At 35.3% G+C, this 64,758-nt stretch overlaps 1 protein-coding gene and 1 pseudogene across 1 annotated transcript; both read left to right on the forward strand.

The window, feature by feature from the left end:
- The first annotated feature begins 26,106 nt into the window (after positions 1 to 26,106).
- LOC120163524 (protein transport protein SEC16A homolog) lies at positions 26,107 to 43,833 on the forward strand. The gene is given in 16 exon segments (XM_039173443.1): positions 26,107 to 26,197; positions 26,612 to 28,189; positions 28,192 to 28,283; positions 28,504 to 28,824; positions 29,107 to 29,226; positions 29,309 to 29,431; positions 29,574 to 29,726; positions 30,231 to 30,356; positions 30,471 to 30,605; positions 31,036 to 31,163; positions 31,236 to 31,344; positions 31,419 to 31,742; positions 31,833 to 31,982; positions 32,102 to 32,400; positions 32,750 to 33,115; positions 43,564 to 43,833. Coding segments are annotated over 15 exon segments (4,143 nt in total). The 5' UTR covers positions 26,107 to 26,197; positions 26,612 to 26,619; the 3' UTR covers positions 43,691 to 43,833.
- LOC120163525 lies at positions 34,829 to 37,110 on the forward strand (annotated as a pseudogene).
- Positions 43,834 to 64,758: the final 20,925 nt, after the last annotated feature.

Genomic DNA, 64,758 nt, shown 5'->3' on the forward strand with positions numbered 1-64,758 from the left:
TAACTCCACAACACTCCTAAGATCCAAATACAACTGTAACTCAAACAAAATCAACTTCCCCTTCATTCATATAAATCACTCACACCACCATTCAAGCATGAAACAAAGAAATATTTACACAAAATTGTAAAGAATTTAATGGGGATTATTTTCTTATTTCACACCTTAGCCCAAAATCTTACTAAATTTGATCAAAAAATGGAAAAGAAAAAACCTTGTTCACCTTGGCTATGATTTCCAGCAACCTACTGGAGAAGAAAAGACTTGCGAAATTTCTGGAAAAATATTCTCCTAATTTTGACTTTTAAAACCAATAAAATATTTCTTTATTCATTTTGGACCAAAAACTCAAATTTTCATTAATAAATTTCCCTAAATTACAACTATGCCACTCCATTATCTATAATTTAATATTATTAAATTGCTGTAAAAATCTCATCTCTCAAATTTTCTTTTTGACCCTGCAATTTTTCAAAATTTAATTTTAGTCACTTAATTGCACTATCTCACTTCATAGTGTAATTATCACCAAATTCCACCGATCCAGCTTAATTTCACTGTTTTAAAAATATCCATATAATTTTTCCAACCCAAATATACCTTCTTTCAAATTTTTATAAACTTCTTATTCGATACGGTTATTTGAATAATATACCGAACTTTGTCCTTTAATAGGTTTTTATGCAAACTCCAGATCAAAAATTTGAAACCCACTAAAATTATTGCCTTGGGCTAAACTACTAATTTACAAATACAAAATTTAACTTTTAATCTTTATACTTATACAACTTTACACTTCAGTCCCCAAACTTTCAAAATTTACATTCTAGTTACCAATCCAAAATTTGGGATATTACAATTCTCCCCTTTTTTTAAAATTCATCCTCGAATTTTCAGTCATTACCATATCCAAACAGACAAGGAAACTGCTTTCTCATATCCTCTTCACGCTCCCAAGTAGCTTACTCTACTTTATGATTGCGCCAAAGGACCTTAACTAGTGGAAACATCTTGTTCCATAGTTCTTTGACTTCATGTGCCAAAATCTTCATTGGTCTTCGCCATATGTCAAATCCGGTTGAATCTCTATTTATTTGGTGTGATGACGTGTGAAGGATCCGATCTATACCTTCGAAGCATTGATACATGAAAAACATTATGAATCTTGTTCATTTCCGGAAGTAAAGCTAACTGAAAATTTACTGGACCCACTCTTTTCACAATCTCGTATAGTCCAATAAACCTTGGACTTAATTTTCCTTTCTACCAAAGCGTAGAATCTTCTTCTAAGGTGAAACCTTAAGAAACACTTTATCACCAATTTGGTATTCAAATTCTTTCCTCGTCAAATCTGCATAAGTCTTTTGTTGGTCTGCAGCTATCTTGAGGTTATCTTGAATAATCTTCACTTTTTCTTCTACATCCTTGATTAGATCTGGGCCAATTATGTCTATTTCCTTTAGCTCTAATTAGTTCAATGGTGTCCTGCACTTTTTCCATATAAAGCTTCGTCGGGCGTCATCTTGATACTTGCTTGATAACTATTATTGTAAACAAAATCTGCTAAAGGCAAGTATTTCTCCCATGATCCTTTAAACTCAATCACACATGCCCTTAGCATATCTTCCAGAACTTGGATAGTTCGTTCAGACTGACCATCTATCTGCAGATGAAAAGATGTGTTGAAATTCAATCGAGTACCCAAGGCTTCATGTAAAGAGTTCCAAAACCTTAAAGTGAACCTTGGATCTCTATCTGATACAATCGAAGTTGGCACTCCATGCAATTGAACTATCTTTTTGATGTATAGCTCTGCATACTTGTCCATCGAGTAGTCAGTCCAAACCAGAATGAAATGCTCTATCTTGGTTAATTTATCAACTATCACCCATATTGAGTCATTTTTTACCCGATGTCAATGGTACCCCCATTATAAAATCTATCGTAATTATTTCCCATTTCCACTGAGGAATAGAGATCGACTGTAGCAATCTTGTTGGAACCTAATAACATGTTAAACACTTTGCGACAAAATATAATATAGTGGTGAGTATTCCCGCCTGTTACGCGGGTGACTGGGGTTCGATCCTCGGCAACAGCGCTAATGTGACACGTGTCATTTTCGCGTCAAAATAATTCCTTAATACCAAAAGAAATATAAAGAAAATATAGCAAGTGGAAAGTAAGGGTCGATCCCACAGAGACTCTACATTTTCTGATTCAGTTATCTTCTTGTTTTTGAACAGTAGAGTTTGGATGGAGATGAAATTTAAGGATCAGAATAAGATAAATAGGGGGTTTGAGATAATTAAAAACTATTTGAAGATAAGAAAAGATAAAGTATAAAAATAATAAATAGAATAAAATAATAATTGGAGTTTGAAAAGAATACTTATTGTAAAAAGTAGCCTTAGGCTTTCAGCTTTGACTCAGTTTCCTTGGATCATCGAAATAGATCTTTACTTCAGGATTCACGTTGGTTACTTGTCTACAAGGACAAATCCTCGTGAATATGCTTTGTATACCAAATACCCAAGTGCAATCTTTAATATCGTTTGTGAATTGATCTAAGCAACAACAATGGTGTAGATCTAAAAACGTTGAGGCTTGAAAAGTTGTCGACTCGGATTATGTTATTTCAACAATAATTGGTTTCGTTATCAATTTCCTTATAGCAAACAATTTAGCTAAATGTGTTCCCAGGAAGTCGAATATGCTTAAATAATCCTACCCTTCCTCCCACATTAACCATAACAACATCCAGACCAACACCGACTTTTTGGTTTTGAAAATTGTTTTGATTTGAAAATAAGCCCAAAAAACTGAGAGAGATATCCGAAGCGATTAAAGTGCCTTACAATTCTCAGGTTTGGAATTGAGCCATCGCTTTAGCCTTCAGCTTAAAAGAAAATTAGCTAAGCATAACCAAAGTCATACTTAGCATCTTTGAAAATGAAAATAAAAATAAAACAAAAAGAACTTTGAAAAATTAGAGAAAAACTTTTATTAAAAACTAAAGAAAGAAGAAGATTGATTTCTGAATGTTTTCTGAATGAAGAAATGTGTTTTTAGGCTTACCATGAGAGGGTATTTATAGCCTTCAAAATCCTAAAAATAAAGTAAATATAATTCCTAAAATAAAGAGATAAATCCTAGTGAAAATATTTAAAACTATTTAAACTAAAATACTAAAAACAAAGATAAGATAAAATATAATATAATATTTAAACTAGTATCCTAAAACATAGTTTAACTCAAATTCGAGTTGCATAAATGTGCGGCTGATCCATTCGTTCTTCTAGAAGCGGTGACTGGACCTTCTAGAAGGTGCTGACTCATTACCTCATCAGATGTGTTATACCCAAAGTCATGCCCACTAATCCAGTTTTGATTCTAAAAATAAAAAAATGCAGAATTCTACTCTTTAAGTGTATTTTCCAGAATATAGTGTCATGCATAGAAAATGAATCAAAACAAAAAATAAGCCACAAAAACCAACGATTAAGGATCAATTTAAAAGCAAAATAATAACCTAATAAAGTACCTCACTCTGTAATAGCCCTTTTCATACAAGGCCACCAATATCGACTTTTCAAGTCTTGATACATCTTACTCCCACCTTGATGCATAGTCAGTTATTTCTTTAATTCCTCATCATTTGGAATAAAGATTCTACCTTTGTAGTATAAACACCCATCAGACTTTACTTCAAAGTCATTTGTTTCTCCTTTTTCTACTTGATTCATTCTCGATAAGCACTTTTCATCATTTCCTTACAGCTCTCTTATTCGCTCTAGTAAAGTAGACTTTAATCTTAGTTCAACAACTAAGGCACCATCTTCTTTCCAAGATAATAGGGCATTCAAGGCAGGTAAAGCTGAAAAAATCTTCCAGCTAAATGCATCAACAACCATATTTGCCTTACGTAGATGGTAATCAATTATCACATCATAGTCCTTCAATAACTCAATCCATCTCCCCTGTCTCAAGTTTAACTCTTTTTGTGTCATCAAGTACTTTAGACTTTTGTGATCAGTGTAAATATAACACCGTTCACCATACAAATAGTGCCACCATATCTTTAATGCAAACACCACTACTGCCAACTCAAGGTCATGTGTTGGATAATTTCTTTTATGCGGCTTAAGTTTTCTCGAGGCATATGCTACCACTTTTTCATCTTGCATTAGAACGTACCCCAAACCATTATGAGATATATCACTATACACCATATAGAGCCTCTTTCAAAACCTTCTTCAAAGTCTCAAAACTCTCCTGGCATTTCTCGGTCCAAAAAAAAGGAACATATTTCCTTAATAACTTTGTCAATGAGGAGGCGATCATTGAAAAATCCTTTACAAACCTTTGATAGTATCCAGCCAATCCCAAGAAACTTCAGACCTCGGATACATTCTTTGGTACTTTCCATTCCACTATAGCTTTAAATTTTGAGGATCCACTCGAATCCCCTCTGCAGACACCACATGTTTGAGAAATACAACCTCAGATAACCAAAATTTTCTTTTTGATAACTTAGCGTACAACTTCATTACTCAAAGTTATGAAGAACAGCGTGTAAATGGGCATCATTCTTTTCTTTGGTCTTTGAGTAAACCAAAATATCATCGATAAACATAACAAAGAACTTATCTAAATATGGTTGGATTACATGATTAAAAAGATCCATAAATATTACTGGAGCATTTATTAACCCCAAAAGGTATTACCACGAACTTGTAGTGTCTGTATCGAGTCTGAAATGTTGTCTTTGGAATGTCCTCTTCTTTAATCTTCAGTTGATGGTACCGCGATCGAAGATCAATCTTTGAAAACACTACTACACCTTTCAACTGATTAAATAAATCATCAATCCACAGAAGATGATACTTGTTCTTCACCATCACCTTGTTTAATTGTTGATAATCTATGAATAATCGCATCAATCCATCATTCTTCTTTATAAATAGCATTAGTTATCCCCAATGTGACACACTCGGTCTGATAAATCTTCTGTCTAACAATTCTTGCAATTGGACCTTTAATTCTCTGAGTTGACAAATCTTCTTTACAAATATAGGATTCATCCTATATAGAGCCATTGATATAGGCGTAGTACCAAGGAATACTTCAATCCTGAACTCTACCCCTCTATCGGGAGGTAATGCTGATAATTTATCAAGGAAAACATCTGGATACTCTCTAAAAGTTGGAATATCCTCCAATCTTACTTTAGAAGTTCGAGTATCCAACACGTTGGCTAAAAACGCCTGACACCCTTATAGCAGTAACTTCTTAGCAACAATAGTTGATATCACATTGGATAAGGGACTCATCATTTCCCCAACTGCTATCACCTCTGAGCCTCTCAAATCTATTAATATCACTTACTTTAAATTACAATCTGCCATGGCATGGTAAGTGGATAACAAATCCATACCTAAAATAATTTCAAACTCCTCAAAAAGTAGCTCCAATAAGTTCCCCGAAAATTAAATTCCTTGAATTTCTATCGGACAACTTTGGCACCATCTAGTGACCCTCGCACTCTGACCCAGTGGATTTACGCTATTATGTCACTAGCAATAGGTTATAGTGGGATCCCTCATTCTCTTATTAACTTTGTACTTATATACAAAAGTGAAGAACTAGTAACTTTGTCTTCATTGGTCTTGATATTATAAATTTTGGCTTTGGTGTGCATCTTTGATTGTGAACTAGACTCGATAATCCTCTACCTCGGCCTCTACCTCAACCTTTCTGAGAAACAATAGTAGATTGCTTTTTATAGACTGATCCTTCAGTCGCCAACAGACATTCTTTTATAAAATGGTCAGTCTCACCACAACGAAAACATGCACCAATAACCACCCGGTACACTCCAGAATAAGATCGACCACAAACATTACATGGCCAAAATTCCTTCTGAACTCATCGGCTAGCACCTAAAGTAACTGACTGTGATTGTCTGCCTATACTAACACTAGGTCCCTTAGGATTAAAGGAGCACCCTCTGATCGACTTTGATGTCTGAAACTAGAACCTTAACCCATTTTTTACTAAGGAGTGGCTGAAGATAACCCTGGTCTCTTAGATGGTTGGAACCTTTGTTCCATAAATTTCTCATTATGTACTTTCTCCAGTGTCTTGATTCTATTTATTGTCTCCTAAAATGTAGGCAGTTGTAACACCAACATAAACGTTTTCTACCTCGAACACAATCCCTCTATAAACCATTCACATCAATCATTCTCAGTATGTGTCAGCTCTGATGCAAATGACTTAGCTTATTAAATTCAACCTCAAATTCATAAACACTGCGATTGCCTTGCTTCAAATTCAAGAATTGCTGATTCATTTCTCTGATGAACTGGATGTCAATATACTTGTTCTTGAATTCCTCCAAGAAAAACTGCCACGTCACCCATTCTAGAGGAACATGCATCTTGGTGTTCATCCACCACATCCGGGTTGGACCCCGCAATAAAGAAACCACTCCATTTAATATTTCTTGATTCGAGCAATGAAATCTATCTAGTATGCCTTTCACATCATGCAACCAGAGATCGTCTACCACTGGACCTTCCTCAACTTCTCCTTTAAACTATGGCGCACCCATACTCTTTAATTCTTTTGCTATTGACATCGAAAAGCTTGAAGAACAGGAAGGAGCCTGATGAAATCACTGTAAAATAGCCTTTAGCACTTGCATAAATGTACCCGGATAAGGTACAAGTGCTCCTTGGAGTGCTGGAGCTCCCTGTTATTCCGACTGAGCAGGAGGTTCAGTACGTACCTCGTTACTACAACTAGCCCCCTGGGGCCTTTTGCTGCTCATTCACTCTCCTAGATGTTTCCGATTCAAACATTCCTACACACCAAAAATACTTAGATTAGTAAGGAACGACATCCACATACAAACACCAAATCAACAACTTTTGATATCCTAGTGGCATGTACAAACTTTAAATAACTTATAACTTCAATTTACGCCGAGAATCGGCTAAACTGCAGCTCTGATACCAATAAATATAACACTCCTATCACATATACGAGGTATAAGTGACATCAATCGTATATGACATATACAGTTTAAAAGTCAGTAAAAATTTGTTTCATTTAAAATCGACATTAAAAATAAATAATTGCCTTTAAAAACTATAATGTAAAATGTGTAAATACTATTCATTCGGTGTATGACCAAAAGAGTTCAGACATATTCGAATCAGAGTATCATAACAAAAGTATATGCATGCCAACTATGAATATCAAAAACATCAGAAAGATTTTTTACTGATTATGGATGTCTGAACCGATCCCCCAAAATGTATGATGTCTCACCCGGCTCCCTACTCCTCTGACTTCGTTTTTCCTATGTATGAATCAATCGCACACTAAGTATTCCACTTAGTGAGGCAACTTATAAAATAAATGACATATAAAATAAACATTTGTATTTAAAAACATTAATTAAATAAATCATGCACAAAATAAAAGTAAAAAAATTATTAAAATCATTTACTTAAAACTAAAAATCCCCTACTTTAAATTATGTATTAAATCGATACTTTTCTATTTTAATTTGTATTGTTACCCAGTGTACTATCATGACAAATCTCTTGTACGTGAGTCATATGAGTGAGGGCCCACTATTAACTGTATTAGGTTATTCCACCTCGACACCACTAAGATACACGAGTCATATGAGTAATAGTATTGTATCATATAACATATAACATATAAAATATCTTATAGATTGCACTCAATTACTCCACCTGGGTACCACTAACACACATGAGTCATATGAGTAATAGTATTGTATCATATAACATATAACATATAAAATATCTTATAGATTGCACTCAATTACTCCACCTGGGTACCACTAACACACACGAGTCATATGAGCAATCTATATTGATGCAGCTCGTAAGCCTATAACTGTTCACTCCACCTCTTGGCATGCCAGTTGTACCACTAAGTCTCACTCTCATACAATGGGCTTACTTAAAAATCATATACTATTTCACATGTAAAAGCATTCATATATCCAAATAAAATAAATTAATAAAATATATGTATAAAATACTATTTTAAAACCATTTTCTATAAAAATGGTCGAGGTTGACTCATCTCAAGTCTTCCTCGTATTATCTATTGTAAAAAGTTTAGTTGCACTCACCTGCGGCCTCACTAGCTTATTTGATATTATCGAATTACTCTTGAACTTTATTCTTTCCTTTTATCTCGCTTTGAACTTGAGTACGATCACAATCTACACGAATGTCGATTATCCCGACATAACAATTCCGAATACAAATTAGCGCTTTAACTAATGTAATCAACTCAAATTCGAATAAAAAATCCAAAAATTATCCTCAATGTATATTCGATACAATTTTCCTTCCACCTAATTAAAGCTAACCTTAACTTTTTCTTTTTAACCAAAACAGAAAACATCACTTGAACTCAATTGAGCATCATATTCAATATTACTTGGGCTGTGCCAAAGTCAAACAAGATTATGTCTACATCTAAAGGATGTTCGATTTTCAACGCTTTTCCACAACAATAGCACAGGAACTTGTTTATGGTTTTATACCATACGAATACAACTATAGTTTTGCATTTTATTTTAATAAACAAGGGTAATCTTATACTCTGTTCTCTCCACTTTCTTTCATCCATCGCCAGAACATGAAATTTATTAACTCACAATAACACTTAAATAATAATGCAACAATAGGCTTTTATGTACTCAACCATGGTCGAATACTCATATTCCATTTTCTAATGGTCCTTAATTTATTTTCAAGCTTAAATCCTCATCTATAATTATTTTCAATCATTTCCAATGAATTTCATATCATAACAATCAAAATTAACATTACTCCATAAAACTCCATAATAACCGAAATTTTCAAACAAGTCCTTCCAAATGCTTCCAATAAATTATCATGCTTAATTATAACTCCACAACACTCCTAAGATCCAAATTCAACCTTAACTCAATCAAAATCAACTTCCCCTTCATTCACATAAATCACTCACTTCCACCATTCAAGCATGAAACAAAGAAATATTTACACCAAATTGTTGAGAATTTAATGGGGATTATTTTCTTATTTCACACCATAGCCCGAAATTTTTGGAAAAAAACCCCTCCAATTTTGACTTTTAAAACCAATAAAATATTTTTTTATTCATTTTGGGTCAAATTGCATTAATAAATTTCCCTAAATTACAACTATGCCACTTTATTATCTCTAATTTAATATTATTAAATAGTTGTAAAATTCCCATCTCTCAATTTTTCTCTTTGACCCTTCAATTTTCCAAAATTTAATTTTAGTCACTAAATTGCACTATCTAACTTTATAGTGCAATTCTCACCAATTTCCATTGATCCAGCTTAAATTTCACCTTTTCAAAATATCCACATAATTTTTCCAACCCAAATATACCTTCCTCCAAATTTTTATAAACTTCTGATTCGATCCGGTTATTCGAATAATATACCAAACTTTGTCCTTTAATAGGCTTTTATGCAAACTCCCGACCAAAAATCTGAAACCCACTAAAATAATTCTCTTGGGATAAACTACTAATTTACAAATACAAAATTTAACTTTTGAAAATTTAAACTTTTAATCCTTAAAATTTTAAAAATTTACACTTTAGTCTCCAAACTTTCAAATTTTACATTCTAGTCACCAGTTCAAAATTTGTGATATTACAACTCATAGTCTTCGTAGTATTCGTCGAGTTCAAGCTCTCCTTGGCATATATCATGTTCGAAGTCAACTCTTGAACTTATTACACTGTTATTCGCATAATTGGCATCCAGAGATCTACAAATGGTGAAAAACTAAATATATGGAAGGGCAAAACGATTGAAGAATACAAATACAAAATGTTTTCTTGGTATAAAGAAAGAAAAATGAAATGAAATGAAAAATGAAATGAAATGAAATGAAATGAAATGAAATGAAATGAAATGAAATGAAAAAATGATTGAAAAAGGGAAAATATGCAAACTTATTTAGTCAATAATTTCCATAAATGAGGCCCTTATAATATATCTATAATGCTTTTGGGCTCAAGCAAAGAGTTACAATTCGAATATTACTCTGTTAATGTATCACCCATCTCCCGTATACTTGTCCGTACACGAGATACAGATGTCACATCATCTTTATAACAGTTCCTCATTTGAAAACCCATAAAAAATTCGATTTCTGAAACATAACATTTTAATATAAAGAAAAACATTAATTGTAAATTGTTATAAGTTCTACTTAATTAAAGTTAAGAACATTTTTAATATTATGATTATATGCCAAATAAGTTTTTCCAAAATAAACTAGATTGTCTTGGTGTCACTGATGAGTCCACCTTAATTGATGATCACCTCTGCTACAGATGCACTCCTTACTTAGTTAATCTCTGATTTACCTACGCATGGGAAACAACACACGTTAAGCATTTACCTAGTGAGACATAATATTGTAAAGAACATTAAGGTATACATAAGTATCTCATTGTTATTTGACTTCAAACTAATTTGTATCATCCATAAGAATTAGTTAAGTCACTCTTATTAAAACCAAACTTCTGTCATATTATCATTATAAACATTTTTAGTATGTCCAACATACTTTTCTTACGTTCATTTTTCTTTAGTAATTATTCATTAATTTCAGTTAAGGTCTCTTTTCATGCATTAATACATCCGTTCATGCATTTTAATCATGGCATCCTTTCATGCCCTAATGCATCCTTTCATGCATTTTAGTTATGGCATCCATTCATTCATTTTAATTATTGCATCCTTTCATGCCTTAATGCATTCTTTCATGCATTTTAATTATGGCATCCTTTCATGCCTTAATGCATTCGTTCATGCATTTTTAATTATGGCATCCTTTCATGCATTTTAATTATGGCATCCTTTCATGCTTTAATGCATCCTTCCATGCATTTTAGTTATGGTATCCTTTCATGCCTTAATGCATCATTTCATGCATTTAAATAATGTCATCCTTTCATGCATTTTAGTTATGGCATCCTTTCATGCCTTAATGCATCCGTTCATGCATTTTAATTATGGATTCAGTTTAGAGCAGTTCATACTCTAAAACTCATTCATAATATTCTTTCCATACATATAAAGATAACACAATCAATATTATAAAACATATATAAATTTAAACATTCTAATTTGAATGTTCTTCATCTCAAATACTTACAATTAGGTACTCACCTGGTAATCCCCACTAATAAGGTGTAGAGACGTCTCGCTAATCAGCAACTTTATCTTTTCCCATTTTCTTGCTAGATTCAAGAGCTTGATTACGATCTACACAAGTATCCAGTAAGTACACATAACATACCAATGTTAGTATACTCCTTAACATTATACTTTAAGAATATTCAAAATATCATTATTTCAATTTCTATAACAATTTCAACCTATTTTGTCATTCCAAGCTCAATAGTATCGGTACTACTACCCTGGTACCGAAACTTCTATAATATGGTACCGATACCTCCTTTCAGTATCGATACCATTTCTATATTCTGTGTTGCCTGGTATCGATACCCTTCTCTCAGTATCGATACCACTATACTATAGTACCAATATTCCTTTTCAGTATCGATACCATTTTGACATTCTAGATCCATGGTATTGATACTTCACTTTGTTAGTATCGATACCTTATCAGTATCGATACCCCTTGCATCGGTACCTATATTGTTCTTCCCATTTCTACCTATTTACTCCTATAGTATCGGTATTGTTCTATCAGTACCAATACCATTGCCCAAGATTACCATTTTTCAACTCGAAATTCACTTAATTTTTCCCTCTAATCTTATACTTTTACCTCCAACAATACTATTTAACTCCTCTTTACTTAACCCAACTAACTTTACTTCATTTTTCCACCCTTAACATCTAACATCTTCATGGAACATCTTAACTCAATAATCATACCATTTTTTCTAAACACGTTTTTAACCATATATCATGCTTTTAATCTCTTGTTCAATCCTTTCATAAGTCAATTTTACTAATAAACCTCAATAAAAACACATATATCAACATGTCATTTAAAAACCCATTTCTTTAAATCTCTAATAAAACATCCACCGCTTAGTTTTAATCTTATTTAGTCCTTCCTTAAGCTCACATAACACTTAATGTTACCAAAGCAACCCATAATTTAAAGAAAGAACTAGCTAAGGGAAGTTTACCTTATACCATGGAGGAGAGCACTACTCACGTGAAGGAAAAAAAGAATAGAAATGTTTACTTTCCTCTTTTCCCCTATTTAAAATCCCTAATAAGGATATATTTTTAAATTCATTCACCCTCTTAAAAGACTAAAGTGCCCTCTTAATTTATCTATTGATACAAATTAGTCTAAACATTATTCCAAATCATTTTCTCATATTTTACCCTTATTCAAATAAATCTTAAATTTTCAAATCTTTTTAATATAGTCCCTGATATGATATTTAGGGTATTATAGTTAAATACTTAAAAATAATAGGGAGGTTCACAGCGGCCCAATTATTCAGCATAAAGCCTGGAGGGCACAGGTGGATCAAGGATCAATTTCTAGCTACATCATCTTCTTCTTCGATGACAAAAATGCTCAAATCTTTTAAGGCTTTAATAGAAACCACCATGGTGTCCTTCAGTTTCTTATTCTTCATATTAGCATGGATGTATCTCTTGGACACAAAACTTTCAAAAATATGAGGAAATGTTATTGGCTTCCCTAAAGCTATCTTCCTAGACAATCTTGTTTTTCTTTATTCTTTCTTCTTCAGAATCTCATCGATCTTCTGCTTTGCATCAGGCTTAAATCCCAAACCAAACTTCTTACTCTTTTCAACTGGTTTAAGGCTTCTAACATTCCTTACAGATATTTTCCCAAACCTCTTCTAGGTTTAGCTTATTTCCAATAGTGAGTTTCACGCCCATTATAGAGTTCTTTGATAGTCTTGGCTTTGGGATCTTACTCCCCTCAGGAACGAATGTTGCATTAATAATCTCAAAGGATTGAAAAGAACATTCAAATGTATTATCCCTCACATCTACATATGGTGCATCAATGGTCAAGGATGTAATTATATCCTCTTCAGATCCTACACTAACCAAACACCTGTGTATCATAAATTTTAGCTTTTGGTAGAGTGTCGAGGGTATCGTCCATGCAGAGTGGATCCATGGTATGTTAATCTTCCCTAAAACTTCACACCTTGTCCCATCAAAGACTCGTATTGTGGTATCTCATAGTTTTATAAGTGTACTTGTCTATTTAAAGTTTAAACAAGGTTATCTCAAGCAAGACATTCAATATTGGCGTATTATAAAAAAAACACTAGGAAAAATATGCCCCTTACAATGGGTAGTGATATGAAGTACCTTGGGTGATCCTCGACCACCAGGGGTTTTCGTCATCGCTGAAGGAGATAAAACTATCTGCATTCAAGTTGTTCACCAATCTATCCAACTTGTCTACAATAATTGTTTGGGATGAAAGTTTGGTTCAACACTTTCAATAATGCATTTTAGTGTGGTTTTGAGTTTAATAAAAGGGTTAACATTGAGCCCCATGCATGTTATTTATGTAATTGTTCAACCACATTGTACTCATTGTGCTTGAGAAATTTCAATAATTCTCGCGCCTCTTCATCTTTTACGGGATTATTAATTTCTTCTATGTACACACCTTTTGTTGGTTCTTACATATAGGCTTCCCCTTTTTGGCTTATATATTTTATCTTCATTAGAATTAAAGTATCATGGGAGTAATATCTCCCACTTCAAGTAAAGTTTCCCACACAACCTAATCCAGGTGACGCAATTTCAATACTTCCCAAAGTCATTATTTTGCACTTATACCTCCATGTTACTTGCTTGTTATCTTTATATATGAACGAGATCGGAGTCTCTATAATGAGTTTAGGTGCTGGCTAGACCACTTCCTTCTTCGACTGGTATTTAATGATAAGTGGACACTTAACAAAATACCCTTTTGACGGTTGCTCTTCTGATGCGCACACATCAATCTCGCCATATCCATCCTCGAAGAATTCCAGCTCTTTGATATCCATCATTTGTTGGATCAAATCTTTGAATTTATTCCCTTTCTTTCCATGAAATTTGCAAAATGATCCTTCATCACTATTATTTTCAAACTTAAGCTAACCATGCCTTTTTCGACCATCTTCTCCCAAATCCAACCTAATGGAATTCTGACTCATGCATCTTAACTTTTATCCCCTCATCATTTTCTACTACATTAACCCTTGATTCATTATGACCTCGTAGTGGGTTATCACAATATTAGGCCATGCTATTAGTTAAAAGAGATGACATTTCTATCAATCAAATTCTGAACCTTATTCTTGAATGCAATATGATTTTCAATAGAACGTCCAGAAATTCTCGAATAATATTCACATTGAGCTGGTGCATCATACCACCATGGGTATGGAGGCTCGAAAGGTGTACGAAAATTGGAGACACCAGTTTTTCTTCTAGTAATTTCTCATACAACTTCTTATAAGGGACTGGGACAACTGTAAATTGTTGCTTCTCTTTATTCATCCTTGAATTTCTCAGTTCATTCCTCTGTTGATTTTGTGCATCCGACGTCATAGTATTGGATTCTGAGTACCTAGTAGTATACATGAGTTGTGAGGAAGAATGATAAATAGAATAAACATGTCGACGTCATCAACCATGATTACTTTATTCTCTTTTTTCTTATTAGAAGGCGTTGGTTTCTTAAATGCTCATAGGTTCTCAAACTTTCCACCTTTAATACATGCCTCTATTATCTCACGAAAGATCAGATTTGTAAAGTCTTTGGAGGCACTTCCAACCAACTTATCATAATACAACCCTCCCAACGAGTTAACAAAAAGGACAATAATTTAGCAAGGGTGGTTGCACTTGTGCAGCCATATCTTTTCATCTTTGCTCATATTGCCTAAAACTTTCACTAGGATTCTTCTCTAAATTGTTAAGTGAGAAACGATCCAGGACCATGTTTGTGATGTTCTTGTATTGCTCCTTAAAAGCTTTGGACAAGTCTCTCTATGTGCTAACCTGGACCTTATTAAGTTGATTGTACTACCTTGTAGTAGATCCGGTCAAACTATCTTGAAAATAGTGGATTAAGAGTTTATCATCATTTATATGACATGTCATATTCTGAAAAAACATGGTAAGGTGAGCCACCAGACAAATTGTGCCATCAAACTTATCAAAATTTGGCACCTTGAATTTTGGTGGAATCACCAAATCTGGTACAAGGCTAAGCTCTCTTGTGTCAACTCTATAGAAGGCATTAGTACCTTTCATCTCTTTAATCGTTTCTCCAAAGACTTAACCTTCTCATCCACCACACCATATTGTTTAGGTTGTTCTATTTTCCACCTCTCAAACTCGACAGGATCATCTAAATCTGGGATAATGGGCTTAATAGGCTTAAACCCATGTTAGAGTTGGTTGCCCCATGATAATTCGTAGGATGAGACATGTTGGGTGGTTGGACACTGTGGAAATCACTACTTGTGGGTGTGGTTCATGTTATTTTTGAGATAGAGTAAAGTCTGTGAAGTGCATCAAGACCTCATCATGAATTTTAACTTGCGCTTTGCCTTTTTCAGTGCCCGACACTTGAATAGTCATTTGGGATAATTTAGAATTTATTTGTTGAAGAATCGGGTAAAGAAAAATGAAAGAACACAAGAATTTTAACGAGGTTCAGCAATGTGCTTACGTCCTCGATGCCTTAGGCGGCGATAGAATTTTTATTCAATTCAATAACTCCTAGGTTTAGGTTACATAAATAAACCCTAGTAAATATTTACAAAAATAACCATGTACCATACCGCGAGGCTGCAGCCCCGCACCCCTAACCCACATAATCGTAACCCCCACTATGAGACTTTTACTGAGTATAATTATGAGCCATACCTAACAAATCTCCACCTTGGCGAATATCCTGCCCCTTAGGAAACATTCAATGTGGGTTGGGTTACCTTACTTCTTTAACAACTCGAAACATTCAACAAGTCCAAGCAATGCATGAACTTGTATGTCGTAACTGGCTTGGTGAACATATCAGCGACATTCTCATCAGTATGTACCTTCTAAAACAAAATCTCTCCAGATGCAACCAACTCTCTGATCTTGTGAAACCTTACATCAATATGCTTAATTCTAGCATGATATAACTGATTCTTAGCCAAGTGAATAATACTTTGATTGTCACAAAGCAACTGAAATCCACCTTGTTGAACACCCAACTCCTTCACCAAACTAGTAAGACATAAAGCTTCTTTTGTAGCTTCAGCCACTGCCATGTATTCAGCTTCAGTTGTTGATAGTGCCACAAAGATTGAACAGTAGACTTCCAACAAATAGGGCCTCCACCAAGGGTAAAGACATACCATGTCGTAGATATTCTATTATGCAAGTCACTTGCATAGTTTGAATCCACATATCCTACAACCAAAGGATTATCCCGTTGACTACCAAAAATAATTCCATGTCCTACAGTACCCTTTAAGTATCGAAAGATCAACTTGACTGCTTTCCAATGTTGCTTACTAGGTTTAGACATGTACTTAAAAACTTGACTAACAACATGAGCTAAATCAGGACGAGTACATACATTGCATACATGAAGCATCCAACAACATTAGAATACGGAACCTTTTCCATATCTTCAGCTTCTTTATCTGTCTTAGGGCACTGTTCTGATGAGAGCTTAAAGTGATTCACTAATGGAGTGCTAACTGGTTTTGGGTTGCTCATCGCAAACCTTTCTAGCATTTTCTCAACATAACCCCGTTGAGATAGCCACAGTTTCCTTGAGTCTCTATCCTTGCAAATTTCCATTCCAAGAATTTTCTTTGCAGCACCTAAATCTTTCATATCAAATTCCTGACTCAATAAAGTTTTCAAACTGATAACATCATCCATGTTCTTCGCAGCAATTAACATATCATCAACTGAAAAATAAAAGAACCATCATCAAGGCTCTTAACATAGACACAACAATCATACTCACATCACTTGTAGCCAATCTTGATCATATAGGAGTCAAACCATTTGTACCATTGTCTCGGAGACTGCTTTAACCCGTACAAAGATTTTTTTCAATCTACAAACTAAATGCTCGTTTCGAGGTTGAATGAAACCTTCAGGCTATCTCATGTAGATCTGATCCTCTAAATCACCATGCAAAAAAGTAGTTTTTACATTCATCTGCTCTAAATGCAAATCCCAATTAGTCACCAATGTAAGTACTACTCGGATTTAAGTGTGTCTGACCACATGATAAAAAATTTCATCATAATCAACTCCTTTCTGCTGTGAAAACCCCTTTGCTACCAAACGAGCCTTGAATTTCTCCCCCTCTTTTTCTGTTACTGCTGGTTTCTTCTTATACACCCATTTGCAACCAATCAGCTTCTTGCCATCAGAAAGGTGAACTAACTCCCATGTAAGATTGTGATTCAAAAACTCCATCTCCTCAACCATGGCAACCATCCACTTATCATTTACCTAACTAGTAATTGCATCATGAAAAGTAATCGGATCATCACTGCTAACAGTAAGTGAAAAAGAGACCAAGTCTTCAAAACGTAATTTGTTCGGAGTCTTTATATTCGTCCATCTCACCATGTCTCTCGCGAGACTATAATCTTACAAAGCATCCGTGGCGGAACCACCAAAAGTCGGTTGAGAAGTTTCATTTTTCTTAACTGGAAATTGCTCGAAATCCACTACTGTCGTGTATGTCTTCTACTGCAACATGGGTTGTTCATAAAAAACAACATCTCTACTGATCACAATGTTCTTCGTAACTGAATCTCAAAACTTGAATCCTTTAACACCTTTCTTGTAACCTAGGAAAATGCACTCATTCGATTTTACATCAAGTTTGGATCTCTCATCAGCAGGTACATGCACATAAGCAGGACAACCAAAAATCGTAAGTGATCAAAATTAACAGCATGACCAGTCCATACCTCTTCTGCAACTTTCCCAGCCAATGATGTCATTGGCGATCTATTGATAAGATAATACACCATGTTAACAGCCTCAGTCCAGAAGTGTTTGGGAAGCCCCGCATTCAACCGCAAACATTGGCTCTTTCATTCAATGACCTATTTATCCGTTCCGTAACACTATTCTGTTGTGGTGTCTTGCACACTGTAAAATCCCTCTTAATCCCATGCTCCTTACAAAATGTAAAAACTGTGAATATGTGTACTACATACCATTATCAGACCGCAAACACTTGATTTTTCGTCCTGTTTGGTTTTCTACCTCAGCTTTCCACAGCTTGAACTTCTCAAAAACATCAGACTTCTGTTTCAAAAAATACACTCAAACTTTCCTTGAAAAATATTCAATAAAGGTAACATAATACCTAGATCCACCCAAAGACGATGTCGTGGAAGGCCCCCATAAATCAGAATGCACATAATCAAGAATCCCTTCAGTTGTGTGCTTTGCAGTCTTGAAACGAACTTTAGTCTGTTTACCAAGAACACAATACTTGCAAAAGTAGAGCTTACAGCTTTTAACACCATGCAACAGATTTCTTTTATGTAATTCATCCATATCACGTTCACTAAGATGAGCAAGACGCATATGCCACAGTTTGGTTGTATCATCACATGACTCAACAGAATGAACTCCACCTACAACGGTACTCCCTAACAATCTGTAAATATTCCATGTAGTCATCTTTCCTTTCATCACAGTCAAAGCTCCTTTAACAATCCGAATGATTTCTCTATGCTCATCAGCCTTAGGGATAAAACCATTCTTGTGCAAAGTGCCCAAAGAAATCAAATTCTTCTTCAAATCTAGGATATGCTGAATACCACTCAACGTCTGAACAAAACCATCATACATCTTAATTCTGACCTCACCAATACCAACAATATTGCAACATCGATCATCACCCAAATAAATAGAACCAGAATTAAATGACATATATGTCGAAAACCATTCCCTATTTGGCGTGATGTGATAAGAACATCCAGAATCAAGAATCCAAACATCCGTCAATTGAGTCGTTGAAATAGAGAGCATATCACCCTCATTGCAATCAGAATTGTCATCCTCGACCACATTCACAGAATTGGATGAGTCATCACGCTTCTCATTAGTCTGCTTTTTCAACTTCGGACAGTCTCGTTTCATATGTCCCGCCTCCTTGCACTTGTAACAATGAAATGTCTTCTTATCCCTAGATTTGGATCTGAAATTCCGCTTCCCAGACCCTGCCTTCTCTGGCTTTCGTCCACGGTCTCTATTACCCTTGACATATAAGCTATCAACTTGAGAGCTTTCCCCCTGCATTCTACTTCCGCTGGTTGTGAGCCAACAAGGCTACAGTAATCTCCTCAACTTTGATAGTCTCCTTCCCATATGTAAGAGTAGTCACCATGTGTTCGTAAGGGGGAGGTAGCGAACACAACAAAATCATCGCTTTGTCTTCATCCTCAATTTTCACATCAAGCCGAGCCAAATCAGAAACGATTTGATTGAAGACATTCACGTGTTGCGCCAAATCATGATCGTCCTGCATCTTCAGCCCATACAGCCGCTGCTTTAGATACAGTTTAGTCGTTAAGGATTTAGACATAAACTGACTTTCCAACTTCTTCCAAATTTCATCTAGAGACGATAGATGCATGACGTGATACATAACCTCGTCCGCCAAACATAATCGTATGGTAGGTCGCAAAGCTTTCAGGATCCCTTGTTGCGCCAACAAATCCTTCACCCTTGTTTGCCATAATCTGAAGTTACCCTGACCATCGAATTTCGCAACTTCAAATTTTGCTCCTGACATTTGATACCAATTGTTGAAGAATCGGGTAAAGAAAAAATGAAAGAACACGAGAATTTTAATGAGGTTCAGCAATGTGCTTACGTCTTCGGTGCCTTAGGCGGCGCTGGAATTTTTATTCAATTCAATATCTCCTAGGTTTAGGTTACATCTTCTTTTATAATAAATAAACCCTGGTACATATTTACAAAAATAACATTGTACCATACCGCGGGCCGCAGCCCCCGCACCCTCAACCCACATAATCGTAACCCCCACTACGAGACTTTTATCGGTATATTTATGAGTCATACCAAGCATTATTTTTTCAAGGAAATCAAATTGAGATTTCTGCATGCTTTTCCTCATGCTCGAGATGGCATTCCTAATAGCTTGAACGTCACTTTGTATACTTTGAACTTCTTTCATGAGTCGTTCTTGAGACACTTTCAATTTTTTTCGTTCTATCTTCCATTTGTCTCGTTTTACGTCGAGTATTGTGTGGGTGAATGGTTTGATCTTTTTTAGATTCTAGTATAACTATAATCGAACGTCCCATAAGTTATTTTTTGAGTTCTGATTATTAATGAATATCGATAATGTATGTATTGTGCAAGAAAATGCAATATGATATGTGATATGCAAAAATGCAATACGTATACAAAAGAGAAGGTATTTGTCCAAATAAAACTGATTATATAGAGCAACATTTGTCCTAAAAAGAAAATAGTCCTATAACAAAGCTGAAATACTAAAATACTAAAAATGAAACAAGGGACTATATAAAATGGCAAGCTCTATCGCCTAACTTCATAACTTCATCTAAGAGATAAGTTATCTTCCCTCCAAAGAGCGTGCCACAATCTACCCAACAGCTTAACAAACTTGATTCCTTAGCTAAATCAACCACCTCTATTGTCACTTCACTTATTCGCACGAGAGCTTGTTCCATAAGGTTATTCCTAACCTGAACATCTCTTCAGGTGAGTTGTCATTCAAAATCCCATTGTTCATTACTCATCTTTGAGGTTTTACGAAGTTTATCAACGAGTTCTTTATAATCCTCCAGAGAATTCTCAAGTTCTTCGACTAGTTGTTTCAGTGTTTCATTCTCTTCTTGACAAGATTCTAACATACCAATAGTGTATTACATTTGGAAATTCTGAATAAGTTCTTCCATTATCATCATGTTGTCTCTTAGTGCCTGGTTCTCAGCATGACTCTCCATTAGCTCATTTTGGGTAGTGTTGTGCCGGCCTTGCATTTCTTTTAAGTTTCGAGACAATGTCTCCAACTGGACTTTGCTTCCTTTGAACTTCCCCCACCAATGCTCTGTTTCTCGTGCTTGTACATTAACTACCGCTCTCATTCATGTGGTGATTTGTGCAATTTTGTATTTCTCAATTTTACTTGAAGCTTCCGGTATGCAGCCTGTAAATCTTTGAAATAATTTCCTTAATCATCTCGTTCTTTTTTGAATCTGCTTGACCAGCCTTGTTGAACAATGAGGTTGTGTTCTAACTTTGATTTTTCTTCTTTCAGCTTGTAAAGTTCAGCTTTTTCCACCTCACATTCTTGTCGAACTATCTCAGCTTTTGTTGGTACCTTTTTTAAGAGTTCCTATAGCGGTAAAGTTTCACCCTAGCTAGGTGGTGGAAGATTATCATTTACCCTCTTAGTCCTCCAAAGCACATAGTCAAGTGTGAGCATTTCCTAATCCATTGCTATTTTAGTGCGAAATGGTTGACTTCAAGCATCAATAAACTCTTGAATCTTCTTCTTATAGTTATCCTCTTGGTAGGAAAAATTCGTGTCAATTAATCCCGATGTCACTGGAATAAATTTTCTTGCTTCATACTGCCTCAAAACAAGTAATTGGGAATATACAATTCCACCCCCAATTCATGTTAAAGGCACCCAACCATAACTTCTACACTTGTACAAAATATGGACATGAGACAACCAAGGGACCGCCAAACTATGTCTTCAGTCCTTAGGTCTTTGAATATGGTAATCCATTTCTCTTCTTGGATACTTTTAGGCCATTCCCCGTTCAAGTATTCTTTTAATGGTGAATAGGCTTGAGTGAACACCCGAGCTGACACCTTCTCCACCTTCCAGAAATGCCTTTGTATCCATACTGTAAGAAGCTGAGCGCATCCCTTAAATATCCCTCCACATGCTTTTGACATGCACTCAATGACCGAAATGATTCTGCTAATATCGTCGGTGCAAGATTGAACTCTCTATCAAGCTCAGCAAACAAATCATTAATACATACCCTAAGGCTTTAGGAAAAATTATCAAACCATAGATCCCCAGAGCAAATATATTCATTTTCATTTGTTTTTCAGGATGCTTGTGAATCATCTCTTGTAGAACCATCCAAGCAACCAAATCATTACATTCTTTACGTTTGATTTGACTTGCAGCCCATTGTGCACCCATTCTGGTTAACTTCTCGAGCTTTCCTTTGAGGGAGATAGATTTATTAGACTTAGTGTAGATACAGTCCATTTGAACCTTCTCTAAATGAAGTAAAGTAGTGTACTCCTCGATAGTTGGTGTTATATCCTCTTGATTGAATGTGAAACAACTATAGGCGGGTTCGAAAACTTTATAAGAGCCCGTATCAAGCTCTCATATACTGTTACATAGAGTAAATAAGAATATCACCATAAGTTTGATGGAAAAGTTGCCTCATCTTGAAGTCCCACTTGTCTCATATCTCTCGTAACTCTTGCAAGTCATTCCGCTTAACATTGACATAAGTGTAGTCAGTCAGGTCTACCCGCCATTATGTTGTCCCCCTGTTTTTTCTAGGTTACCTCTGACCACTTTCGCACATCAGGATTTTCATCAACCTTATTTTGATACATTTTCTTCATGGCAAAAACCCTTTACTTCTGAAATCAGTTTTGGACCAACTTCTTTATTATGCAAATGATGTATGTACGCATGATAAGAAAAAATAAGAAATTAATCGGTATAATGGAAAACGGATTGTTAACATAAGGCAGAAACAAATAAACTTATTTATCATTAAAATTGAACTTACCTCGACTGTGAATGCGTAAACAAATAAATTTTCGTACTTACCACTGTAATCCCCGAGGTTTATGGCTTTAATCGGGCTGGTTTCTATGGTTTATTCATGAGGTTTGGTTCTAAAAAAGTACCCGAGCTGTTCATACTATCACCTACTAGGGCTCGTAGGGCCTTTGATCCTCACCCACTAAATGCTTCAAATGGATAAGTTCAACCCGAGAGCATACATTTTCCTATGCTGACAGGGAAGGTTACTCATGAAGACATACAACATATGCACCCTAAAAGCAATTACTAGGCCTACACGGAGGATTACTCACGAAGGCGTAGCATTTGCTCCCACTTAAAAGGGATGGAGGTTGGGTAGAAAGATCATGTTATGAAAATATAATCATGTGAGGTGTTGACACGAGAAATAACTTTTAATAGAACGACCTTCATAATTTTTATATTATTAAAACATTCTATTTTCACAAGTCATTTGTTGGTCAAACGCTTCAAAAACAAAAACTACCCATTTTTTTAAAAAACATTTCATTTTATTTTAAAAACATTACAAAACATTTTTAAAAAAAATGTGAAATTGAAACTAAATTCATATTCGCAATTCTTTGAAAAAATAAACATCATGTAATTTTATTTGTGGCTTAACTCTCAAAATATAAAAAAGTCCCGATGGAGTCGTCGAACTGTAGAAATCATTTTTGGTGGTTCGAAAATAGTCATGGAAAAGATATATATTTTTGAAAACGAAAGTCACCATCGATCATTTTGGGCTAGGTACAATTGAATACCTTTAAATAGGATCTTCTTTAAGTCTGGAAATTCGTCGTTGAACGTTTTTTCGCCCGAGATTTGAAGGTTCACTTGTCGTCTAGATGCTTTGGCATTTTACTTCTCTTAATTCATGGATTTTTTTCTCCTCTTTTCGCAGATTCCTCTTCTCAAAGATTCGTGTTTTTTCCTGTATATTTTAGAAATATCCTCCTATGCAAGGTGTGAAGATAGGTTTAAATAGGAATGTATGAGAGAAAATTTTGATGGTGAGAGTCTGAATCTTATGGGATTCTTGGGGAATTTGAGTTGTAGTGGGACATGAGATTCGATGGGATAAGGTAGTTTTTTTTAAGATGTGGTAGTGACAGAGTCCTCCTAGGAGAGAAACTCTGTTTATTTATTTATTTATTTAAAAGGATGGGTTATGGTTTTTCTTTAATTTTTGGGTTGTGTAATAGATCTTGGTCTAAATATTGGACCTAAACAAAATTTGTAATTACAATTATCTCGCTTTGGAAAGGATAATTCAATATACTGAAACTAATTATTTGTCTTAAAGATGACTATACCGGTGAGGTTTTGCTTTGAGGATAGAGAAATATGGGTTTATATGTATATTCTAAAACCAAAACACCATTGCGTAATTGTTCTTAGCAGCTATGGTTACTACTCCATAGTCAAATGTTGAATTACAAACATATTAGATAAGGCCATGGCCAGTTACAATACCAATACCAAATCAAAATCCTAAAGCCCGACTGCTTAGCCCAACAGTTAAATCAGACTTCAGTTTACCCAAATGAACAATTATAGTAAAACCACGTTGAAGCCCAAATGACCAAAGGGGTAATTGGACCCCCACTCTTATGTCATTGTAAATCCACAAACAAACGATGAAGGGAGGGAGGGTAAGTGCCATGAAAGAATCGAGAGACATCATGAACCGGGCCTTGTGGCTCTTTCAATGAGAGGATAAGCACAAACCGAACTCCTCAATAGTAAGTAAATTGTTGTTATTCGTTGAGGTTTCAAGTTTGAGCATTAGGAATACCAGATGTGTGAGCGTTCAATGTCAAATTGTTGAGTTATCTTTACCGTTTAAAAAAGTATGTTACATACATATCAATATTAACATCCAAGTTGATAGTTTACAATGTGATTGGATTAATATTGTAGTTTAATAATTTAATCGGAATGTTTTATAGTTTAGGATCAATTTAAAATATAGTCCATAATTTGGAGACTCTAATGAATTAACCCATTTGATAATAATAATAATAATAATAATAAAGGTAAACAACATTAAATGGTTATCAAACTTTTAGGGTATTTGTATTTTTGTAATCAACATTTTAAAGTTTAAAATATAATTACTAATTTTTTTTAAAAAAAATTACTTTCATTGTGGTTATTATGGTCAATTATCGTTAAAAAAATATTGATATGACATATTAAATTATCTTTTCCCCCAAAATCTTAAGTTTCATATATCTAAAATTAGTTGTCACCGTTCCTCCTTTCCTTGTCATTTTCGTCACCGTTTTAGTGATTTCTTTGATCGAAAAAAAACACTAAACTATTCTCATTCTTTTTCTCTTATTTTTCATCAATTTAAACTCATTGGATTAGCTTCTAATCGTGTTTACAGTGATTGCGGCCATAGCAGGAGCTACTATTATTTTGAGGGCGCTATCGCGATCGTGGACTACTATTTAAAACCTTGAAACTCATATCAACTTGAAAACAAATTATATTAATCTTCTAGCCAAACAAAGTCTTCACACCTTTGAAATTAATTGATGACTACTATGTTCATCAAAAACTCACTAAGATCGAGATGGATAATTTTCTTTTTCTCTTTTTTCTTTACTTCTTTTATTTTTTTGTTATGGTTTATTATTTACTGTTTTTGGTGTTGTAGTTGTGCACGATAACTGAATGAGATTAATGATTGTGATTAAGGATTAGTTTAATCGTAGGTGGTGATTTTAGTATTTGAAACTTAGATGAAATGACGATGATAAATGGTTTGACAATATAGGATGATGAGAAGTTATTAAATATGATTAATGTTTTGTTTAAAGGTGGTGCAATTGAGAGAACATTAGATGGTGATAATACACGTAAAACGAGATGGATGATTGCCAATTAGTTTAAATAATTTAGAATTTTTTTACAAAATAAAGATGACTTTCAACATTTCTTAATAAAAACTAAAATAATAATTGTAATAAAAATAAATTTTTAATGAATTAAAAATTAAATGACTATATTAAATTTTTAGTAACCAAAATTCAAGTGTCTAAAAGGTTTTATGACATTTATATAGTTTAGTAATAATAACAACAATAAATTAATTAACATATTTCCGGATCGGAAAGAAGAAGAAAAACAAGTTTCCGATAAAACAAGCAAACTAAAATAACCAAAACAAAGCTCGAATCCCCCTCTTGCAATTTTGGCTGTATCTCGTCATATCTTCACCTCAATCTGTAAGTACCTTTTTTGTATTTTGTTTTTGTATTTTTATTTGATCAACTCTGTAACTAATAGGTTTCTCTTCCTCCTTTTAAATTTAACGCGTTAAGCTTTTGCCTTAATTTATTCATCAATCTTTTGATCTTCTTCAATTGAATTCATGGTGTTAGTATTGCAGACATCTCAAAAACCCTGGATCTTACTCCTCCCTCTCATGTATTTCATCTGATTGAAACGTTAAGTGGTTGGATCTCGTTGTCCGCCTATCCGTTTCAGCCCCAATTCTGAAGATCATTCTTATTATTTACTTTCTTCATTAATTTTTCGAGAATAAATTACAGTAAAGCAGGCTCTTTTTCGTTTATTTTTGTTATTAGATTGTTAGGGTTTTCTTTTGTACTTTAGATCCTTAGAATTTTTCGTTTCAGTTTAGGCGATGGCTTCGAATCCTCCGTTCCAGGTGGAGGATCAAACGGATGAAGATTTCTTCGACAAGTTAGTTAATGATGACGATGACGATAGCATGGACCCCACCGTCCCAATATTCACAGAGGGTAATAACTCCAACGATGCTAAAGCCTTTTCCAATTTATTAATGGGAGAAGATTCCGGCTGCAAAGAGGTTGACTGTCATGGCGGAAAGGAAAAAGATCCCGCTGATGCAGGTCCAGCACCCGCCAATTCATCGGCAGGTAATGGCCCTAATAATTCATTAGGGATAGATAATAGTTTGATTGATTCGAATAATCACATACAAGAAGGAGCACAGTCAGAGGCTGTATTCAGTCAGAACTTAAATGAAAATATTGGATCTAAGAACGCTGGGGTTAAGGAAGTAGGGTGGAATTCGCTTTTTGCCGCTTCTAATGAGAATGGGGTCCAAGGGTTTGGTTCGTACTCTGAGTTTTTCAGCAATTTAGGGGAGAATTCCACAGAGGATTTCCCTTCTGAGGTGGATGTAATTGCGAAAACAAATTTATTTGATCGGAATTCAGTTACTGCTCAGGAGCAGTATCATGATGCCAACCATGATCAGGTTTGTGGAGATTCTATTGCAGATAATGGAAATGAGCTTGATTTCTATAGCATTCAGTACTGGGAGAATATGTATCCAGGATGGAAGTATGATGCAAATTCAGGGCAGTGGTATCAAATGGATGTTTCAAGTGGTGATGGAAGTGGGAACCCAGATATGAAAGCAGGGGCTTCTTATTTGCAGCAGACATTTCAATCTGTTGCTGGGACTATGACAATCGTAGAGAGAAGTGCCATGGATAGTGTGGCAAATTGGAATCAGGTTTCCAAAGTGAATGATGGGTATCCAGAACATATGGTTTTTGACCCTCAATACCCTGGTTGGTACTATGACTTAATTGCTCAGCAATGGTGTCCACTGGATAGCTATAATGCCTCTGTTAAGTCAACTGTTCAAGCTGATGGTCAGCAAAATGGATATACTTATACCGTTCAGAATTCTCTGACACAAATTAACGGTTCTAGGATGCATGGTGAAAATGAACAAGGTGATAATTATGGGTCAGTAGGTCTCAAAAACCTTGGTGAACGTCCTATTTGGGGAGATTCCTATGGTAACTATGATAGTCCAGGTTTGAATATGTGGCAATCTGGGACTGTTCCCAAAACTAAGGCAGTTTCAAGCATTGCTGGGAACCAGCAACCAGATACATCTTTTGGTTTGAATATGCCTGTGAACAACCAAGTAAATCACTTCAAGTCATCCTATAATTCTCTTCCGGAAGTTCAGTCAGTATATAATGCTAATCAGGTTCATACTGAAGCCAATGGGGTTTCTGGGTTACAAAGCTTTCTTCCTACTGAAAACTTCAATCACCAGTTTACCCAGACAAGTTTAGAGAAAAATGAGCAAATGCATTTCTCAAATGATTTCTATGGAGGCCAAAAGTCTGTTAATGTTGCTCAGCAGCCACTTCAGACTAGCCAGATGTTTCCTTATGCTTCTAACACTGGATTGTCTTCTGCTGGCCGTCTCCACATGCACTTGTTAGTTTTGGATTTGGTGGAAAACTCATAGTAATGAAAGATAGTAGTCCTCTGCAAAACTCGTCATTTGGTGCCCAGGTTAGACAAATTATATATAAAATAACGTTGTAGAATAAATCTAATTTATTTTTCAGAAGCTGGTGGAAGTAAGATCTAGATTCTTTGAATTTGTCTCTTGTTCTAATTTCCAGAAATTAACATATTTTTCTTGCAGGGGAATTGAGTTTTAATTACCAAACATGATGCTCTTGCTATAATTTTTCTAAATGCTAATGTTGTATATTGTGTTTGTTTGAAGGGTTCTGTAGGAGCATCTATCTCTGTACTCAATTTGTTGGAAGTTGTTAATTCAAACATTAGCATTTCTGGTGCTGCACCGGCAACCTCTGATTATTTTAGTACTCTATGCCAACAATCCTTCCCTGGTCCATTGGTGGGTGGAAATGTAGGCAGTAAAGACTTGAACAAGTGGATTGATGACAGGATTGCCTGCTGTGAATCACCTAACATGGACTATGGAAAAGGTGAACTTTTGAGAATGCTTCTCTCGTTGCTTAAAATAGCTTGGCAGCATTATGGAAAACTTCGGTCTCCTTTTGGATCTGACATCCTATTGAAGGTAAATACTTCTATCACAATTTTCACCCTTTTTTTAACAATGAAGTTCGCTCTCCTTAAAAATTCACTTTAACTTTTAACTGTATCCTTTGAAGATACTTGTACTGTGATTTTTCTTCTTCAATCTAATCTTAGGTTTTCTAGCGTACAACTCAAGATATAACTACTGTTCTGAGGGTTTATTTTCATGTACAATGAAGTAAAATGTGACTGTTTTGGTTCTCTGATTTCTTTTGCTTGGTTATATTGTATTTCATTCTAATTGGCATGTACCCATTTATAGGAGACTGGTACTCCAGAATCAGCAGTTGCTAAACTCTTTGCATCTGCGAAGAGGAAGGACACACCTTATGGTGCTCTTAGCCACTGCTTGAAGCAATTGCCTTCTGAAAGACAAGTTCGGGTATGCCATCAACTGTACTTCACTATTTTTATTATTACAGGCTTTTTTGTGTTTTTTCCTCAAATTTTAATATATGTTGTAGGCAACTGCACTTGAGGTGCAGAATCTTCTGGTTTCTGGAAGAAAAAGAGAGGCTCTACAGCATGCACTAGAAGGTCAATTGTGGGGACCTGCACTTGTTCTCGCATCGCAACTTGGCGAACAGGTTTGCTTTTTCACTTCACTTTAATTGTCTGTGACTTGTTCCTATTATAATGATCAAGGAAATTAACTGAAGCCTCTCTCTCTCTCTCTCTCTCTCTCTCTCTCTACAATTGGTTCCCGGGGGTGGCTTCGGATCATTATAGTTCTACATTGATACTGTTAGGCAAATGGCACTTGATCAGCTGGTAGCAGGGTCTCCTTTACGGACATTATGCTTGCTAATTGCAGGGCAACCAGCTGAAGTTTTTTCCACAGGCCCCACAGTTAGCATGGATTTGTCGCAACAGCATGCAGAGGTAATATATTGATGCATGGAATTTAATACTAATTGGGATTTTTAGGAAGGAAAATTTTTTTTTTACCAAACAGCAACAGGTAGTAAGACACTATTTGCTCTGATTATTTTTCTGGTGTGATTGTGGATTCTTCTATAAGAAATTTAAGGAAAAAATTGCCTGTGAACTGTGATGAAGCGGTTAACCATGAGAAAAACAACATAGGTTAAAGGGATTGTATTTCACATACCTTTGATGCTTCTATTCTTCGTATACCTTTTTGGAACGATCTTGCTAACTATTGGGAGGAAAGGTACCTTTGTTGTGGAGAACTGGTACTTTGTTCAGCTACTGCCTGTTGTATTTCATTTTGTTTCTTCTCAATTTTCTTGTTCCACATGTTTCTTATCATGTGAGATCCATATGCTTGAATTCATATTAGTAGGAATACCTTCTCCTAAGCCAGTGAGAATCTGAATTCCATTGCTTCTTTTGTTCTTTTTCCCTCATTTTCTTTATGGGCAGTTAAGGGAAAATTGCATGCTTGATGATTGGGAAGAGAATTTGGCCGTAATAACTGCAAATAGAACCAAAGATGATGAACTTGTAATTATTCATCTTGGAGATTGCCTGTGGAAGGAAAGGAGTGAGGTACAATATTGTCTGTTCTAGCTCCATTTTCTCCCTTTCGGATGGTACACTCTTAGCATATTTATTCATTCTTAATGTTTATAAAATGGCTCTTACTCGAGAATTCAAATCCAGATAACGGCAGCACACATCTGTTACTTAGTTGCGGAAGCAAACTTTGAGTCATATTCAGGTAGTGCTAGACTTTGTCTTATCGGAGCAGATCACTTGAAATTTCCCCGAACCTATGCTAGTCCAGAGGCTATCCAGGTGCTCTTCAATTTTTTTTTGGTCCTTAATATTGGTGTTATTAACTATTTGTCAAGCATGGTGTTGGTACTTTAGCATGTTTGCTAGAGTTTATCTGTTTTATGATTGACTTACAGTATTTAGTTGGGAATGTTTTTTCTCTGTTGGGGGAAATGTAAATGAAATATCAATCTTCAAGCAAAATTGATTAGGTTGAAATCATCTATCTTTCTCTCTCTATATATGTATATTATATAACACATATACACATACAGACAGGCACCTGCATGCATATGTACATACATCTGATCACCTTCATGAAATTAGTATAGTTTTTTATTTCAATAATGAACCATGTCTTGTCACTGGTATATAATGCCAAATCCTAGCTGTATCTTCTAAGACACCAACCTGATTAATTTGTTTCAATTTTTCTGTTATTCTTTTACAGAGGACTGAATTATATGAATATTCAAAGGTGCTGGGGAACTCCCAGTTTGTCTTGCTACCATTTCAGCCATACAAACTTGTTTATGCACACATGCTGGCTGAAGTTGGAAAATTTTCAGATTCATTGAAGTAAGCATGTTTAAGTTGTCTGCATTTGATTTTTTTTTCATTCAATTTGTTAACATAGTTAGGCTAATTCAGGTACTGTCAAGCTGTATTGAAATCTCTGAAAACTAGTCGATTGCCTGAGGTAGAAACTTGGAAACACTTAATTTTATCTCTTGAGGAGAGGATAAGATCCCATCGACAGGTTTGTTTTAGCTTCTCAGTGTAGGCTTTCTCGTCAATATATTTACTTTGTTCATATCGGGCTTTCTTTTGTAGGGGGGATATGCTACAAATTTGGCTCCAGCAAAATTAGTTGGTAAATTGCTGAACTTTTTTGATAGCACTGCACATCGTGTTGTTGGGGATCTACCACCACCTTCTACACCAGCACCAAATGGAAATTCTCTAGGTAATGATCATTTCAACCAACAAACTGGGCCAAGAGTCTCTTCTAGCCAATCAACAATGGCTATGTCATCATTGATGCCCTCTTCTTCAATGGAACGTATAAGAGATTGGGCAGGCAAGGGGGCTGATGGCAAAATGACAGTGCATAATAGAAGTGTTTCAGAGCCGGACATGAGCAGAACTCCAAGACAGGTTAACAGTTACCTACCTTTGCTACTTGCATCTTACATTAAAAAATGTTACGGAGTTGTCTTACTGTCTTACTGATATTTGATGGATCAGGTTGATTCATCCAAGGAAACAGGAACATCCACTGAACAAGGCAAAGCATCAGGCTCAGTAGGGGCATCTCGCTTTTCTCGTTTTAGTTTTGGCTCACAGATTTTACAGAAAACTGTGGGGTTAGTCTTAGGGCCTCGTGCTGATAAACAGGTTGCTCCTTTTACTTTTATTATTTTCATATATTTCTTAGTTTTCTGTTGAACAAACATGGTACCCACTCTTGATATAAAAAATGTTTGTTTTAATTTAACTTACATTGTTATCTGAAGGCTAAGCTAGGCGAAAGAAACAAATTCTACTATGACGAAAAACTTAAGAGATGGGTGGAGGAAGGTGCTGAACCTCCAGCTGAAGAAACAGCCTTGCCACCACCTCCGACTACTGTTGCATTCCAGAATGGAACGTCTGACTACAACTTGAACTCTGTATTGAAGAATGAGGGTTCTCCTCCTAACGGAAGCCCGAAACTCAGAAACCCAACCCCAATAGAACATGCTTCTGGGATCCCTCCTATTCCTACAAGCTCCAATCAATTATCTGCTCGTGGACGAATGGGTGTTCGAGCAAGGTACTTCTTAAGTTTTATTTTTTTTAAATGAACACTATTCTGGTTGAATGAATGTTGGAAGTAAGTTAAGGTGGTGAATGTAGGATTTCATTAGACTTGGGTTATATTTAGTTTTCTACCTAAAGATAAGGTAATAACTAGCTAAGTAGATAATGATTTAACTGACCATGAATGCTTTTGACGATTCATAAGCATTTAAGATTTCCCTTCTCTGTTATTGTTGAAATTAACAAATTTTTTTGGGCTTGAAAATTGAGTTCTATTTTATATGTGATGTTACTCTGTAAACCAGGAGAGTATAACATTTATGTTTTTCATTTGATTTTTCTATGGCATCAACCCTTGACAGGTATGTGGACACTTTCAACAAAGGTGGCGGCGGCGGCCAAGCAAATTTATTTCAGTCACCGGCTGTTTCCTCTGTTAAACCTGCAGCAGCTGCAAATGCAAAGTTCTTTGTTCCCATTCCTGTATCAACAACGACTAATGAACAATCAATGGAGACAACTACTGGAAATGCAAAAGAGAATGCTACAAGTAATAATCTTACCACTTCCACTTCTGATGCCGATGCCAACGCTTCTTGTCCATCATCGAAGACTAAGCACAAATTCCCAAGCATCGATAATATTCCTCAGGAAGGCATAATGACAAATGGCAATGGCTATTCATCAGACTGGCGTCGAGCAGCCTCGTGGAGCGGAAGCAACTTTGATAATGCATTTGGTCATCCTTTGTTTATGCCTGGTCCAATGAATGGTAGTACTGGGGATGAGCTACAGAGGTGGAGCTTTGAGCCAAGATTTGTCAAGATGTAAATATCAAAGTTTCGTTCCTGCAATCTAAATATGAATATTCGTGATATTTCCGAGCATGCAGCAACAGCAGCACACTGGTTATGGAAGCAAAAATATCTTCTTTAGCTGTTAACTTCTTAAACCCCCCCCCCCCCCCGTTTCTGCATTTGTATTTCAGTTGCCTTCTTAGGTTTCATTCGGTTGGTACTTTTTGTTTTAGATTTTTTTTTTTTAGTTTTTGGGATAGAAAGGGATAGCTAAAAACAAAAGCGTAATCAAATGTAGCCTTATTTAACTGATTAGATTTTATCTGTATTCCCAGGGTTAAAGGAGCTGGATATTTGTATTCTTTTTTTGGTTACTAAAAAGAAACAAATGCCCTGAGCAGGCATCGTTTGTATAACATTTTTTTTCTTATGTTGAAGAATGGAAATATTTGTGCTGTGGTGAAAGATGACAAATATCAGATCGTCCCTGAACATAAATTGTTGATTTGTACAACTCAAACTTCCAATTTTGCCCATTATAACATTAAATTTTAACTTTTGTTTTAATTAATGTCAGTACGTTGCTAAATTACTAACTACACGGTGACATGATCAGTTGTGGACGACGTAAACCGGAACTTTAATAAAATAAGATTTAAATTCTCAACTTCTGGCAAAAAAAAATGATCACTCAATCAACTCCATCAATTTAAGTTTTTGTTATATTATTATAAACATAGTATACATATTTAAATTATATTTATATTATAAATAATATTTAATTTAAAAAAATTATAAATAATCTAAACTATACGATATATATTATATTTATAAGAATATATAATAATTTAAGTTAGTTTAGTGGTTATATTATAGCCTTCGATTCCCCTAAGTATATTTTCGACCGGAATGAACAAAAGTAAGGGATTGTTTGTTTGTGTCTTAATGAAATCATTCATCGTTGAATGTTAAACTGTTTAACATTCAGCACGTTTGTTTCGCACCTCTGGATAATTCAGTGCTGACTGATTCAGCACAGAAGTACATTTTGAATAATTCAGCACATAAGTACATTTTGAATGATTTAACATAAAAATACATTCTGAATGATTCAACACAAAAGTACATTCTGAATGATTCAACACAAAAGTACATTCTGAATGATTCAACACAGAAGTATATTTTGAATGATTTAGAGTTATTATCAAACAGTATTTCACATTCAAAACTTCTAAATCATTCAACATTTAATAAGTAAACAGCCCTAAGAAAACTAAAATAACATAAACAAGTTCTCTCCCTTTCTAGCAATTTTGGTTGTATCTCGTCATATGTTCACCTGTAAGTATTTTCTTTTGTTTTTCAGTTTTTATTTGATTAACTCTGTATCCAATAGGTTTCTCTTCCTCATTTAATTTAAATGCGTTGAATTTTTGCCTCAATTTATTCATCCACCTTTTCATTTTTTTTTTTCAATTGAATTTATGGTGGTAGGATTGCAGATATCTCAAAAACCCTGGGTCTCGATGTCTGCGTAACCGTTTCAGCTCGAATTCTGAATATCTTTCTAAATTATTTACCTTCATCGTTAATTTTTTGAGAACAAATTACAGTAAAGCAACCTTTTTTTTCCATTTGTTTTTGTTATTAGATTGTTAGGGTTTTGTTTTGCATTTTAGCTCCTTAGCGTTTTTTGTTTCAATTTGTCGATGGCTCCGAATCCTCCATTCCAGGTGGAGGATCATATGGATGGAGATTTCTTTGACAAGTTAGTTAATGATGACGGTGATGATAACATGGGCCCCACCGTCCCAAAATTTACGGAGGGTAACGAATCCGACGATGCTAAAGCCTTTTCCAATTTATTAATTGGAGAAGATTCCGGTTGCAAAGAGGTTGACATTTGAGGTGGAAAGGAAAAAGATCCTCTGGATGCAGGTCCAGAATCCGCCAATGCACAGGCAGGTAATGGCCCTAATGATTCTTTTGAGATAGATACTAGTGTGGTTGACTCGAACAATCATCTCCAACAAGGAGCACAGTCAGGGGTTGTATTCCGTCAGAACTTAAATGAGAATATTGGATCTAAGAACGCTGGGATTAAGCAAATAGGGTGGAAGTCGCTTTTTACTAATTCTAATGAGAATGGGGTGCAAGGGTTCTGTTCATATTCTGATTTTTTCAGTAATTTGGGGGAGAATTCCACAGCGGATTTCCCTTATGGGATGGATGCAATTGCGGAAAAGAGTTTATACGAACGGAATTCAATTAGTACTTTTGAGCAGTATCATGATGCCAACCATGATTTAGTTTTTGGAGCTTCTACTGCAGATAATGGAAATGATCTTGATCTATAGAGCAGTCATGACTGGGAGATGTATCCAGGATGGAAGTATGATGCAAATTCAGGGTAGTGGTATCACATGGATGGTGTAAGTGGTGATGGCAGTGGGAACACAGATGTGAAAGCAGAGGCTTCTTATTTGCAGCAGACATTTCAATCTGTTGTGGGGACTCTGACAACTGTAGAGAACTGTGCCATGGAGAGTGTGTCAAATTGGACTCGGGTTTTCCAAGTGAATGATGGGTATCCAAAACATATGGTTTTTGACTCTCAATACCCTGGTTGGTTCTATGACTTAATTGCTCAGCAATGGTGCGCGTTGGAAAGCTATAATGCCCGTGTTCAGTCAAATGTTCTGGGTGATGGTTAGCAAAATCAAAATGAATTTACTTCTACCGTTCAGAATTATCTAACTCAGGTTAACAGTTCTAGCATGTATGGTGAACATGAACAAGGTGATAATTATGGTTCACTTGGTATTGAAAGCCCTGATGAACATTGTTCATGGGGAGATTCCTATCTTAATAATCATAGTCCATGTTTGAGATTGTTGCAACCTGAGACTATTCCCAAAAATAGCCTCACTGGGAACCAGCAATCAGATGCATCTTTTGGTTTGAGTATGCCTGTGAACAACCATGTAAGTCACTTCAAGTCATCCTATAAATTTTGCAGGAAGTTCAGCCAGTCAATAATGCTAATCAAGTTCATAAAGAAGTCAATGGGGTTACTGGGTTACAATGCTTTCTTCCTACTGAAAATTTCAACCACAATTTTACCCAGGCAACTTTAAAGCAAAATGAGCAAATGCATTTCTCAAATGATTTCTATGGAGGCCAAAAGTCTGTAACTGTTGCCCAGCAGCCACTTCAGACTAGCCAGTCGCTTCCTTATGCTTCTAACACCGGATGGTCGTCTTCTGGCCAGCCTCCACATGCACTTGTTAGTTTTGGATTTGGTGGAATAATATTAGTAATGAAAGATAGTAGTCCTCTGCAAAACTCGTCATTTGGTACCCAGGTTAGACAAGTTATATATAAAATAATGTATTAGTGTATAAATCTAATTTATTTTGTAGAAGCTGATGGAAGAAAGAAATAGATTCTTTGAAGTTGCGTCTCTTGTTCTAATTTCCAGAATATAACATATCTTTATTGATTGAGGATCTAAAGCCTGGTTTTTTAGCAGGGGAACCCTAAATGAGTCTTAAGTACTGTTACTATTGCTATAATTTTCATTTCTAAATGTTAATGTTGTATGATTGTGTTTGTTTGAAGGGTTCTTTAGGAGCCTCTATCTCTGTACTCAATTTGTTGGAAGTTGTCAATTCAAACACTAGCATTTCTGGTGCTGTACCAGCAACCTCTGATTATTTTAATACTTTGTGCCAACAATCCTTACCTGGTCCATTGGTTGGTGGAAATGTAGGCAGTAAAGACTTGAACAAGTGTATCGATGACAGGATTGCTAACTGTGAATCACCTAACATGGACTAATACATTATATGCTCTGAGCATATTTCTGGCATGATTGTGGATTATTCAATAAGAGATTTAAGAAAACAATATTTCCAGTGTGGTGAAGTGGTTAACCACAAGAAAAAGGGCATAGGTAAAGGGATTGTATTTCAGATTTTTTTGATGCTTATATTCTATGTACCCTTTTTTGGAATGATCTTGCTAAACGTAGTAAATTTTTCCAAAGAAGTTTATAATAGGAATCCTACAGTTGAGGTAGAGGTATTGGATTTCAATTTCTCCAAGATTTCAGAGGAGCAAAATTCGTTTTTGGAAAGACCATTCTCGGAGGAAGAAGCTTAGGATGCAATATCGTCATCGGACGGATGGATTGACAATGAGATATTTTAAAAAGTTTTGGTCAAACTTAAAAGAGGACATCTTGAGGTTTATCAATGACTTCTATGTGTTAATCACCTTTTCATTACCATTATCCCGAAAAAGGCGAATTCGGAAAGTATTGAGGACTTTAACCGATTAGCCTAGTGGGAGGGCTTTATAAGATTTTGTCAAAGGTGTTATCTAGGATATTACAACAATGTATGGATGCGGTTGTTGGCCCTTCCCAATTTGCTTTATTCCGGGAAGGCATATTATGGATTGTTCGTTTATTGCGAAAGAGGGGATTGATGGTTGGAGAAGGAAAGGCCTTGAAGAAATAACGTTTAAGGTTGACTTCAAAAGAGCGCGTGACTCAATTGATTGGAATTTATTACTGAAAATCATGGACTGCATAGGGTTTGGACAGAGGTGGAGGTCTTGGATGAAAATGTGCTTGTGTACATCTTCAATCTCGGTCTTAGTGAATGGTTCTCCCTCGGATGAGTTTCAGATCATGACGGGTCTCGACAGAGATGCTCTATTTCTCCTCTCCTTTTTAATTTGGTCAGTGAATTATTGAATTTGATGCTGTCAAAACCTGCGAGATTAGGCTTGTTTTGAGGTTTTGAGGTTGGAAGTCAAGGTAATTCCTTTGGGCTCTCTCACCTCCAATTTGCAGACAACTTATTAATTTTTGGTAATTCTTCGATCGGGGAACTGAAGAATGTGAGAAGGGTGCTTCTGATCTTTGAGATGATGTCTGAATTGCAAATTAATCTATCCAAGAGCAGGTTATTTGGAATCAACGTGAATGAAGGGGTCATTAGTGAGTGAGATGTTACAATAGGGTGCACAGTGGGCTCATTCCCAATAGATTATTTAGGGTTACATATTGGGGCGAAGAAAAATTCAGTGTATCATTATGGGACACAATTATTCAAAAGTTTACAAGAAATTGGCTGGGTGGAAGGCAGTTTCACTGTCTATTGCTGATAGAGTGGTGTTGATAAAATCTGTTCTTTGCTCCCTGCCGATATATTTCATGTCAATTTTTAGAATGCGGAGTTGTGTACTGAAGAGGCTTAATTCAATTATGGCAAATTTTATTTGGGGGGTTTCGGTAGCTAAAAGCAAAATTCATTGGGCAAACTGGTCTACCGCTTGCAAGCCTAAGGCTTTGGGAGGGCTTTAGGTTCCAAATTTAGAGCTTATGAACAGAGCGTTATTGGGAAAATGGACTTGGAAATTTGCTAATGAGAAAAACTCCTGATGGAAAAGGATTATTTGTTGTAATAACAAAATTGATCCGAATTCAATGGGGATGAAAAATTCGGCCTCTTACAAAGTATCTTGGATATGAAAAGGTGTTGTTAAGAATTATTGTTCGGATGATTATTTTGGGATTTGTTTGCGGAGTAACTTTATAATAAAGGTGGGCAATAGGGACTCAATTCGGTTCTGGCATGATGCTTTGCTGGATAGAGTTCCATTGAAAGAACGATTCCCTAGACTGTTCACTCTATCGAATAACAAGGAGGGCAAGATTGCCGATTTCAGGAAATCAAACTTGTCAGGCTATTTTTGGGACATTTCTATGAGAAGAAATCTTGTCGATTGGGAGATGCTGCAATGGAATGAACTTATTTAATTGTTGTATAATTTCAATCTTTCGTCGTTGATTGATGACAGTCTTGTATGGTCAGGAGAAGGTGATGGTCGCTTTTTAGTTAAATCTTGCCTTAGAATCCTCCTTGATAACTCGAATGATAGTTTTTTTGTGGGAAAAACATGTGTGGTTTGGCGTGGCTCCTCCTCGGGTCGAATCTTTTGTCTGGCAAGTGGTACACAAGAAGGTAGCAGTCAAAGTGGAGTTAATTAAACTTGGGGTTCAAGGGATTGAAGACCCATCTTTTCTATTTTGCAGGTTGGTTCAGGAAACTGTTTCTCATCTATTTGTTTCGTATAAAGTGTCATGGGATTATGGGTAAGTTTTTTGCGTATTTGGGAGATTTCTTTTGCAACTCTGGAGTGTCCTGCAGTATTGATTTCCGTTTGGTTTTACCTTGTTCCTCGATCAAGCATATGGGTTCATCCCAGGACCCATTTTGTGGTCGGTTTGGAAAATGAGGAATGAGATTGTTTTTAACAAAGGGAAACTAAACTTTGCCATGTTTTCTTTTCTCACGAGGTATAGAGTGGCAACATGGTTTACTTCAAAATTTCCAAAATTCTTGGTTTCTTTCGATAACCTAGTGGGGGATCTTGAATTAGCTGATCATGTTTCGAGTTCTGAAAGGATCCCTTCAAAGTTAGTGAGCTGGTCTTCGCCTCCTATCGGTTTTGTTAAAGTGAACGCGGATGGTGCTATGGACAGATTGTGGTTGAAGAGTGTCATCGGTGGGTTGCTTAAAGACGAGAAAAGTGTGATTTTGGGATCGTTCTCAAAAAGAGTTGGTTCTGTCCCTCTTGTTATGGTAGAATTGTTGGTAATGAAGAGAGGGTTGATGTTTTTTTTGGAGTAAGAGATGTCGGTGAATTGAAGGCTTAATTTGAATCCAATAGTGTTGTGGCAGTGGATTGGATAAAGAATTCTGCTGCCACCACCTCGTTGTTTATGTCCATAGTTAAAGTTATCGTCTCAATTGTGGTTGACAAAGGTGTCATTGTTTGACATGTGTTGATAGCAGTTAACTAGGAAGCGGATAAGTTTGCTAAGCTGAGGATAGGCTAATTGGATGGGATTTATTTATTGCATTGAGTTTATTGTATTGTGGTTTGTTGTCATTTTTGGTAATTGTGTTATGTCTACATTTGGTCGAATGTTTCTAGGAGATAGGTTTTGAGTAGGGTATGGTCACTGTTGTGTTTTGGTAGTGTAATGTACCTCATTGTTGAGATGGTTGTCAATGGGTTTGGTGGTATTGTACTCTTCTTGTATTTGGTATTTATGCAATAAAATTTTAAGGCACTCTTTTCCTCCAATGTCCATTGAGACACTCTTGTTGCTTGACGGATATGAAGGGAGTTTTTTAATGAGGCCTTCATATTTATATTAAAAAACTATTGGTAAGAAGAGTACCTTCATTGTGGAGAACTAATGCTTCATTCAGCTACTGCCTGTTACATTTTAGACACAATAATGTTTGAATTCGTATTAATAGGAATACTTTTACCTAAACCCATCAGAAGCTGAACTCCTTTTGCTTTTTTTTTCCTTTTCCATTTCTCTTTTTCTTTATGGGAAGTTAAGGGCAGATTGCATGCTTGATGATTGGGAAGAGAATTTGGCTGTAATAACTACAAATAGAACAGAAGATGATGAGCTTGTAATTATTCATCTTGGAGATTGCTTGTGAAAGGAAAGGTGTGAGGTACATTATTATCTGTTCTAGCTCCATTTTCTCCCTTTTGGTTGGCAAGCATATAGCATATTTATTCATTCTTAATGATTATAAAATGGCTCTTACTTGAGAGTTCAAATCCAGATAACGACAACACACATCTGTTACTTAGTTGCGGAAGCAAACTTTGAGTCATATTCAAGTAGTGCTAGACTTTGTCTTATCGGAGCAGACCAATTGATCATTCTATTATTAACTATTTGTCAATCATGGTGTTGGTACTTTAGCCTGTTTACTAGCGTTTATCCCCTTTATGATTGATGTACGATATTTAGTTGAGAATGTTTCTTTTTAGTTGGGGAAAATGTAAATAAAAATCAATCTTCAAGCAAAATTGATTAGGTTGAAACCTAAACAGGAAATAGAGTGCATTCTATCATCTCTCTCTCTTTATCTCCCCCTATACATAATATATAACACATATGTTATAGACATATACATAAGGGCACATGCATGCATATGCATATACATCTTATTACCTTCATGAAATTTGTATAACTTGTTATTTCAATGCTAAAGTCGTCTCTTGTAACTGGTTGTATATAATGCCAAATCCGAGTTGTTCATAGATGGGCAAGATTCCTATTTTTCACTCTGTAACTTTTAAGATTTAAACATGTCCTTTATGACTCAAATTTTCTATTGTTATTCTTTCTCAGAGGATCGAGTTTTATGAATATTCAAAGGTGTTGGGGAACTCTCAGTTTGCCTTGCTACCATTTCAGCCATATAAACTTATTTATGCACACATGCTGCTTGAAGTTGGAAAAGTTTTAGATTCATTGAAGTATGCATATTTAAGTTGTTTGTATTTGATATTTGGACGTATTGTTCGTTCAATTTGTTTACATAATAAGGCTAGTTCATGTATTGTCAAGTTATATTAAAATCTCTGAAAACTAGTCGACTGTCTGAGGTAGAAACTTGGAAACCTTTAGTTTTATCTCTTGAGGAGAGGATAAGGTTCTACCAACAGGTAAGTTTTAGCTTCTCAGTTTAGGCTTTCTTGTAAATATTTTCTTTTTTAATATCAGGCTTTCTTTTATAGGGGGATATGCTATAAATTTGGCTCCAGCAAGATTAGTTGGTAAATTGCTAAACTTTTTTTATAGCACTGCACATCGAGTTGTGGGGGTGGGGGGGATCCACCACCACCTCCTACATCAACAACAAATGAAGATTCTCTAGGTAATGATCATTTCAACCAACAAATCGGGCCAAGAGTATCTGTCAGCCAATCAACATTGGCTACGTCATCATTGATGCCTTGTTCTTCAATGGAACCTATAAGTGACTGGGTCGGCAAGGAGGTTGATGGAAAAATGACCGTGCAAAATAGAAGTGTTTCAGAGCCGGACATGGTCAGAACGCCAAAAAGAGGTTCACATTTGCCTCTGCTTGAAAATATATTTGATATTGGCTGCTTGTTCATCTTACAATGAATATAGTTAAGGATGTGTCTTACTGATATTTGATGGATCAGGACCATCCACTGAACAAGGCAAAGCATCAGACTCAGTAGGGGCATCTCGGTTTTCTCATTTTAGTTTTGGCTCACAGCTTTTACAAAAAACTGTAGGGTTAGTCTTATGGCCTCGTGCTGATAAACAGGTAGCTCCTTTTATTTACCATTATTATTTTCATATATTTCTTAGCTTCATGGTTAAACTCTTGATATGCAAAATGTTTTATTTAATTTAATTTACATTGTTATCTGAAGGATAAGCTAGATGAAAAGAACAAATTCTATTACGATGAAAAACTTAAGGGAATGGATGGAGGAAGGTGCTGAACCTTCAGCTGAAGAAACAACTATGCCACCACTTCCGACCGCAGCTACATTCAAGAATGCAACATCTGACTAAAACTTGAACTCTTCATCGAAGAATGAGGGTTTTCCCCCTAAGGGAAGCCGAAAATACAGAAACCCAACCCCAATAGAACATGCTTCTGGGATCCCTTCTATTCCTACGAGCTCCAATCAATTCTCAGCTCGTGGACAGATGGGTGTTCAAGCAAGGTACTTCTGAAGTTCAACTTGTTAGCAATGCACACTATTACAGTTGAATGGTGCTATGCAATGAACTTGGTGGAAAATGAGCGTTGAAAGTAAGATAAAATGGTAAATGCTTGGCCTTGGGCGCTTTGTACCTAAACATAAGATGATAACTAGCTAGGTAAATAATAATTTAATTGGCCATGAATGCTTCTGAGAATTCATAAGCATTTAAGATTTCCCTTATCACTGTTATTGTTGAACTTTACAATGTTCGGGGTTTCTTTTTTCTTTTTGGGTTTGGAAGTTGATTTTTATCTTATTTGTGGCGTCACTTTGTAAACAAGGAGGTTATAATATTTTTCATTTAATTTTCCTATGGCATTATGAAATATTGACAGGTATGTGGACACTTTTAACAAATATATGGTGGTAGTGGTGGCAAAGCAAATTTATTTCAATCACCTGTTGTTTCCTCTGTTAAACCTGCAGTGGCTGCAAATGCGAAATTCTTTATTCCCACGCCTGTATCAACAAAAAGAAGTGAACAATCAATGGCGGCAATTACTGAAAATGCACAAGAAGAGAATGCTACAATTAATAATCCTACCCGTTCCACTTCCGGTTCCGATGCCAAAGCCAACAGATCTTGCCCATCCCAAGCCTTCAACGTCAATGAGTAGGCAAAGGTTCCCAAGCATGGATGATATCCCTCAGGAAGACATGATGATAAATGCCAATGTCTTTTCATCACAATCAAGTCGAACAGCCTCGTGCAGTGGAAACATCTTTGATAATGCATTAGGTCATCCTAGCGGGGCCGACATAAGACTTTCAGGAGAGGCATTGGGGGAGCCTCCGCCATTGTTTATGCCTAGTCCAATGAATGATAATATTGGGGATGAGCTACAAGAGGTGGAGCTTTGAGACAAGATTTGTCAAAATGTAAATATCAAAGTTTTCTTCCTGCAATCCAAATACGAATATTCGTGATATTTCTGAGCATACAACAATGGCAGCACACTTAAAACACTGGTAATGGAAACAAAAATATCTTCTTTAACTATTAACTTCTTAAGCCCATTTCCCCCTTTCTGCATTTGTATTTTGATATTCAGTTGCCTTCTTAGGTTTCATTTGGTTGGTATATTTGTTTCCAGTGGTGTCTTATTTAATTGTATCAATAGGTATTTTCTGCATTCCCTGCGTTAAAGGAGTTAAATATTCTTATTTCTTTTTTTTTGTTACTAGAAAGAAATAAAGAAATGCCCTGAGCAGTCATCATTTGTTCATTTGTTGAGAATGGAAGTATATTGTCATGATCATGAGAGAGACATAAATCGAAGAAGACGAGGGAGAATTTGGGATCGAAGAGGAAGGGTTAGGGATTATATCTGAAGATTTGGGGATTTGTATTTACCTTGCACATGAGGAGGCCAAAAGTAATTACAAGGGGACTAGCATGGATCAGATGGGTTGTGAACATACCTAGAATGAGAAGTCAATATTAGCAGTGAACGTTGAGGTTGTTAGCCAAGGACACCAGTTGGCTGAACTGTTGGATTCAATACTATTGTAAACAAATAAAACCATGTTCTGCTGAGGCATTTTCCTTATGATTGAAATGAATGAAATCTCAATTTTCTTGAATCTCATTTCTTCTCTTCTTTAATATCCATTTCCTTTATTTTTTTCGATTACTCTTCCTCTATTTTCTTCAATTATTCTTCTCTCACAGGGTCATAACAAATTTGTATCTGAGCCATCAGTTCTTGACAGATTGAAGAAAAAAATCAAGGTATGGCAGACTTCATTAATCTTTCTGTGATTCAGAGGCAACTTGATGATCTCACCAAGATGATAAAGCATATAACGGCTAAATCAACTCCTCTAAAATTGTAGGAGGCACAAAATACTCGCATAACTAATTTAGAGACAAAAATGGACACAACCCAGAGATCGGTGGAGCAGATCTTCCAGATTATGGCTAGTACAAAGAGTGAGCAAAAACAAAAGCAGAGGGGTTGTAGTAATGTATCTTAGGTGTTTGACAAAATGCAAGAAAAAAAGATGAGCCATTCATCATTGAATCATTCTACCTCTTTGATGGTCAAGATCTTGCAGAAACAGAAGTTGAGCAGAAATAAACAACGAAAAATTATACAAAGCCTACTATAATGGATGATGCTTACAGTAAGAACATCTATCTTGTCTATACACTTGAAGAAGCTTGCCTTATGCCCAAAACCGAGTTAGAAATAATTGATCCACCACTTAAATTTTATGCTAAAATTGTAATGAGTGGCCCCAATAATGGTGTTATGATACTTCACCGCAGAGGGCATAAAATGTTTGAGAAAACATTAGAACTTTAGCATTGCGTAAATCATAGCAGTGGTGACAAACTTCTCAGTAGTGGTGCTGAACAATTTAGCAAATATGAGTCTAAAGGGGTATGTATCCATTGGTTAAATCAATACCAAGTTCCAACTTCTCAAACTTCTCAGTAGTGGTGCTGAAAAATTTACCTCCTCGCCCAGATCCTTTTGTGGAGGCATCTTCTTTCTCGGTAGTGTCGCCACCTGATCCCTCATATAATCTAAGAATCAAAGATGATTTGTGAAGTTCAAAGGCTTTATCATGCTTGTAGATTGATACTTTGGTTTATGCTTGTCAAAGACATCTGCAACACCTGCCAAGTAGTGCTAGGGCATGATTCTTTGTTGGAGATGGAGCTGGTGTTGGTAAAGGTCGAACAATTAGGGGTTAATATGGGAGAATTGGCACCATGCAAGGAGGAAAGCAATATGGATTTATGTTGGTTCTGATATGAAGTTTGATGCGAGAAGAGACTTGGATAATATTGAAGCACCATTAGAAGCTGAAATGGAGGCTATGTATAAAAGAGCAGCAGAGCTTTGGGTAAAGCTTCGAGAGGAATGGATGTCAGCAAATGCTTTTCATAGTAATGATAAACCTAATCCCAGTCAGTTATGGAGAATGTATTAGTAAAGTCATCAACATTTTTTAGACACATGTGTATGTTAACTAAGGTGCCTGCTACGGTGAGGCTTGCTAAGCAAGCCCTAATGAAAGATAAGTGTTTAGTTATAGGCCTTCAGAGTACTGGAGAGGCTACCTTGCTTGCTCTAGCCTCATTGTTCGAGCAATTACTTAAGGGATAGCGAGGTTTTGAACTTACAAAAGTGAGCTTAGGGAATTTTCTAGAACAAGTTATTAATGAAGATTTAATTGGGACTATGAATATTGATTCTGGAAATCATGGTTTCAAGGAGCCTGTGATTTATCTTTAGAATCTGGGGCAACAATTCAAATTGTTACCAAGTGGATGCTTACATTGGCAATGGCATTGCTCGGAAAAGGTGAGTTTTGTATGCAAATTTTTTCACAAAGACTTAACAAAATGGGATGCACATCATTGTAAGGAAGAAATCATTGTCTATTATTTCAAGGGAAGGGGAATGTCATAACTATATGGGAAGTCAACAAAGAAAGCAACAGGAATCAGTTACTAAAACAATAACTTTTGAATCTGAAATTTTTTCAGAAGACTCAAGCAAGGCTGAATTTTTTTTTCTAAAATAAAATTGACAGACAGAGTTATAAAGACAAATGACAGAATTTACCTGAAGTTTCAGTCTTACTATCAAACCTCACTTTCTTTTCGAAAAGGATTAAGACTTACATTGCATGGGGTTAGTAGCATATAACTTGTTATACGAGTCCTCGAAGATGAAAACAGTGAATTATGATAGTTTGTTGAAAAAGAAATCTGGAGATCAACACATTACCTCATTGGATCCTTTTAATTTTGGACATAAAGGAAAATTGAAAGTCCAATATGCTATGAAGTTTGATAAACATAGGGAGAATAAGTACAATCAGCTGTAGTGGAAGAACTTAAAGTTGGAAAAAATCATTGGGGTAAACTATATTGTGCTTAAGGCACAATTATTAGGTTTTGATCCTTGAGGACAAGGGTCCTTTCATGGAGGGGGTATTGTCATGATCATGAGAAATACAGAAATAGGAGAAGATGGGGAGAATTGGGGATCAAAGAGGAAGGGTTAGGGATTGTATATGAAGATTTGGGGATTTTTACTTACCCTGTACGTGAGGAGGCTAGAAGTAATTACAAGGGGACTAGCATGGATGAGGTAGATTGTGAACAAGCCTAGAATGAGAAGCCAATATCAGCAGCGAACGTTGAGGCTGTTAGCTAAGGACACCAACTGGCAGAGCTGTTGGATTCAGTACTATTATAAACAAATAAAACCTTGTACTGCTGAGGCATTTTCCTTATGATTGAAATAACTCTTCTTTAATCTCCATTTCCTCTATTTTCTTCAATTACTCTTCAACTATTTTCTTCGATTACTCTTCTTCTCTCGCAGGGTCATAACACATTTGTATTGTGAAAGACATATGATACCTCAATTTTTTTTATGAATTTTATATCTTAAATGTATTTATTTTCTTTTTACTGTTATGTTGGTTTAGGACTTTTTTGTTGATCTTTTAATTATATATACATATATCTACTTTTTAATAAATATTTTAAAAATATCTTCTTTACACCAGAATTTATTTAAGATCCATATACGATTCATTTGGAAATTGTTCTCTTAATTGTACTTTTTAAAAAGTACGTAGATTTGAGAAAATTATTTTAGTAATTATTAGAAGTAATTGTTGATATGATAATTAAGGATTGATAAAACATTTGTACCTTGTACCTGATCTACTCTAGGAAAGAATTAAATAAACTATTACCTTGTTTTTATGTAATACTATAATAAGATCCGACCCGATCCAACCTGAAAACTTGATTGATTAGCATGTCACACGGAAACATCGAAGTGACTAACCATTTCTTTAAAAAAACATTTCAAACTCATTCATAATCTTATCAAAATGAAATAAACCAGTATATCAAATATAGTAGGTTTAAAAAATATGGAGGCTCCCAATAATAGTCTCCATAATAAAAGTATTCAAATAGAGTTACTACTCGACACTACATAAGGGTCTATGATAGTACATGTCACTATAATACTCAAGTTGTACTCTGAAAGCTGATTGAGTTTGGACTCTTGAATTTGGCAATGAGCTCCTCCTACTGGCACCTATGAACTTGCGCACTATGATAAGATCACAAGCTTAGTGCCACGCAAATAACCCAACTATACTCCATGCATTCAACTTATGAGCATGCTACATGCACCGTTATGAATCATGCGTATATTTATAACACAACAAAAGTAAGCATCATGGTGTAGCTTCGGGTCACCATAACGTCACGAAACTCACACCCCTATTTGCTTACTAAAGGTACTTCAGGTAAGATTTGAGTCACATAGCATCAGCATCTTATGATATCCTATGATTGGTCTGAGTCACATAGAGTCGGCATCTTGCCAAGCTAGTCTACTCATCTCGAGTACTCGGGGCGTGTCTGGGACACTTAGCAACAGCACAACGTCCAACTAGCATTTTAGGTGCCCAAACATTGGTTTGGATATATCCAGATAATCCTCATCCTATCACATAACTTCCTATAAAGTGACTCGGGTCTCCTCATTGTTTCTCAAGTATCAAACAAAGGCATAAGTTTTATGGAATCTTACATCATTAAGATCTTATGTTATTACACAATTATTAAGGTTTTCAAATGTATTCTTGTTGGAGAGTTTCCCCTCTCAATAAACCTCAACTTCATCCTTTTGTCTCAAGCTAGGCTTACTGCCTAAACATTCACAATAGTACCGATACTCCTCCTGGGGTACTTACCTTCCTAAGGTATCGATACTTCCCTGAGTATCGATACCAAATTTACCTTCGATGTTATGTAATTAGCCTCGATATTGATACTTGCCCTGGGAGTATTGATACTCTCCCTCCTCAATATTGATACTCCCATGAGTACCGATACCAAAATTGTTTTTGATGTTTTGAAAAATACCCCAGTATCGATACCCCTACTAGGAATATCGATACTCTACACTTGGTATCAATACTCCTATGAGTTCCAATACCAACATTCGCTATTGGAATATGACCATGTCCTCTAGTATCGATACTAGGCTCCTAAGTATTGATACAATATGAGCAATATCGATACTCATTGAAGAGGTATCGATATTCTCCTCACAAACCCTTTTGAATTTTTCCCCTTTCGACTAGTAGTATTGATAGTGTTCATACAATACCGATACCCTCAACCCAGAAAACTCTGCTTCTCTCATGTAAACTCTTCCATATCACTCCTGAAACTATCCCATGGCCCCCAAATGGTGTTTAAAGCTTATTTATAATTATAGGATCATGATAGGTCATGACTTTATGCATGAGTAATACCAAATACTCATATCCATGCTATGAACTCAAAATGCACCTACACACATACATGCATCATTATTACACATGTTGATCTATAAGTAGTAAAGAAAGTTAAGAAGTGTATTACCTTGCACCTAGAAGCTGAAGATCTAACTCAAGGCTCACCCAAGCACTACTTTCTCTTTTCCTTTCTCTTAGAGCCTTCACCCACTTCTTTCACTTAACAAATTCAAGCTAGGATTAATAGCCAACAAAGCTTTTACCTTTAATTCATAAGAAGAAGAGGAGAAGATTTTTTTGAAATAAAGAAGAAGATAAAGATGAAGTGGGGGTGATTACCACAGTGATATAAACCTCATAAAAGAGGAATCCTCCTTTAAAATACTTTTGGTGAAAATTACATGTAATGCCCCAAAACCCGGGTCAGTAGTTTGGGTTAACCCGAGACCTTTAAGTCAAGCCAATTAGACTTCCCAAGATAGTTGGACCAAGTTATATAGGTATTGGGCTTAAGTAAGGCCCAAGAGTTAGGAGTAAGTGATGGTTTTAAGTAGAGGTAAAGCGGAGAGGGAACAAAAAAGTAGTTTACCCAAAGTTGATTTTAAAGGTTATAAACCCACTTATTTAGCTAGATTTCACTGGAACCTTCCACCAAAAATACCTCCCATCTTTCTTCTTGTATTCTCATTTTTTCTTCATTTCCAAGAGAAAACAAAAAGATAGAAGTTTCTTGAATCCCAAACCTAGTTTGAAGAAACCAAGGTAAGAATCATATTCCTCAACCCTTAAGCTTCATTTCAAGCCTTTAATCTTTAGTTTTGGGTAAGATTTTAGAAAATGGGATTTGGGAAGTTGAGAGAAATTAAGTGTTTTAAGTTTGTTTTGGGGTAGATTTGAGTTGTATGAGTTGTATTTAATCTTAATCTAAACTCTAGTTGAGTAGTAATCCATTTTCTTGCTTGGTTTAGTTAAAGAGGTGAAAAAGAATTTCAAAGCAAATAATGAAGGTAAGGTAAATCCTAGTTGATTCAAGAGAAGTTTAGCAACCAAGAAGGCCAGATAACACACTTATAACTTTATCATACCAAGTATGGATCATGGAAAGTTAAGATGTGTTAAAAAGTTAAGTTTAAAGCATTTTTAGTAATTTTCCATGGTAGATTGTTTATTTGATGTCATAGGCATGTTAATAAGCCATTACTATGAACTCTGTTGATCACATAAGACTTTAAGAATGTTTAGGGACCTTATTAGGGCCTTTGGGATTGAAAAATAAAGTTTCTCGTGTTTGTTTTATGACTTTTTAGGTAGAGTATCGATACTATAGGGTTAGTATCGATACTTGTTCTTCGTTTCTAGGTAAAATCGTGTTTTCTGGAAAGAGTATCGAATCTCTTTCAAGAGTATCGAAACTTTGGGTCATAGTTTTCAAACTCCCAGAAAGTATCGAAACTAGGCAGAATAAAATATTTAAAAGTATCGGTACTTACATAAAATAACAAAACTTTTGCAGGAGTATCGAGAATGTAACACCCATTCCCCATTTACCCTTATGTACATGAGATATGGATGTCACATTAAATATTTTTTTAATCATAACATTTTAATATAAGACAAAACATTGTTTTCCACATGTTATCAGTTCTACTTGTTTGAAATTAAAAACATTTAAATATTGTGATTACATACCAACAAAACTTCTAAAATATATTAGATTGTCTTTTTGTCACAGATAAGTCCACCTTAATTGATGATCACCACATCTACCGAGGCACTTCTTACTCAGCTAATCTTTTCTTTTACCTACGCGTGAGAAATAACACACGTTAAACATTTACTTAGTGAGATATAATATGGAAAATAACATTAAAGAATACATAAGTATCTTGTAGTTATTTAACTTCAAAATAAGTTATATCATCCATAAAAATTTGGTAAGTTATTCACATTATATCCGGACCTTAGTCATATTATTCATCTTTAGTATGTCCAACATACTTCTCTTTAGCTCATTAATCTCAATTATGTCTATTTTTCACGTATTAACACATCCATTTATGCATTTTAATATATATATATATATATATATATTATGGCATCCTTTCATCCCTTAATGCATCATTTCATGCATTTTTCAATTCTGTCATCTTTTCATGCCTTAATGCATCATTTCATGCATTTTTCAATTATGGATTCGATTTAGAGCAATTCATACTCTAAATTTTTCATAATATTCTTTCCATACCTATAAAATATCATAATCAATATTATAAAACTTAAGCAATCTAAGTTAGATATTCCTTATCTCTCATACTTATAATAAAGAACTCACATGCCTTGTCTTGCTTTGATATTCAAAATATACAAATTGCTACTCCGGAACTTGGCCTTTGCCTTTGGCTTTACTTGATTCAGGAGCTTGGTTCAATCTACACAATTACCCATTAAGTACACATAACATACAAATGTTAGTATACTCCTTAACCTTAGACTTTAAACATATTCAAAATATCAATATCTCAATTTCTATAACAATTTCAACTGAATTAGTCGTTCTAGGCTCCATAGTATCGTTACTACTACCCTGGTACCGATACTTCTATACCATGGTACCGATACCCCCGTCCGGTATTGATACCGAATATAGCTTCGATGTTGCCTGATATCGATACCCTTGCCATGGTATAGATACTACGATACTATGGCATCGATGCCCCCTTACGGTATCGATACCAAAATTAGATTCGATGTTTGCTTGGTATCGATACCCCTACAATGGTATCGATACTGCATCAATGGTATCGATACTGGTTGAATCAGAATCGATACTACCAGTCAATTTCATCATTTTTGTGCCTATAGTATTGGTATTGTTCTATCAGTACCGATACCTCCTTGCCCAGATTTTCAGTTTTTAACCTGAGGATTACATAAATGAGGGCAAATTTAGTTATTTTTACCCCATACAATACTATCAAACTCTTATTTAACTATCCATACTCACATTCCTTCATTTTAATACTTAAAACATATAGTACCCCTCAAGATCATTGGATTCTAAGAATCATACCATAATTTATAACTTGAATTTAAGCTCAATCAATGCTTCTAAACTCTTATTTACTACATTGGCAAGTCAAAACTACTAATAATCATCAATAAACACCAATATACTAACATTTCATTTCCAAACCCATTTTTTAAAATCCTCTTTATTTCCTGCATTTCATAGTTTTAACCTCATTTAATCCTTCCTGGAGCTTCTATCATACTCCAATCTTCAATAACCAATAAAAAATAAAAAAACAAACCTTCAAATTGAGATCTTACCTTTAGATAGGGTTCAAGGCTTTTCACATGAAAGAGGAAGAATAAGAGAGTATTAGCTTTTCTTTTCCCCTTTCTCTTATTTCCCTACTTAATATACCATGTAAAGAAATGAATTTTTAATTCATTTTACTCTAATTACCGAAAAATACCCTTTTTAATCCTTCATCACATCAATTAAGTCTAATATACTATTATCAATTCATTCTCATCTTTATAAATTAATCAATTTAGTCCTTAAACTTTTTAATTCTTTTTAATTCAACCACTAACCTATTATTTGGGATATTACAATTCTTCCCCCTTTAGAAAATTTATCCTCGAATTTAAAAGAAATACTTGACCCGAAGAGGTGTGAAAACTGTTTTTTCATATCCTCCTCTTATTCCCAAGTAGCTTCCCCATCTTTATGATTCTACCAAAGCACTTTAACCAACGAAACCCTTTTGTTACGTAATTCTTTGGTTTCCTTAGCCAAGATCCGCACGGGTTCCTCCTCATAAGTTAAATCTGGTCAGATCTCTATTTCTTCTGGCCTGATAACATGAGATGGACCCGATCTATACCTTCTAAGAATCGATACATGGAAAACAATATGGATTTTGTCCATATCCAGAGGCATTGCTAACTGATAAGCTACAGGTCCAACCCTTTTCAATATCTCATACGGTCTCATGAATCTCGGACTCAATTTTCCTTTTCGCCCAAAACGTAATACCTTCTTCCATGGTGATACTTTCAAAAATACTTCGTCTCCCTCTTGATATTCTATTTCTTTTCTTTTCAAATCTGCATAGGATTTCTGGCGACCTGAGGCTATTTTTAAATTGTTATGGATAAATTTGACTTTATACTCCATATCTTTTATCACATCCGAGCCGACTAGATCTCGATATTTCAATTCAAATCAGTTCAACGGTGTTCTGCATTTTCTTCCATACAAAGCTTCATACATGGCCATTTTAATACTTGATTGATAACTATTGTTATACTCAAATTCTGCTAAATTTCCCATGATCCCTTAAATTCAATCACACATGCTCTAAGCATATCCTCCAGTATCTGAATAGCTAGTTCTAACTGTCCATCTGTCTGCGGATGAAAAGTTGTACTAAAGATCAGTCGAGTACCTAATGTCTCATGCAAGGACTTCCAAAAACTTGAAGTAAAACTTGGGTCTTTATCAGACACTATAGATATCGGTACTTCGTGCAGTCTAACTATCTCTTTTATATACAGCTCCGCATACTTATCCATTGAGTAGTCTACTCAAACTGGAATAAAATGAGCCATCTTGATCAATCTGTGCCATCCTCGCCAAGCATCTCTCATCTTGATTTTGTAACTATTTAATCCAATCCAAAAACATCAGTTTTAAATTAAGCTTAGCAATTAAATGACTATAATGTGCCTCACCAAGAATATCATTCCTCAAATCATCATCGTTAGGAATACATATTCTTCCCTTATAATATAAACATTCATCCCCTCGTATTTCGAAATCTTTGCTCTAATTCTCATCGACCTGTGCCATCCTCGCCAAGCATCTCTCATCTTGATTTTGTAACTCTTTAATCCTATCCAAAAACATCGATTTTAAATTAAGCTTAGCAATTAAATCACTATCTTCAAGTCTTTATACATTTTATTCCCGCCTGGGTCCATTGTCAAAGGACTATAATGTGCCTCACCAAGAATATCCTTCCTCAAATCATCATCTTTGGGAATACATATTCTTCCCTTATAATATAAACATTCATCCCTCGTATTTCGAAATATTTGTTCTCATTCTTATCGACCTATGCCATCCTCGCCAAGCATCTCTCATCTTGATTTTGTAACTATTTAATTCGATCCAAAAAAATTGGTTTTAAATTAAGCTTAGCAATGTTTTGCATTTTCTTCCATACAAAGCTTCATATGGGGCCATTTTAATACTTGATTGATAACTATTGTTATACGTAAATTCTGCTAAAGGCAAATACCTTTCCCATGATCACTTAAATTCAATCACACATGCTCTAAGTATATCCTCCAGTATCTGAATAGCTCATTTTGACTGTCCATCTGTCTGGTGATGAAAAGTTGTACTAAAGTTCAGACGAGTACCCAATGCCTAATGCAAAGACTTCCAAAATCTTGAAGTAAACCTTGGGTATCAATCAGACACTATCGATATCAATACTCCGTGCAGTCTAACTATCTCTTTTATATACAACTCGCATACTTATCCATTGTATAGTCTACTCGAACTAGAATAAAATGATCTGTCTTGGTCAATCAATCTACTATACCCAAATTGAGTCCTTTTTACCTGTGACAATGGTAGCCTCGAAACAAAACCATTGTGACTCGCTCCCACTTCCACTCAGGAATGGACATTGGCTATAGTAACCCAGATGACACTTGATGTTCAACTTTCACTTGTTGGCATGTCAGACATTTAACAACAAACTCTGTTACATCTCTTTTCATGACAGGCCACCAGTAACGACTCTTCAAGTCTTGATACATTTTATTCTCGCCTGGGTCCATAGTCAAAGGACTATAATGTGCCTCACCAAGAATATCATTCCTCAAATCATCATCGGTGGGAATACATATTCTTTCCTTATAATATGAACATCCATCCCCTCATATTTCAAAATCTTTGCTCTTATTCTTATCGACTTGTGCCATCCTCACCAAGCATCTCTCATCTTGATTTTGTAACTCTTTAATCCGATCCAAAAACATCGGTTTTAAATTAAGCTTAGCAATTAAAGCACTATCTTCCTTTAATAACATATGCACATCCAAGGCTCGTAAAGAAGCAAAAATATTTCGGCTTAAAGCATCTACTACCACATTTGCCTTTCTCAGATGATAATTGATAACTAGATCGTAATCCTTTAGAAGCTCAATCCATCTTATTTTCCTCAAGTTCAATTCTTTATGAGTCAAAAGATACTTTAGACTCTTGTGATCGGTATAAATATGGCATCTCTCACCATACAGGTAATGACGCCATATTTTCAGTGCAAACACAACTGCCGCCAATTCTAAATCGTGCGTTGGATAATTTTTCTCATGATTTTTTAACTGCCTTGAAGTATAAGCTACAAACTTTCCATTCTTGCATCAGAACACACCCCAATCCATTATGGGATGCATCACTAAATACCATATATTCTTTTCCCGACTCAGGTTGTACAAGTACAAGGGCCTCTGTTACTATTCTCTTGAGCCTTTCGAAGCTTTCTTGACATTCTTCCGTCCAGACAAATGGCATATCTTTTTGTAATAATTTGGTTAGCGAAAAAGTTAACATTGAGAAGTTCTTCACAAACCTTCTATAATAACCAGCAAGACCCAAGAAACTTCAAACCTCCGAAACATGTTTTAGAGGTTGCCAATCCACTATAGCTTGAATTTTTCTTGGATCTACTCTTATGCCTTCAGTAGAAACTATATGACCTAGGAAAGCAACTTCGGCTACCAAAATTCACACTTTGACAATTTGGCATACAACTTCTTCTCGCGGAGTGTCTGAAGAACTACTCGAATATGAGCATCATGCTATTCTCTTGACTTGGAATATACTAAGATATCATCTATAAAGATCACGGCAAATTTTTCCAGATACGGTTAGGAATACTCGATTCATCAAATCCATGAATGTCGTTGGTGCATTAGTCAAACCAAAAGGCATAACTACAAATTCATAATGCCAATATCGAGTTCGAAAAGTTATCTTTGGGATATCATCTTCTTTAATCTTCAATTGATGGTATCCCGACCTTAGATCTATCTTAGAGAACATCGCTACTCCTTTCAATTGATCAAACAAATCATCAATCCTCGGAAGAGGATATTTGTTCTTTATCGTGACTTTATTTAATTGATGGTAATAAGTACACAAACGCATAGACCCGTCCTTCTTTTTCACAAATAGTACCGGTGCTCCCCAAGGAGAAACACTGGGTCGTATAAACCCCTTATCAAGTAGTTCTTATAGTTAGACTTTCAATTCTCTCAATTCAGTCGGAGTCATTCTATATAGAGCCATCGAGACAGGTTCTGTACCCAGGTAAACCTCAATCCTGAACTTTACTTCATGATTCAGAGGCAATCCTGGTAACTCTTCTGGAAAAACGTCCGAAAATTCTCTAACTGTGGGAATATCATTTAATTTAGCTTCTAGAATTCGAGTATCTATCACATTGGCAAGAAAAGCTATACATCCCTTCGATATCATCTTTTTGGCAGTTATAGCTGATATCACATTTGATGATAATTTCATTATGTCGCCATTCACTATGATCTCTGACCCTTCAGTATCCTTTAAAAATAAGTGTTTCTTTCGATAATCAACCCATTCATAATGTGAAGACAACCAATCCATGCCCAAAATAATTTCAAATTCATCAAAGGGCAACTCCATCAAGTTTGCTGAAAATATAATCTCTTGAATCTTTATAGGACATTTCCTACATATTCTAGTGACTCTTGCAGTGTGACCCATGGGGTTTATCGCTACCATCTCACTCAAAATTGGTTTTAAAGGAATTCCCCTAGTTTTAACCAATTTGGTACTAATGTATGAATGTGTAGAACCATGATCAACTAAAACCAATACAAGCTCATTAAAAAGATGAAAAATACTTGTTATAATTTCTGGGTCATCCTGATCCTCATTAGTCTTAATATTGTAAACTCTAGAGACTCCTCAAGTCTCTTGTCTCTGCACTGAATCTGTTTGTCCCCTGGATCTACCCCTTCATCTGCTTCTATTTGAGGCTGACACTGATATTTCAGACTATGCCGAATTGTCCCCAGATTTCTTAGGATAATTTCTAGCGAAGTGACCAGTCTCGCCATATTAGAAACAAGCTCCGCTGAGAAGTATGCATGCTCCACTGTGCAACTTGCCACATGTTTGACATGGAATTATATCTCCTGCAGCTCTACCCGAGCTCGCAGCAAATGACTGGGATTGTCTATTTTTCTGTGCAGTTGTTGTGAAACTATCTTTATCCGAATATCTAGAACTCGAGCCCTTTTCTCTCTTAACTTGATGGGGAGTGGAGGGCATTCCCACTCGTTTCCCCATCTGAACACTCTTCTCTGCAGCTAAAGTCTCCTCCTGAGCTCTTTCAATAGCTTTAGCTATGTTTATGACTTCTTGTAGACTCTATAAGTTCAAGGCCAACATCATTTCTTTCAACTTTGGCCTCAAACCCTCTATGAACCAATCACGTCTTACCTTGTCATTTGGAACGACTTCAATGGCAAAACGACTCAACTTGTTGTACTTTGCCTCGAATTCATGTACAGCTCAATCTCCTTGCTTCAGATTAAGGAACCTTAGCAACATTGCCCTTTTGAATTGTTCTCCCACATATTTGTTCTTGAATTCTTCCAGGAAAAATTGCCAAGTCACTTGCTCTGGTGGTGCATACACCGTAGTATTTGACCACCATACTCAAGCTGATCCTCTAAGTAAAGATACAACTCCTCCCAATTTTTCTTGATCTGTGCATTAAATACTTTCAAGTATTTGTATAACATCATTCAACCACAAGTCAACCTCCTTGGGACCCTCATTTTCTTCTTCACGAAACTCTGGAGCTCCCAAGCTCTTTAGCTCCTTTGGGATTAACATTCTCGGTGCCGAAGGAGTAGGAGGAGGTTGAAACCGAGTCAGTATGGTGTTTAGGGCTTGCATGAAAGTTCCAAACTCAGGCACTGAAATCCCTTGAGGTGCAGGCACACTAGCAATTTCAGAGGGGATAGGATGTTCACTATTTGCCTCATAACTCTCACTATCAATTCCTTCTTGCATTTTCCCCCAACTTTTTGTGAATTCAAAGATTCTGACGTCTATAAAATCATACATAATAATAACATTTCAATTATTAAGGAGTGTCATCAACTTCACTAAAATGACCCATACCAGTAACCTCGACAATCTTTATGGCATGTAATCCTCTTTTCTACTTTAAAATTTAACTATTTTTAGCCAAGAATCGGCTAAACATGTAGCTCTGATACCAATAATTGTAACACCCATTCCCCATATACATTTTCGAACATGATATATGGATGCCACATTAAAGATTTTTTTAAAAAAACATAACATTTTAATATAAGACAAAATATTGTTTTCCACATGTTATCAGTTCTACTTGTTTAACATTAAAAGCATTTAAATATTGTGATTACATGCCAACAAAACTTCTAAAATTTATTAGATTGTCTTTTTGTCACAGATAAGTCCACATTAGTTGATGATCACCATAGCTATCGAGGCACTTCTTACTCAGCTAATCTTTTCTTTTACCTACGCGTGAGAAATAACACACGTTAAACATTTGCTTAGTGAGATCTAATATGGCAAATAACATTAAAGAATACATAAGTATCTTGTAGTTATTTAACTTCAAAAGAAGTTATATTATCCATAGAAATTTGGTAAGTCATTCACATTATATCCAGACCTTAGTCATATTATTCATCTTTAGTATGTCCAACCTACTTCCCTTTAGCTCATTAATCTCAGTTATGTCTATTTTTTATGTATTAACACATCCATTTATGCATTTTAATATATATATATATATATATATATATATATATATATATATTATAGCATCCTTTTATGCCTTAATGCATCCTTTCATGCATTTCTCAATTATGGCATTCTTTCATGCCTTAATGCATCATTTCATGCATTTTTCAATTATGGATTCGATTTAGAGCAGTTCATACTTTTACTTTAAACTTATTCATAATATTATTTCCATACTTATAAAATATCATAATCAATATTATAAAACATATATAAAACTTAAGCAATCTAAGTTAGATACTCCTTATCTCTCATACTTATAATAAAGTACTCACCTGGCTTGCCTTGCTTTGATATTCAAAATATACAAATTGCTACTTTGGAACTTGGCCTTTGCCTTTGACTTTACTTGATTCAAGAGCTTGGTTCCGATCTACACAATTATCCATTAAGTACACATAACATACAAATGTTAGTATACTCCTTAACCTTAGACTTTAAACATATTCAAAATATCAATATCTCAATTTCTATAACAATTTCAACCTAATTAGCCATTTCATGCTCTATAGTATCGATACTATTACCCTGGTACCGATACTTCTATACCATGGTATCGATACCTCCGTCCGGTATCGATACCGAATTTAGCTTTGATGTTTCCTGGTATCGATACCCTTACCATGGTATCGATACTACTATACTATAGTAAAGATACCCCCTTACGGTATCGATACCAAAAGTAGATTCGATGTTTGCTTGGTATCGATACCCCTACAATGGTATCGATACTGATTGAATCAATATCGATACTACCAGGCAATTTCATCCTCTTTTTGCCTATAGTATCGGTACTGTTCTATCAGTACCGATACGCCTTGCCCAGATTTCCAATTTTTAAACTGAAGATTACATAAATGAGGGCAAATTTAGTTATATTTACCCCATACAATACTATCAAACTCTTCTTTAACTATCCTTACTAATATTCCTTCATTTTAATACTTAAAACATATAGTACCCCTCAAGATCATTGGATTATAAGAATCATACCAAAATTTCTAACTTGAATTTAAGCTCAATCAATGCTTCTAAACTCTTATTTACTACAAGTCAAAACTACTAATAATCATCAATAAACACCAATATACTAACATTTCATTTCCAAACCCATTTTCTAAAATCCTCATTATTTCCTCCATTTCATAGTTTTAACATTGTTTAATCCTTCCTTGAGCTTTATCATACTCCAATCTTCAATAACCAACATAAAATAAAAGTACAAACCTTCAAATTGAGATCTTACCTTTAGCTAGGGTTGAAGGCTTTTTCACGTGAAAGAGGAAGAAGAAGAGAGTATTAGCTTTTCTTTTCCCCTTTTTCTTATTTCCCTACTTAATATACCTTGTAAAGAAATGAATTTTTAATTCATTTTACTCTAATTACCCAAAATACCCTTTTTAATCCTTCATCACTACAATTAAGTCTAATATACTATTCTCAATTCATCCTCATCTTTATAAATTAATCAATTTAGTCCTCTAACTTTTTAATTCCTTTTAATTCAACCACTAACCTATTATTTTGGATATTACAGATACTCTTGGGCTTATATCAATACTTTTAGTCTATTTTGGGGGAAAAAGATAGTTTTTAAAGAAATTAGACTCGAGTTACCCTAATACTTAAGTATATTATCAAATAAGACTACAAGTGAAATAATATTAATAGTTAATCAAACGTAGAAACCAAATAATTAGGGACAAATAAGACTAGCCTTGTTTGATGCTCGGGAAACAATTCAGACACCTGAGTTCCTTTAGAAACGCTAGTGGAGTCGAAAGTATAGATACAATCTAGATATATCCTTAGGTAGTCCGCAAGGCCCTTAAAAATGACTTATAAGGCCGAGGCTGACACTCATAAGGGGTGGGTTAGTAAGGGATATGGTGTCCGATGCATAATTTTGAGGGTCATATCCTAGGATACTCATAATGGGTGGGTTAGTGTGGCGCTTAGCTAGTTAGCTCAGCCTTAAGATGTTTTCATGGGAAGGTTAGTAGATCAAGCAGTTGAGAAGAAGTAGATAGGCCAAGGTTCAATCCAATCCAGTGTAGATTAGATGTAATTCTCAGTTTTTTATTATGCATGTATATCTGTAAACTTTATTGTCCAATTAAGTTGTAATTTCAGTATAGTGGTATGTATTATTTTTATAAAGGTTTTATTTATTCTTCAGTTTATTTTACAGTTTTTTTATATTTAAAAAAGTAAGAAAAAGTTGTCATGCCACTTTAGCAGTTTTGTGTAATGCCTTAAATCAGTCGACTATGTGTCGTATTAGTGTAGGGTGTTACATTTAATAGTATTAAAGCATCAAGATTGACGTTCCTAAGACCCGTGGGTCAGTGGTGGTTAGTGTCGGTTAGAGTCAGTCAGTCTCAATAAGGAGTTTATGAGTATACATGCCCTAAATAGTTATGTCGACTTCTGCATCTGCAATAGAAGATAGCTTAGGCCACAGTAGAGAGGGTAGATGTGAGATTAGAGTTTTCCTAGATGGTGATCCTAGCGATGAGATTTCCAAGAGTAAGTTTCGATGGCTTATGCTTAGAAAAAAAGACAAGATTAAAATAGTAGAGTTTTGGATAAGTCAAGAGTTTAAGGATCATGTCATCCATTAGGGCAAAGAAAGATTCATTTAGAAAAGGTTTCGTGGAGGAACCATAAGGTTGAGGAAGTAGTTGGTTAGCATATATGTGTATTAGATTAGAGTCGCGCAATAGAAGCCTAGAGGTCATGCATCAGAAGCCTAATGGTCGCGTAACAAAAGCTTAGAGGTCGACTTTAGTAGAAGAGTTGGCAAGTGTCATAAGGTCTCAGAGTTGGCCTAAACCAGTGTATATAAGAGGTTGTCAGGTTGTGCAGTAAGTTAACCCGATTAAGTAAGGATAGTAAAGAAAAAAATAATGTTAGCAATGAGTTGTGGAGTGTCATAAGGATTCCCAGTTAAAGAGAGAAAGTTTTAGTAGATGATCTTAATATAGGGGTTTGAGTTTCCAGCCCTTAGAGTTAGATGTACTAGCAGTTAAGATATGTCGTAGATGCCCAGTAGAGTTTCAGAGTGAGACCTTTCTCTAAGGAAATTTTAGGGACGAAATTTCTTATTGGTGGGGGAGTTGTAATGCCCCGAAACTCGGGTCAGTAGTTTGGGTCAACCCGAAAGCTTTAAGTCAAGCCAATTAGACTTCCCAAGATAGTTGGACCAAGTTATATAGGTATTTGGCTTAAGTAAGTCCCAAAAATTAAGGGTAAGTGATGATTTTAAGTAGACGTAAAGAGGAGAGGGACAAAAAAAGATGTTTATCCATATTTTATTTTAAAGATTATAAACCCCCTTATTTAGCTAGATTTCACGAGAACCTTCCACAAAAATATCTCACATCCTTCTTCTTCTCTTCTCATTTATTCTTCATTTCCAAAGAAAACAAAAAAGATAGAATTTTCTTTAATCCCAAACCTAGTTTGAAGAAACTAAGGTAATTATCATATTCCTCATCCCTTAAGCTTAATTTCAAGCCCTTAATCTTTAATTTTGGGTAAGATTTTAGAAAATGAGTTTTTGGGAGTTGAGAGAAATCAAGTGTTTTAAGCTTGTTTTTTGGGTAGATTTGAGTTGTATGAGTTATATTTAAGCTTAATTTAACCTCTAGTTAAGTAAAAATCCATTTCCTTGCTTGGTTTAGTTAAAGAGGTAAACAAGAGTTTCAAAGCAAATGATGAAGGTAAGGTAAATCCTAGTTGATTCAAGAGGAGTTTAGCAACCAAGAAGGCCAGATATCACACTTATAGCTTTCTCATACCAAGTGTAGATCATGGAAAGTTAAGATGTCTTAGAAAGTTAAGTTTACATCATGTTTAGCAATCTTCCTTGGTATATTGTTCATTTGATGTCATAAGCATGTTAATAAGCCTTTATTATGACCCATGTTGATCACATAAGACTTTAAGAATGTTTGGGACCTCACTAGGGTCTTTGGGATTGAAAAATAAAGTTTCTCGTGCTTTTTTATAACTTATGCAGGTAGAGTATCGATATTATAGTGTTAGTATCGATACTTGTTCCTTGTTTCTAGGTAAAATCGTGTTTTCTGGGCAAGAGTATCGAAACTTTGGGCCATAGTTTTGAAACTCCAATAAAATATCAAAACTAGGCAGAACAAAAATGTTTAAAAGTATCATGACTTATATAAACTATCAAAACTTTTGCAGGAGTATCGATACTCTTGGTCTTGTATCGATACTTTCAGTCTGTTTTGGGCAAAAAGGTCAGTTTTTAAGGGAATTAGACCTGAAGTACCCCAATACTTAAGTATATTATCGAATAAGACTACAAGTGGAACAATATTAATAATTAATCAAACGTAGAAACCAAATAATTAGGGACAATTAAGACTAGCCTTATTTGATGCTCGGGAAATGATTTGGACACCTGAGTTCCTTTAGGAAAGCTAGTGGAGTCAAAAGTATAGATGCAATTCGAATATATCCTAGGGCCCTTAAAACTGACTAACTAAGGCCGATGCTTGACACTCGCAAGGGGTGGGTTAGTCAAGGATATGGTGTCCGATGCAGAATTCTGGGGGCCATCTCCCAGTAGACAAGAGGATTTGTGAGTTCCGAGATGCAATAATCCCTCAGTCGTGCCATGATGTTTACAGTAACATAGAGAATGAATATCACAAGGATATTCACTAACCAGATTAGATCAGTAGACTTGATAGATATCCTTTCAATGATATGTAGTTAGTATGTTTTAGCCGTTAGTGTGGTGCTGAGCTAGTTAGCTTAGCCTTCGGATGTTGTCGTGGGTAGGTTAGTAAATCAAACAGTTGGGAAGCAGTAGATAGACCAAGGTTTAGACCAGTCCAGTGCAGATCAGATGTATGTCTCAACGTTTTTATTGGGCATGTATATTTTTAAACTTTATTGTCCAGTAGAGTTGTAGTTTTAGTAGAGCAGTCTATATTATTTTTGTAAAGGTTTTATTTATTCTTCAATTTTTTACAGTTGTTTTATATTTAAAGAATGTAAGAAAAGTTTATCAGTCACTTTGGTGGTTCTGTGTAGCGCCTTAAATCAGTCGACTGTGTGTCGTACTGGTGTAGGGTGTTACATTACAACTATAGACCTCTTTGGTTTAACCTCAAATAAAAAAATACCCTTTTTAACTCATCTTGGGCCCAATTCACTTCCTAATTGGGAAGCTTCTTGTAAGCATATTGGGTTTTATTTAATTCTCTATTAGGTCAGCCTGAATTGTTAACCCAAGATTCGGGGCATTACATTTTAGGTTTAAATTTTTATTTTTTTATTAGACATGAGATTTGTTTAAAAGATGACAAAAGTTTATATCTCTACATATGTAGTGTTAGAATTTGAAATCTCAAGGGATAACAAATTTTTTTTAACCACTGTAGTAATTTGATTCGTTCCCTATTTAAATTCTAAATGAGCATTTAGTATAATTATTTAAAATTTCACTTGGATATTGGTTAAAATTAAGGGTAAACTATTCATATGATCATTAAATTATTGTTTTTTTATTTTAATTATCGATTTTAAAATTTAAATGGTTAAATCAAGTTACTTGTAATTAATATTTAATAGAACAATCCATGTGATGGTTAACAAAATTGACATAATTATGTATTTAATAATATATATATATATATATTTTTTTTTTTGAATTTAATCA

The sequence above is a fragment of the Hibiscus syriacus genome, unplaced genomic scaffold (genome assembly GCF_006381635.1).
Source record: "Hibiscus syriacus cultivar Baekdansim isolate YM2019G1 unplaced genomic scaffold, ASM638163v2 tig00111458_pilon, whole genome shotgun sequence".
NCBI lineage: Eukaryota > Viridiplantae > Streptophyta > Magnoliopsida > Malvales > Malvaceae > Hibiscus > Hibiscus syriacus.